Genomic DNA, 54,925 nt, shown 5'->3' on the forward strand with positions numbered 1-54,925 from the left:
AAAAAGATTGAATTATGACCTTGCAAACATGGAGGAATATATAGATGACATTTATTTAAGGCCTGAAATTAACTAAAACACACTTTTTAAAAACAAACAAACAAATGTGCTAAGAGCCGCCCTGAGTCTTCGGAGAAGGGCGGGATATAAATGGGATTAAAAAAAACAACAACTCCAAGGCGCATTATGCTTGTGGGTTAAACATAATTATAATGTACATGCATACATATCCAGCATGATACTTTCTGTTAGGATAAGTGAAGTTATAAAGTGGCAAAAGAGTGACCTGTAATTAGCAAAAGTGATAAGATTTAGAGAGAAAAAAAAAATCTAAACCAGTGGTTAAGATGCTAGCCTCAGAATGAGATGATTTATTATCCCGCTTTAGGCATGAAAAACCAGCTGGGTGACTGAGTCAATCTCTCTCAGCCCTTTTCACGTTGAGGGGAAAATAGGAGAGAGGAGTATTAGGTACCTTTGCTCCCTTATTTATAAGCAATAATAAAGGCATGAAAAAATACATCTAGTTTAAACCAACACGGTGCCCTAGAGATCCCCTTTACTCTTCCATCCTTGCAAATTACCCTTCCTTCTCAACACAAAGATTTATACACAACAGGTGTAAGTTTATTCATATGTAAAGAATGCTTGGAGCTGTTGTACAATTTTTCCCTTGGCCCTGAGCTTCACTGGAATAAAGTGTGATTTGGCCACCATTTGGATGTACGTATGTATGTATGTAAAAGTTAAGTTGAAATCCTCCTGGAAACTATTTGGACAAACAGTCATCCTTTATCTGATCATAATAGTATATAATATGTTCTTTGATCCAGTTCATTCACGTTGTATCTTGATTAGTTTATCTTGTACAAGTAGTCCTTGACTTACAACCATTCATTTAGTGGCACTGAAAAAAAGTGACTTATGACTGTTTTTCTCACTTATGACCACTGGAGCATCCCAATGGTCACGTGATTAAAATTCAGACACTTGGCAAGTAGCATGCATTTATGATGGCTGCAGTGTCCCAGAGTCACGTGATTAGCTTTTGCAGACTTCTGACAAGCAAAGTCAATGGGGAAGCCAGATTCACTTAACCTTAACAGTTGTGGTCGTAAGTTGAGGACCACCTGTAGACCATGGTATTCAATAGAATACCTTTCTCTCAAATAAAAATGCAGAGGCATATAGCGTAATTTTCTTCAGAACACTGTTTGGATGGGAATATTGCTTACTTAACACAGTCCTTCCCAAGTCTTTAACAATCTAGTAAATGTTTTACTAGAAGTTTTGGAAAAGTGCACAGCACAGTTGGAAAAACTATTGATTTGAAATGGTTATGTCAGTTTTAAAGATGCAATTACAGAAACTACGTATCAATCAAGCTGTTCCAAAGGGGCAGAATCTATAATCCATGAGGAAAAAATCAGTGAGAAAAACAGAATAAGCTTTTCCTACAGATCTTAACCATTGGGTAGGTTTATAGGAGAAGGGCAATTATTACCTCAGGTAGCTAGATTCTAAATTTTAAACTTTCTGAATTGGGTCTAAAAATTAATTGACCACCTGTGAAGACTTTTCAGTATGGGAGAGGCCTTGTTGACTCTTTAACAGGATTTCTTCAATAACAAACATTAGTTTCATTCCAGTAGATATGCCAATCAACATTGCAACATTTTGCTCAGACAAACTCTCTTCAAGGGCAGCTTGTCTCAGGACCCAATGGCTAATTCCAATATAGTTGCTAGTAAGGAATGACTCAGCAGCAATTACAACTCATGCACTGAATGTAAATATATAAAAACACTTCTTGTTACCAATAATCTGTGAAAATCCAGGAACAAAGCTATGGAACTGATCTTTCAGGGTGAATTGTCCAAAACAAATTCCTAGAGGAGTTGGGAGCATATTAGTGAACTAGAAATATAGAAGGAATGTTTACAAATTGGCATTTAAAAAGGCAACCTTGAAGTGCCTGGATTCTCAGAAAAACTTATCAAATTTCTGTAGCAATGTAACTTTTATGTTTCCTTCTCATTTAGACAGTTCCTTCTTGAACCGTAATAATAGTAAAAATAGTAGTAATAGTAATAATAATAACAACAGCAACAACGTTGGAAGGGACCTTGGAGGTCTTCTAGTCCAATGCCTTGCTCAGGCAGGAAACCCTATACCATTTCAGACAAATGGTTGTCCAGTCTCTTCTTAAAAACTTCCAGTGTTGGAGCATTCACAACTTCTGTGGGCAGGTTGTTCCACTTATTAATTGTTGTGTCAGGAAATTTCTCCTTAATTCTAGGTTGGTTCTCTTTGTGATTAGTTTCCATCCATTGCTTCTTGTCCTGCCTTCAGGTGCTTTTGAAAATAGGTTGGCCCCACTCTTCTTTGTGGCAGCCTGTTAAACATTGGAACTCTGTTATCATGTCACCCTTAGTCCTTCTTTTCACTGAACTAGACATACCCAATTCCAGCAACTGTTTTTTATGTTTTAGCCTCCAGTCTCCTGATCATCTTTGTTGCTCTTCTGTACACTCTACACTAGACATGTCAAACACAAGGCCCGGGGGCTGGATCCGGCCCGCGAAGTGGTTTCATGTGGCCCACAAAGCCATCCAGGAAACAGTGAGGGAACGGCCCCCACTGCCTTGGCCCTGGCCCAGAGACCCTCCTTCTGCCAGAGACCCTCAGTTCTGCCCCACTCCTGCCCAGGCCCCCATAGGCACCCTTGATGCGAACGATGTAGAGCTGGCCATGCCCACCCAGTAGGCCATACGCACTCTAGCCATGCCCACCCAGTAGGCCACGCCCACCCAGCACTCTAGCCATGCCCACCCTGGCCACACCCACCCATCCTCCTGAGGGCAACCGCAATGCTGATGCGGCCCTCAATGAAATTGAGTTTGACACCCCTGCTCTACACTCTTTCTAGACCAGGGGTGTCAAACTGCCGGCCTATGGGCCGGATGCATCATAGCGAAACTGTGCCCACCGCATTGCTGGCAATTGAAAAAAGTTGTGATACGTCGCAATACATCACGTGACATTGCAGGTTTGACATCTCAACATCTTTTTTACATCACGGTGACCAAAACTGGATGCAGTATTCCAAGTGTGGCCAGTAGGAAGGTGGAGAAGTAAATGCTGTCATCATCGTATGACTATCATTTTCTGCTCCTTTCTGAAATGTATAAATATGAGTGCATCCTTTTGTCTGCAAGACTTTCTCCCACTATTCTCTGGAGGGAATTCCTCCAATGTGCACCGTTAATAAATATTGCAGTGAACTTTATTTGCTTTGGATCCTGTATTTTGAATCTGAAGAAAATAACCCTTCTAAAACAGACTGAACTAGGAGTAAACCTTTTTATTCAGTAATAGCATCCCTGCCTAGACTGGATTTAATCTCGATTTGCTGATTGTCAGCCAACCTATTATAGATCACCTCCTATGAATCACTTCTACGGAACAACAAAACTGAAGCTCCGATCTAGAAGCCCTATTCAAAGGTTCTCATCTCGCACTTCGAGTATTTAAAAAGAAGAAAGAGCAACTTCATATTCTGATCCGTAATGACCCCCTTGAGAATTTTAATTTCATCTTCTAGATTCTAGACGGAAAGGGATTAGTTTTTAACACTTTCAACAGGCTTTCGACCCGGACTGCAGGTTCAATACATAATGAAAAAAATCCACACCAAATCCAGCCTCGTTATGGCGCAGAGGGACGAACAGAAAAAGTTAACGCTGCCTATTTAATCCTAGAGTTTCATCGTTTCAAACTTTGTTTTTTGGCGAGAAGCACTTTGGTGGAGCAGTGGGCTAATGCCTCCTTAAGTAACACCAGCTGCCTGCAATTAGTCCAGGTTCGCATCCCACCAGGCTCAAGGTTGACTCAGCCTTCCATCCTTCCGAGGTAGGTAAAATGAGGACCCAGATTGTTGGGGGCAATAAGCCGACTTTGTAATAATGCCGCTTGGGGGGGGAAAGCCCTAATAAGCAGGCATATACATAGAATGAAGGCTATTGCTAAGTTTGTAAAGCCGCCCTGAGTCTTCGGAGAAGGGCGGGATATAAATGGAATTAAAATAAAAATAAATAAATAAATTATTCCATCCCCGGTGGTTTTGTTGCAGCATTAGGTCATTTTTCTGGAGTCCCCATGGATATTATGGCTGCCTTTCCCAGAGACATCCCCTAGGTAGCGCTCTACCGGCGCCCTGCATTGGTATCTCGTCCCTTTGGGAACTTTTAACACTAAAACCAGGGGTCTTCAAACTTGGCCCTTTTATGACTTGTGGACTTCAACTCCCAGAATTCCTCAGCCAGCATTGCTGGCTGAGGAATTCTGGGAGTTGAAGTCCACAAGTCATAAAAGGGCCATGTTTGAAGACCTCTGACTAAAACGATTGTGATTCCGGTTTTTAAGAGACCAATTCAACACGTCCGGCTCCGATTTGCAAGCGAGAAGCACCCAGTCTTGATTGCAGGGAAAGCTAGCATTTCTTGACATATACATTCTTTGATACACATTCCCAAGCCCCTCAGCACAGCACAATTTTATGTCATTGTTTGCTTTGCGAGACCCGCACCTTGGCAACCAGCGATGGGCTGCCGTAACCTTTTAACGTCTCCTCGGAGACCAGCAACAACAACACTACCAACAACAAGCTCTCGCTCAGAGCCGGCAAAACAGAACTCTATGGCTTCAGCACGTGGCCGGCAAGAAACTTCCTGTCGTGGTGCATTGTGGGAAGAGAGAGAGAGAGATCGAGAGGGAGAGGGGGGAAAAAAGAAGGGGGAAAAAAAAAAGAAGGGGCTATGGCGGATGGTGAGGAGCCGTAAGTACCACCGCGCCTGCCCGTTTCCCTTCCTTAATCCCTCCCCGCCGTCGCTGCCTGGAACAGGCTCCGGGATGGTGGCGGGGAGGAGCCCCCCCCCTTTCGCCTCTGTCCCCACCCACCGCCTTCGTGGTCGTGGCGGTGGAGCGAGGCTTGAGCCTGACCCGGTCGGCGACTGACCCTTCTTTTATTCTCTCTCGTTATAGGGAGAAGAAAAGAAGGAGGCTAGAGGAGCGGCGGCGGCTAGCGGGAGAGAGGCAGAGAGAGATGGGGTCAGTGCGGGCTAGGGCGGGGGGGGGGCGCCCAGGAGGAAGGGAGTCGGGGACGCGGGGCGGAGGTTGTTCGGAAGGGAGGCAGGAGCCCGGGTTGCCTTCACCACCACCGCCGCCGCCCTGGCTGTTTCGCAGAGCCCTTGGGACAAGCGTCTACTGCCCTGGAAAGGCCGGGGCGGCGGCAGCAGCAGTAATGCTGTTTATGGCATTCATGGACAGTCACTTGTCTGAAATGGTGGCTCAGGAATTCTGGGAGTTGAAGTCCACGAGTCATAAAAGAGCCAAGGTTGCCTATAGCAAGGGTAGGCAATCTCGGCTCTTTTATGACTCGTGGACTTCAACTCCCAGAATTCCTCAGTAGCTATGCTGACTGAGGAATTCTGGGAGTTGAAGTCCACGAGTCATAAAAGAGCCAGGTTGCCTATAGCAAGGGTAGGCAATCTCGGCTCTTTTATGACTCGTGGACTTCAACTCCCAGAATTCCTCAGTAGCTATGCTGACGGAGGAATTCTGGGAGTTGAAGTCCACGAGTCATAAAAGAGCCGAGGTTGCCTACCCTTGGTATATAGGGTCTCCTGCTTGAGCTAGGGGGTTGGACTACAATACCTCCGAGGTCTCTTCCAGCTCTATTCTGATTGATTGGTTGTAGGTGGAGACCCTAAACCTGTAGCGGTAATTTTATTTTATTTTTTTAAAGGCAACTTCAATTCCTGCAAAGTAGCTTCTAACTTTTTGTGTTTCAAGGCAAGCCGAGTAGAAAGGGAGGGAAAGAGAATTTGGGTGATTTTAAAAACATATTTATACTCACTGATATAATTAGCTAAAAGCTTGTTGTTTTTAAATGAAACTTAAATGTATTATCCAATTGGGGCAAGTTACGCAGACGCAAAATAGAGTATTGTAAAATTAGCAAATGAATCTAATGAATGTTCGTGAAGAAGGGTCTTTTTGAATCCCTTCCGACTTAATTTCAGCAGCAGCTTGTTCCGTTAGTACAGGCCACTTCATAGAATACAATTATGGTCAAATATTTCTGCAGAAAAACTTGGAAAGGACGCTTTGTGTACCTTTGCCTGTTCTCATAAGGAGTGGGAAATTTGAGTCATTGCTGCATTAGGCTTTGTATAAGTATACTGTGCAACTGGCAACAAGTGGAGTTGTTTCAATGCAGGACTAATATGTCATGTCCAAGAGAGAATACTATCAGATTGAAGAGATTAAAAATTGTAATGATTGTGGTAAGGAATGTGCCAAAACTTGTTGGGAAGAATTAAGCTATATGTAACATGAAAAAACTGATCACAAGAATCTGTTAATCAAAGATGTGAATTCCCTTGGTTTCTCCTCAGGAGATTACAGTTCTGTGAGAAAGTATTTATCCCCTTTTGGATTTTCTAAAATGTTTTATTTCTTAGTGACAGCTCCCAAATTGTCATCTACGAATAGACCTTGGACAGCGACAATTACCTTGGCAGTTACAACAGTAATGAAAGAGTAACTTTGCTGTCAATGCCTGTATTGATAACCTCTTTGGTGACTGTTCACCATTAGGCATTTAATATATGTTGTCCAGTGCCTGTCCTATTTTTTGCTGTCCCGTATTGGGGTTGTCTAAACAAGCAATCTGCCTGATCTGCTTTTTTTGCAGCACTTCCCTAAAAAGTGCTAACTGCAAATTAACAAGCTCAGCTGTGTGATCTTAACTGATTAGAACCCTCCTCTCTGCTGATTGACACTGACAAGATCCTAATCAATTTCATACTAAAGGCCTTTATTTGCTTCTCAGGTGGCTGGGAACTGGCAGCTGCACTTGTATTAGGCAAACAGCTGGAGCTAGCACATTCCTTTTGAAGTGCGTTCCCCATTGTGTGCCTTCTTATTGTGTTGTAGTCTCCCCCTCCCCTCATATAAACACTAATGTTAATTCCCTTTTTACTGATTATCACTGCACTGGGGTGATTATTCCAAAGGGTGAGGAAATGAGTAAAAGAAAACCACAGTCATGATCAGGTGGTTTTCCATTTAGTGACCACTTTGCTTAATGATAAAACTGCCTATCCCAATTGTGATTGCTAAATGAGGGCTATTTGTAGCTTTGTTATAGCAAGACCTGAAATGACAATCCTCATAAAAATCCTAATTTGACAATGTAAGACCCTGGTAATTATAGGAACCATTTGGTTTCCATTCTTAGATTGTACTGCTGATTATTGCATCTGAGGGGTTATTACTTTTTCACATCGGCACATATCTATATTAGATAACATTAAGAAATAAATGAATCAAGTACCTAACTTTGGTTTGATTTGTTTATTAAAACTCCCCATACACATCAGTAGGATCGACATGAAACATTGTTGACATTAAATGCCAAAAATGTGGAAAATCCAAAAATAGGAAAAAAATAGTTTTTCACAGAACTGTATCTCTAGATTATGCAACTTCAGATTGGGAAGAAGCCAATTAGGATGGAACCATTTCTCTTCTAATGGATTTCTATATGCAGGGAAGATTCAGAAGTATGGAATTATGTGAATTCAACACCACTCTAAACTGGATGTTGTCCTTCCTACTTCATTAAAAACTATGATTGAGAATTTCATTCACACACTTCAACCACATTTTTAATAAAGGGTACTTGTGCATCAACATTTTACAAACATTAAAAAAATTCAAAGTAAGGCTCTTAAACTTTGTCAAAAAAAAGTTATTTGCTAATAAATTAACTGCTAAAATATTAAGTGATACTCCTACAGAGATTAAAAGGGGATGGATGTCTCTTCATGATATTTTACATTGCCAGCACATAATGTAGAAAGAAAAGAATGATTAGCATTATTAGCAGTTAACTAATTTTATATTGAAGATAAACTGAACAAAGATAACTCTGGGTATGGTTACTCCCTAAATTTGTGAAGTGATTTTTAATTAGCATAATTTCCATCCCAATTTTATAGCTTTTGGCAGTATAAAGGGACCATAATAGCAGTCTTGAAATGAAATCTATCACATATCACCTATCACATAAAAAATAGACATACTATTTTGGCTTTTAAAATTAAAGGATACAAGTATTGTGGGAAAGGTTTAATACTTGGGTTACATGTCTTGGGAATGAAAGTTTTCCCAAACACAAAATCGTAAAAGTAATTTATTTAAAATAAAATAATGTAAAATATTTATTGGCTGCAAAATATAGTATTTCCCAATTTTATAAAATGTGTCCAGTGTTTCACATTTCAAACATTTTGAGCTTAATGCAGATTGTTCTGACCAGGTATGCAAGTATTTTTTGTATAGAGATGAGGACATTCCAGAAAATATTTTTTGTGCAAATAACACAGCATTTTTTAATATCCATAGCCTGCACAAGTCTTTTGACTGTATTAGATGTGAAAAAACTGTATATTTAGAGGAAATTAAAAGCTTCCATATGCAGGAGAAAATTATTTTCAATGGAATATTGGAAACAATATTGGACAATTTGCTATGTAACAGCAACAAAATCATGATTTCAAACTACACGAAGGGGAAAAATTTCCAATCCATATCTCTGATTCCAGACTTAAAGCAGCTTAGTTTTGTAAGGCTCAGATGGAACCATTTTGAGCTTGGAATGCTTCCAGAATAATCAGAACAACTCATATAAAGCTCTGATTCTATGATGGATAGTAAGTTGGAAATTGATTTTTATGAGCCTAAAACATTTCATATTTGGAATGTTTCCATATCTACATTAAGAACATCAGTTCCCAGGAATTGCCAGTTTCATGTTAATTTTTAACATTATGAAAGACTACCATTCTTATCTCTCCTTTCGGGAGATCCATATGAAAACTTTTACACCCCCCCAAGTGAAGCATAATTAAAAACTAATCACAGGATAGCAATACAATTGAAAAAAATATACTAGAGTACATGTCTAAATTTTAAATTATTTAAATTAGGTCTTTCAAAAGTATTTGGATTATTTATCAGATTTGAAAATGAATTATTCAAACAATTGATCATCAGATTGGATGGCCTGTATGCACCTATGTCAAATGCCCCAAGCTTAATTGAATTTTTTGTAAACAGGACCTGAGTAAGTAGATTTTTGCTTTTTTTCTTTTTAAATTCAAATATTTTCATATTTATCCTGAAAAGTTAAACTTGAACATTCAGTTTTTATGACTACATAACTTAATACTTAATTTAATTTTAACAGGATTTTTTTTAGTAAATCTACAATAAACAGGTATATGTTAATTGACCACAGTCATCATAGTCAATTTTTTTATAGCAGTGTACTTTATTTGCTTAATATTATCCAATGAAACTGATAATACCTAGTTCATTATGACTTGTATAGTACTAAACATATTTCAGCAGGTCAAAGGGAAAAGCTAAGCTTGGAGGGATCCTGTTTTTTTGTCTATTTGTGTGTGTTTTCATACGTTTTTTGCAGCTGAGTTTCTATGTTCTGTGCAGAATGGCTGTTGATGGTGGGTGTGGGGACAATGGAGACTGGGAAGGTCGCTGGAACCATGTCAAGAAGTTCCTCGAGCGATCTGGACCATTCACACACCCTGATTTCGAGCCAGGCACTCAAGTGAGAAATGGTTCTTTTAAATACAAGTATTGTGATGCAAACTATTGTGAATGCTTTTGTTTGTCACTCAGTAATGAAAGATGAGCAAGTCTGCAAACTTCTAAAAAATAACCAACTAATGTTCTATATGGTAAATTGTTTTGCAAAATGTGAAAAAAGATCATATCAGTACCAAAAATCTTTAAGAATAAAATCTTGGGACATTTGGCAGAGAAGAAGAAACTATGAAATTACAGAAGCTATATTGAAAAGAGTAAATATAATTTTAAATTGTTTATTTCAGTTTTGTCATATATATTACCAGTTTATAAATGCAGTTCTTAAAAATCTTGAATTATACACTCGAGATATTTAAACACACATTTAACTATAGGAAGATGGATAAAATGAATGGTTTTAACACTGAACCTTTAGCCTTCTGATTTAAGAAAAAATAGATTACTATGGAATTGTGTATTTCGTTTTTCCAACCACCTCATGGTATGTGTGCACACTTGCTGAATGTTTCTGGTCATCAAGATTTTTCTCTGCATCTGATCATTTTGATATTGATTAAAATAAATCTGAGAGTACTCATTAATTCTATTCCAAACCCTGATTAGTAAATGCACATATAATTTAAAGAATATAGTCTGAGAAAAATTAATCCTTACGTCAGTGGAATTCACTACTGAATATATAAGCATGTGTGTTCCTGTGTATTTTGTACGTGCACATAAATTAGAAAACATTGCTTTGCACACAGAGGGCAGCATTTAAAGACTATAATAAAAGTGTCATGATATACACCAATTAATTCAGAAATATGCAGTGTGATGTTAAATCCATTGATGTTACTTGTATTGCCATTAGATTCTTTGCATTATGTTTAAATATTTATTGCATGTAGAAGCATCAATGCAGGATTTTCTGTAGTAATTCTATACTGCCAGAAGGCAAATTATGATTTTCAGTGTATTGTGCAAGTTTTGGCTTTTTTAGGTATTTGTTTAATGCAATCATTTTTGTGAAAGTATTATGTTTTACTTTCAATAAATTGCTTGTTTTGGTTTTTTTACAGCCTCTTGATTTTCTCCTAAATACATGTAAAGTTCTAGTAATTGGAGCTGGAGGATTGGGATGTGAACTCCTGAAAAATCTGGTAATTTTTAAAATCTTTTTACATTTTACCCTATTCACTTATTTACTATGATTTTGCTTGGTCTTCTCTTGATTTATGCTGAGTGGATCGTGCCATATGGTTTGATGTGCATATACATAAAATACAAGAGTTTTCAGGCAAAAAGGTTTAAATAGCAGGCAGAAATTTTAAAAAATAAATTGGCAGGAATAGCCAACACTCCAGAAGATAGGCTTAAGATAAAGGAGGATCTTGACAGACTTGAACATTGGGCACTATGTAACAAAATGAAATTCAATGGTGAAAAAAGTAAGGTTCTACATTTAGGCAAGAAAAACCAAATGAACAGATATAGTACAGGTGGTACCTTGCTCAATAGTAGCAACTGTGAGAGGGATCTTGGGACTCCTAGTGGACAGTCACTTAAATATGAGCCAGCAGTGTGCTGCAGCTGCCAAAAAAGCCAACACAGTGCTAGGCTGCATTAACAGAGGGATACAATCAAGATCATGTGAAGTATTAATACCACTTTACAATGCCTTGGTAAGGCCACACTTGGAATACTGCATCCAGTTTTGGTCACCATGAGGTAAAAAAGATGTTGAGACTCTAGAAAGAGTACAGAGAAGAGCAACAAAGATGATCAGGAGACTTGAGGCTAAAACATATAAGGAACAGTTGCTGGGATTGGGTTTGTGTAGTTTAATGAAGAGAAGGGCGAGGGGTGACATGATAGCAGTGTTCCAATATCTCAGGGGCTGCTACAAAGAAGAGGGAGTCAAGCTATTCTCCAAAGCACCCGAAGGCAGGACAAGAAGCAATGGATGGAAACTAGTCAAGGAGGGAAGCAACCTAGAACTAAGGAGAAACTTCCTGACAGTTAGAACAATTAATCAGTGGAACAATCTGCCTCCAGAAGCTGTGAATGCTCCAACACTGGAAGTTTTTAAGAAGAGACTAGACAGCCATTTGTCTGAAATGGTATAGGGCCGTGGTGGTGAACCTATAACACGCGTGCCACAGGTGGCACGCAGAGCCCTCTATGTGGGCACATGCACTGTTACCCCAGTCCTAGGCCTTCAGCTGGGTTTTATAAAACCTTTTCACTTTAGGCCTCCACCACCGTGTGCAAAAAAAAAGATTCAATCAATCAATTTCAACTTCTCGCAGAAAAAAAAGATCTTGCAAAGTTGGAATTGATTGATTGAACTTTTTTAGTCCCACCCAGTCTGCCATGACCACCATAGCCATGCCCACCCAACACCTCACCCACCTAATGGGCCATGCCCACTCGGCACCCAATGATACATAAGTGGGTTTTGGGTTGCAGTCTGAGCACTCGGTCTCTAAAAGGTTTGCCATCACTGCTATAGGGTTTCCTGCCTGAGCAGAGGGTTGGACTAGATGACCTCCAAGGTGCCTTCCAACTTTTGGTTGTTGTTATTGTTGTTATTATTAAATTACAGAAAGAATAAATAAAACACATCCATCAGATTGTTCATATCTATGTAACCTTATAAAACAAAAATATGAGCATTTTTTTCAGAGGTCCACCCAGTTTATTTAAAATATTGGCAACTTTTGCAAAATAGTAACAAACGTTAATTTGTAAGGAAGAACTTAAAAGGATGAACTAGGTTGCCTTAGTTGCAATGAAGGCGAAATGAAAATTTTAAAATCTACCTGCAGACTTATAGGTCAAGTTGGTCATACTGGTTGGAATGAAATGAACTGCAGTTTTGCATGGACAAAAGAAAGGTATTTGGTTGTGTCATTAACTGACACAACTTTCATTTTAGTTAATTCATGCAAGAGGACACAACTGAAAAATAAGTTCTCATGAAAGTTACCCAGTTATACATCTCCATCCTGGCTGGATAGGTTATGCTGTGGTAGTGCTGACCAAGTGTTGGAAGCTGTGAATGTCTGAATGGGAATAAACTTAGTTGATTCAACCCTGGCAAGGTGGATTGGCTTTGAGTCTTCGCTGCCCCCCCTGCCCCCAAAAAACACCAAGGTCTGGTGATATGTCATTTTTGAGTTTGAATGGGATGGCACCCCCTTCTAGACTCAACAGCTTCTGCTCGATGACCAAGTGACAAGAATGGTTAGGGGGCTTTTGCATAGATCCATCTTCTCTGCTAATTGCTCCCTTTCCTTGTTGGGGAGTCCTTGCTCATGTCTTGGTTACTTCCTGTTTGGATTACTGCCATGCACTCTATGTGGGGCAGTCCTTGAAAACCACCCAGAGGCTACTACAGGTAATCTCACTTTAATTTAATTAATAATAATTTAATAATTTGATTTCTATACCGCCCTTCTCCCGAAGGACTCAGGGCGGTGAACAGGGCAATACACAATAAAAATCAAATACAAAAATTAAAAAACCATTAAAAACCAATTAAACATCATGCCCATAAAATCAATACATATTAAGTTAAAAACTAATTTTAAAAAACCCAACCCCACCCCGTCAGACCAGGCCAGCTTGTTCGAAAAAGAATGTTTTAAGATCGCGCCGGAAGGAGCGAAGGTCGGGGGCCATCCGGAGCTCAACCGGTAAGCTGTTCCAAAGGTCTGGCGCGCCCACAGAGAACGCTCTCCCCCTGGGGGTCGCCAATCGGCATTCTTTGATCGGCGGCACCCTGAGGAGGCCCTCTCTGTGGGAGCGCACTGGACGGAGGGACGTTGACGCCGGTCGCAGGTGTTGCCGTAGGTAATCCGGACCCATGCCATGAAGGGCTTTGTACGTCATAACTAACACCTTGAACCTCACCCGGAGAGCAACCGGTAGCCAATGCAGCTCGTGGAGCAGAGGTGTAACATGGGAGTATCGGGAAACTCCCAAGACAACTCGCGCGGCTGCATTCTGCACCAGCTGGAGTCTCCGGGTGGACCTCAAGGGCAGCCCCATGTAGAGAGCATTACAGTAGTCTAGACGAGAGGTCACGAGCGCATGAGTGACTGTGCGCAAGGCATCCCGGTCTAGATAGGGCCGCAACTGGCGCACCAGGCGAACCTGGGCAAAGGCCCCCCTAGTCACAGCTCCAATATGCTCTTCCAAAGAGAGCTGTGAATCTAGAAGGACCCCCAAGTTGCGAGCCCTATCTACGGGGGGTAATAGCTCACCCCCCATGGCCAATGATGGGATAATCGGAATTTCCCGGGATGCCGGCACGAACAGCCACTCAGTCTTGTCAGGGTTGAGTCGAAGCCTGTTCCTCCCCATCCAGACCCGGACCGCCTCCAGGCAACGGGACATCACGTCGAGGGCATCGCTGGGGTGGTTTGGGGTGGAAATAAAAAGTTGGGTATCATCAGCATATTGGTGATACCCAACTCAAAAACCACGAATGATCTCACCCAGCGGCTTCATATAGATGTTGAACAGGAGAGGCGAGAGAACCGATCCCTGAGGAACTCCACAAATGAGAGGTCTCAGGGTCGATCTCTGCCCCCCTGCCAACACCGACTGCGAACGTCCCAGGAGGTAAGAGGAGAACCACTGGAAAACCGTGCCTCCCACTCCTAACCCCCTGAGACGTCGCAGCAGGATACCATGGTCGATGGTATCAAAAGCCGCTGAGAGGTCTAAAAGGACTAGGACAGAGGAACAACCCCTGTCCCGAGCCCGCCAGAGATCATTCACCAGCGCGACCAATGCTGTCTCCGTGCTGTACCCGGGCCTGAAACCCAATTGGTACGGGTCTAGGTAGTCAGCTTCCTCCAAGAACAAAGGGAGCTGATGCGCCACCACGCTCTCAACAACCTTCACCAAAAACCGAAGGTTGGAGACCGGACGATAGTTGTTTAAAATTGCTGGGTCCAAGGCCGGCTTCTTGAGGAGGGGTCTCACCACCGCCTCCTTCAAGGCGGCGGGAAAACTACCCTGACTCAAAGAAGCAGTAATCACTGCCTGGAGCCAGCCTCGTGTCCCATCCCGGGCTGCATAAGTCAGCCAGGAGGGGCACGGGTCCAACAAACACGTGGTGGAGCTCAGCTTCCCCATGATCTTGTCCACTTCTTCAGGGGTCACAGGATCGAACTCTTCCCAGATTAAATCGACAAGACCGCCCGTATCCTCTTCGACAGACTCTGCCCAGTCGGAGTCCAAACCGGTCCGGATCCGAGCGATTTTGTCCGACAGAAATCGACTAAACTCCTCGGCTCGACCCTGCAAGGGTTCCTCCCTCACCTCCTGATTAAGGAGAGAGCGAGTCACCCTAAACAGGGCAGCCGGGCGATTCTCTGCGGACGCAATGAGGGTGGCAAAGTGGTTAGACCTAGCCACCCTCAATGCTGCGAGATAAGTTCTCGTAAACGACCTTAGTCGTAACCGGTCGGATTCGGATCGGCTGGACCTCCAACAGCTCTCTAGGCCCCGTCTCCGACGCTTCATCTCGCGGAGCTCCATGGAGAACCATGGGGCCCGTTGGGATCTGCGTCGGGTCAAGGGCCGCATGGGTACAACTTGGTCGAGTGCCTCTGTGGCTGCCCTTTCCCAGGCTTCCACCAGGGCATTGACCGAGCTGTGAGCAAAGGAGGCAGGTGGGGGCCCAAGCGCCGTTTGGAACCGCTCAGGGTCCATAAGGCGCCTAGGGCGGAACCATCTTGTTGGCTCAGCAACCCCACGACAGGGAGTGGCAAAACGGAAGACCATCCGCAGGAGATGATGATCGGTCCATGACAGGGGTAAATTAATTGGGGAACCCCCCCCCCAAGATCATCTAACCACCGTCCAGATAGAAAAACCAGATCGAGCGTGTGACCCCCTCCGTGAGTTGGGCCCAGAATAACCTGCTTCAGGTCCATGGCCGTCATGGAAGCCATGAACTCCCGAGCTAACTCAGATGATCCCCCCAGGGATGGTAGGTTGAAGTCACCCAAAACTATAAGTTTGGGGAACTCAACCACCAACCCTGAGAGGATATCGAGAAGCTCAGGCAGGGCTGCTGCCACGTGTCTAGGTGAAATATACACCAACAGCAAGCCCAACTGAGCTCTGGGACCACATCTCAGGAGGAGGGACTCACACCCGGCTATCTGGACTATGGTGGCCTCCCGCGGACATAAGGTCTCCCTCACAACAACTGCCACTCCACCGCCCCTACCTTGAGCCCTAGGCTGGTGCAGCACCCGGAAACCTGATGGGCTAAGATCAACCAGGGGGACCCCGCCCTCTGGGCCCAACCAGGTCTCCGTAATGCAAGCCAGGTCCGCATGCTCCTCCTCAATCAGATCGTGAATGAGAGGTGCTTTATTCATTACAGACCTGGCATTAAAATACACGAGCCTGAGCTCAGGTGGCTGCTCATCCTCGCTCCCGGTACCACGTGCTGAAATCAGAAATTCTGATACCAATTACCATAATGATGGTAATTGGTATCAGAATTTCCATCCCCAAGTGACGCAGCCATAATGGGCAACATCACATGACCTTCTTGCTCTAGCAATGGCAATCCCAGCAATTCCCATTACCATCACAAGCAGGATCGATGGGGAAAGCCAGCATGAAGTTGCAAGTCCCGGGTGTCTCACAAGCAGGTTAATAAGCTAATAGGCTGCTGTGGTGCAAACATGGCTGAGCAGGCATGGGGTGACTTCTCTCAGGTGTGGGAGGGAGAGCTGGAGGCAGCTATGGTGCTGTGTGAGTGGCATGCACTACGGAGTGCAGGCAGAGGCGTGTGAGCAGGTTGCCAAGCATCCAAATTGCTATTACCTGTCTGCAGGGTTGCTGAGATGGCTGGAATGTTGAGGGTTCCTCGCAAGTTGTAACTTCAAATTGTTACTGAATGAGTGGTCATTAACCAAGGACTACCTGTGCAGGTCCAGAACATAGCAGCGTATAACCTTGAGTGCACTAAATTCACCCATATTACGCTGCTGTAGCGTGAGCTGCTGTATCTCCCTGTTTCATTCCAGGTGCAATTCCAGGTGCTGGTTATCACCTTTGAAGCCTACATGACATGGGACCGGGTTTTTTTTTTTTTTTGGCAGCACCGTCTCTCCTTGAGGTTGTGTTCCCATCCCATAAAGCAGAAATACGTTCCATAGATTTTTTTTTATCAAATTTTAGCTGGGCAGACTTCGTAGGATGTGTGGCTTCAAATAAGAGCTGCCGAGTATGACATGTCCAGGTCCTTTATTATAAAGTGCAATACTGCCAAATATTGATATTTTTCAAAAGCAGCAAGTTCACAACAAAGAAAATAATATATATTTTTATAACCTTTTCTCTGCCTTTGCAGGCACTATCCGGTTTTAGACAGATTCATGTAATCGATATGGACACTATTGATGTATCTAATTTAAACAGGCAATTCTTGTTTCGGTAAGTTTTAAACGTAACCCTTCTCTTTGTGCATGAACTATATACTCAGACAATCCGTTAATTTCTGTATGACTTCTGATAGCAGAATTCAGTGAATCTGAATTCTTTTGCGCAAAGATCCATACCATTCCAACCTGATCTGTTGGACTTTTTAGATCATCTAGGGAAAAATTATGTCTCGTGCCCCACCATTAGCAAATAAATGGTGCCAAAGGAAGATTCCCCTGATTTTCAGGGGCAGCATCAATCCTCTGGAGAGTTTCCTTCTAGAGATCAGATTGACAGCAACCCTGAGGACACTTAGACAGATGTTTAAGGTGGAATTAACCTATTTGAAGCCATCTTTAATTGTATTGTTTGTGTTGGTCTTAGTTCACAGTTAGAAGTTTTATTTTACCCCTGTACTCTTACCATGAATGTTTTAAATTTCTATTGAGAATTGAACTGAAATTGAGTGCAAATTTAATAATAGCAATAATAAATTTAATTCTCTCTCTCCTAAAGTACATCATCACTATCTTTATCATTTTTTATCTGCCTTTTTCACAGTTTATTGTCTTATTAATTTGGGGGATATAAGAAGCATTTCAGTCAGGATAATTCTGTGAAGCTTTGCCTATCAGATATCAAAATAGCACTTTTGAGGAAATCTTGCTGTTTGTTATGTGAAGTTCCAATTCAATAAAACCTGTTCTGCTGGCAAGAAAAATATTTAGTGTATGCACCAGGCATCTAACAAAGCTTGCTTCTAACAACAGTTGTCTGTTTTGTTATCAAGCCATATCTGATCAATCCAGGTCAATTAATAGAGATGTATTTGGAAGCAAGAAACACTTTAATATGTAGTGAACTATATGGTTCTTCAGGTTTAGGAGGTTTAAAAAAAACACAGTGATATATATGTATATGCAGAACCTTCCAGTCTGCTTTGAACCATACTGATGTAAGGTTTGAAGGTTTGTTTCGGGAAAAGTAGAAGACCACCTTTGCAATAGGAAGATGAATATGATTTGCTGGAAGGTTTAAATGTACGAATTTCACCAGATGCTCTGTTCTCAGAACAATAAGTATTGTGAAGCACCTAATCACATTTTTCTGAGGTTAATCAGAAAAGATATAGAACTCTGTTTATACAACTCTATATCTTCTTAAAGTACTTGCAACTCCCTCACTTGTCTAAATCTCAGGAGATTTGGGAGACATCTCCTTCCCCAGGCAATTGGGAAAGTGTGGCATTTGCCTCTCCATTATCAGAGATCAGATTGGTTACCCTGTGGGAAGTAGGTGTTTGAAGAGATTTCATGTAATTGGGTCTCAGGATTTGGGTCAAAAGCCTGGGATAATGGGAGCAAGTAAAGTTACATTGATAGGAAATGCTTATTTAAATATATGATAATATTTAAGCCTTATTAAATTAGGTATATAATTAGTAGTTTATTGTTTAACCATATGGCCCAGACCAATTCTTGTTTATTTGGGGGAAATTTTGTCCCTCGCTTCTTGTTTTTTTTTGCTTACACATTTCAGATTCCTGACTAATGGTTTTGGAAAAACAAATGTCAGTCCCATGTAGTTTGTTGCAATTAAACTATTCTCAATTCCAGTGGTCTTCAAACTTGGCACTTTTAAAACTTGTGGACTTCAACTCCCAGAATTCCTCAGCCAGCGTGCTTGGTTGAGGAATTCTGGGAGTTGAAGTCCACAAGTCATAAAAGGGCCAAGTTTGAAGACCCCTGCTCATTTCCCTACTTTGTTGGTTTTATTCAAATCATAAACCTTTTCTTGATTGCACCAGTATTATTGATTACAGTATTATTATTGTAACAGAGGAATATTATAATGTTGCAATACCTCTGTTGACTATACCAGTATTATAAAGGTGTAAAATAAATAGGGTTTGTAAACTAGCACAATATTCTCCAAAACTGATTTGGCCTAATAACTGTATTTCAAAGGGGAAACTGAAATAATTCATTTAAAAATTGATTGCTGGGAAAGTGTGAATTTTCTGCCTTATCTTTGATTTTGCTTACTTTGAAGAGCTGACATCATTGTTGATACAGAATGCATTTTATTAGTGTGAGAAATTTAAATTTAATTCCCTAACGTGTGCTTTACTTTGCAGACCTAAAGATGTTGGACGTCCTAAGGCAGAAGTCGCTGCTGAGTTTCTCAATAGCCGCATTCCCAATTGTGCAGTTGTACCGTATCCTTCCATGAAGAAATACTGTATGTTGCTTGGGTTCTCTAAAAAAATTTTTTTTTTTTAAAAAAACCCACAGAATACTTTTAGAAGTGGATAGCTTCAGTCCTGTCTTTTCTTTATTGTTAGAGTCGTTCTGTGGCATTAAAAGGCAATGGTTGCTTTTAAAAGCTGCAAGGAATATTCATTCTACATACTGTATTTGTAGTGCTATAACAGGTAATTGCACCTTGGAATCTTCTTAACTAAACATTTACTCTGATATTATATGTACTTTACCTGTGAACATTACCTTTATTAGGATAGATTTTGTTTTGTAAAGCAACATACATTAATATTGCTGATGAAATATACAACAGCTAATGTTAATTTTTACCTGTCCACACTTATGTATTCTCATTAACATTTTTTAAGTAGTTCAGAGCCTTTCAGGAGTAGAAAACTATAAGAAAAACCACACTGAATAAACCCAAAGGCATATCTGTTCAAATCATTCTCCTAGAAAACGACAGATAGTCCTTGACTTATAACCACAACTAAGCCCAGAACTTGGTTTTAAGTTGTTGCAATCATTAAGCAGATCGTATGACCTGACTCAATTTTACAACTGTTTTTATTATGGTTGTTGAGTCACCACAGTCATTCAGCAAATCTAGACTATCCAATGGGCATTTTTGCCAATTTTTGTTGGAAAATGGTAAAAATGCTGCAAATTGTGGTCATTACAACAGATCATAAATGCAAAGTGGTTGCCAAGCACCTGAAATGCAATTATGTCATTGTGAGGGTGGCAGGCATAACTTTGATGGCAGGCTATGAGTAATTTATTAAAAGTCCATCATAAATTCAAACAGTCAGTAAGCAAGGACTATCTTTATGATAACCAGAATTCCTCAGAAGTGACCAAATTGATGCAATCTTGAAGAAAAATAGAACACTACAATGTTCTCCAAAACAGTAGTGTTTGCACATTCCTATATGTGTGTGTAAAGGGACGCGGTGGCTCAGTGGATTAGGACGCTGAGCTTGTCGATCAGGTCGGCAGTTTGGCGGGTCGAATCCCGAGTGCCGTGTAACAGAGTGAGCGCCTGCTACTCGTCCCAGCTTCTGCCAACCTAGCATTTCGAAAGCACGTAAAAATGCAAGTAGAAAAATAGAGACCACTCTGGTGGGAAGGTAACAGCGTTCCATGCGCCTTTGGCGTCTAGTCATGCCGGCCACATGACCACGGAGACGTCCTCTCACAAGCGCTGGCTCTTCGGCTTTGAAACAGAGATGAGCACCGGCCCCTAGAGTCGGAAACGACTAGCACGCATGTGCGGGGGAACCTTTACCTATATGTGTGTGTATATGAGAATGAGAGTTGATTTAGTCTATTGAACAAGGCACTGGAGTAGGACTGGATAAATTCTAATCCTCCGTTAGGTATAGAAGCCAATTGGATTTCATTGGAACAGAGACTATTTCTCAATCATAAGAAGGCAATGGCAAAACCCTTCCAAAAATGTTGCCCTCAAACCTGCATGGACTTGTCCATGATAGTTGCCAGGAATCAGTTCTGACTTAAATGCAAAACAGAGAGAATATTCCAGCAACTATTTGCCACAATATTGGCTTATATACTTTTAGAAACCCATTGATGAAACATGCACTGCCATCTGTTTTTGGCCAATTGTTGAAAATGGTTAGTTTATTCCATAAAAGCTTCTGCACTTCTTCAATTTAATTTTACATAATGTTTCAAATGCTTCAAATAAAAAACAGTTAATCAATTGGGGAGCTGTTTAAATCATTTAGTGTTAGTGTTAACTACTTGTTCTCTTTGTAAACTGTGACATTATTAATAGCCATTCTACAGTGACCAGATAATTGTTTAATTCCTTTACTGTGTGTTTTCAGACATTATAAAAAGATTCAGGATCTGGATGACAGTTTCTATAGACGTAAGTTGTTGTGCTGCAAAAATAGCAATTCCTGTTTTTTCAAGTAAGATGATAATCTTTTCCTTAAGAAAGAAGAGAATTCTCAACTCATACACTGTAATTATAGCTAATTGTGTTGGAATAAAGGAATGATTATATTTGATTTCTTTTAGAGTTTCATATAATTGTATGTGGTTTGGATTCAATAATTGCAAGAAGATGGATAAATGGCATGTTGGTAAGTATTTTTATTAAAATTTGTTTTGTTTTTTTACAAAATATGGATACTAGAATTCTGTAATACGAGAATAAATGTTTCATTTTTAGTTCTGATATAAAATATATGATGACAACATTCTTTTTAGGTATATGATCATGCACATTCTTTTCATAAATTTCTGTGCTTTTAGTCTTGGGTTAATATTCAAAATCCACATAAGTGATTCACAAGATTATGGCTTAGATGTACTACAATGAGTTTCACATTGATTTTGATAGAACTTCAATAAAACTTTGTTTTCCCTTCTTCTGAATATAAGAATATTTTTTTCTAATTAAGAAAACAGATATATGAAATTAGAATTTGAAAAATTGGTTTAACATATAATTGACTCAGTTGTATTTTCCACCAACACCAATTTATTATTATAGTTGATAGGTTCTAATGCAGAGGTCCCCAACCTTTTGGGCACCAGGGACCAGTTCCATGGAGAGAGGTTTTTCCACAGACCTGAGGGTGCGTGGTTTTGTATGCTGCTTGAACCTTGCAGATGGGGCTTTCTTTGTTTGTGCAGCCCAGTTGCTGGCATGCTGCAGCCTGGTACTAGTCCACAGACCTGGGGTTGGGGACCCTTGTTCTAATGAGCTGGTTCTTTACTGCAGCTATTGATAACACATGCTTTTCATTTGCAATACAGAAATTAGACTAGCATTCCCTTGCAGCCAAGGATTATATTGCATATATAAACTATATCAATACATGCTTAATTTGCACCAATAATTTGAGGACCCAGATTGTTGGGGACAATATGCTGACTCTGTAAACTGCTTAGAGAGCGCTATAAAACACTATGAAGTGGTATATAAGTCTAAGTGCTATTGCTATACAGTACACACAGACTCAAGGTACTTAACTGAAATGAGACATAATAATTTCCTCTTAAGTTTGAAAGTTGGATTGTTATAATTCTGTTACACTCTGTGGACCAGAAATGGCCACTGCTGTTAATCCTATAGTTTATCTTGCTGAATTATACATTTTGTTGCTGAGAGAAAGAAGGAAGGAACCTAATACAATACATTCTATTTTGTTCCCTAGATTTCCCTTTTAAACTATGAAGATGGGGTGATAGATCCAACTTCTATTATACCTTTGATTGATGGAGGAACAGAAGGTTTTAAAGGAAATGCACGTGTGATTATTCCAGGCATGACAGCTTGTATTGAATGTACACTTGAACTTTACCCACCACAGGTAACTGAAAAACAGTCATCTTTTTTAAAAACAGTCATTCTTTTAAACCTCTTGCAAAATCCAGCTTGATTCCTCTGTTTATTTTTTCCAGGTAAATTTTCCCATGTGTACAATTGCTTCAATGCCTCGTCTACCAGAACATTGTATCGAGTATGTTAGAATATTGCAGTGGCCCAGGGAACAACCTTTTGGCGGTAAATGAATAAACTCTTTAAAAATGAAATAGTAATTTACAGAATATCTCTTGCCTTGTCTGATACAGTTAAGATCATGGTAAACCTGCTTCATTCTATTGTAATTTTTCTGATTTGGAAAAAAATAAATCCTTTAAAATTTATTCAAATTACTGGTACACTGTAATGGTGTCTGCCCATTATGGTTGTTAAGTCTTGATATTTGTAAAATGGGTCACGCACATGACTGATCTGATTTTATGACCTTTTTTGAGATGGTTGTTACGTGAATGCCAATATCATTGAGCAAAACCTATTTTTCACTATAGTTGTTTTTTTTGCTGAAAACCAGAAGTAAATGATGAGGGAAGGGGTTGGCAGAAATGTAAATATCATGGTTATATGAATACATGACACTATAAAGAGCGCCTGAAATGTCACATCAATTCAGGGAGGGCATTGGGGTGGGGTCTGTCATAACTTTGAATGGTTGCACATTGTTCAAAGGATATAGTTTTAATGTAAGATAAATTACAGATAATGAAAATAGTATAAACAAAATGCTTTATCTATTCCATTGCAGAAGGTGTTTTCGTAGATGGAGATGACCCAGAACATATACAATGGATTTTTGAAAAATCTATAGAGAGGGCATCACAGTTTAATATTAAAGGTCTAACATATAGGCTTACACAAGGTAAGACTCAGCAAGAGCTCTTTGGTCAACTTTGTATTTTTATTCTGATGATTAACTTTTTATACTCAGTTGTGGCTCGGGATGGGCTGGCTGTGTTTATTCGCAAGCTGTGCAAATACTCTGTTGTGACCCACAGAATGGACAAGGCTGACATTATAGAACCCATGTTTTCACAGTAAAATATGCCCTTCTCCAAAGTTCAAAAAAGTCTGAAAGTGTTAACTCTGGTCAGTTATTTTTATTTTCTATTTATTTATTAAATTTGTTTGCTGCCCTTCCCGTTACGAACAGCACCACCCATGCTCTTGTGATCCCAGGTAGGGCAGAGTCAGAAAGTCTCTTACCAAGGCAGAATAGTTTCCCATTCCTTAATCTGAGGACCCAGATTGTTGGGGGCAATAAGCTGACTTTGTAATAATGCCGCTTGGCGGGGGCTGAAAGCCCTAATAAGCAGGCATATACATAGAATGAAGGCTACTGCTAAGCTTGTAAGCCTCCCTGAGTCTTCGGAGAAGGGCGGGATATAAATGGAATTAAAATAAATAAAATAAAATAAAACTGCAGCTGTTAATTCTAAAGATACTCTGCTTGGAGTTATTGTTAGTCGCTAAATTAGTCCACAGGTGGACAATGCGTTTTATTTCTGTTTTCTGTAAAAAAAGAAAATAACATGGTGTATTCCCCAAATGCAGGAGTTGTAAAGCGGATCATTCCAGCAGTAGCATCTACAAATGCTGTAATTGCAGGTATAGTACTATCAGAAATCAACTTCTTCTTTGTGTTTAACAATAATGCTATGGATTCCAGATGAAAACAGGGTCAGTTTCTGATGATTTTTCTCTCTATACAAGACCAGCCTAAACAGATCAGAAAATGAATTTTATGGCACACACTTAACAGAATAACAGAACAACCTATATGTATCCTGAAAAGGAAGTTCATGCCAAGGTGAAAGGGGCTTACTGCCAGTAAACTGCAGTGAAATGAATTGGGTTTATCTCTCAATAAATAAATTTAGAGTTGAGCTGAGAACAGTTGGGTAGAAATGTAGTCTTTAGAATGTTATATTTCAGCAATTATATATACAAACTAGATTTAGGGAACATAGGGTTAAAAATCCTGGCTGTGTTTAGTTTAATATATAACTTGGTACTAAAATTCCCTTTTCAATTAGAATCATGAAATGTATGGGGGGAAATGCTGATAATCCATCACTACAAAAAATGGGGGAAGGGGAAGCTAGGAGGGGTTGCTTTGGGGGGGGTGGGCTTGTTTTATGGAAAAACTTTACAAAGTAGGTCTGGCTTTCCCTGATTTTGCTAGCTTTCTAGAAGATGTTTGTGAAAACGAAGCTCTTCTTGAAGTCTTTTAAGTAGTTAAAATTGACCCATTGAAAGTTATGTATTACTGGGATATAGTTTAGTAACTGCCTTGAACAGCGATGATGCAGTCATCACAATGATCAAAAAGTAATTTTGTGACCTTTGCAGCATTTTTCTCTGTTTCACATGTTCACCATTGCAGTCATTATGTGTTGTCCTATGCCTGGTCCTTTCTCCCCTCACCCCGTTTGCAGGATGAGGAGCTTGCTTAAACATCTCTTCATGAGCTGTTTTCTCTGCAGTACAATTCTTCCCTCCAAAGTGCTAAATGCAAATTAACAGCTCTGTGACTTTAATTAGAACCCTCCCACTTGCTCCTTCTGCTGCCTGATACTGACAAGATTCTATAATTAGTTTTATTGTTTGCCTCCTTAAGTAGCTATGGGCTTACTGCAAGTGCACTAGGCAAACAGTGGCATTAGCAGATTGCTTTTGTTCTATATTCCCCATTGTGTAATTGCTTACTCTAGTAATCCTTTACTCACCAAAGGGTGTAAATAGAAGCATTAGTTTCCTTTTTGCCATTGTTGGGTGAACATTCCAAAGCGGGGGGGGGGGGGGGGGGGAGGAAGGAAAGCTATAAGATTTGCCCATTAAATGGCTTCCTTGTGAGTCAAGTTCCAGAAACTTTCCCTGCCCATGCTTAGTACGTAACTTTATTTAAATAAAATCTAACTTTCTTAAATATAAACATATCAAACTTTCAGGATTATTTAAGCACAACTAAAATTCTTATGTTTCTAGGTTGTTATAAACAGTATGCTTTACCTGTAATTTTCCCTTTTAAATATTTAATTTTTTTTATTTCTAGCTATATGCGCCACTGAAGTATTTAAAATAGCCACAAGGTAACTTAATATTTTTGTGAGCTAGCTGCTTATAAACCCTGAGCAAGCTTCCTGCTTATATACTAATAGATGTTTTCTTGCAGTGCATACATGCCTCTGAACAACTATTTGGTGTTCAATGATGTTGATGGTCTTTATACATACACGTTTGAAGCTGAAAAGAAGGTTAGTATTGCTACATACAATTTTCTTACCTTTGTTTGATTTTGATCTTCAGTTACTTTATTCTCAAGTACTGTACCCAGAAACTCAAATTTTTTTAACTATCCTAATTCAAATTTTGTATTAATCTGTCTTGTTGGCTGTTTTTTTATTGGAAAGGGCATGTTAGATGATGATAAGAACTCATCTGTTAAGGTTACTAAAGAGAATATGATGTGTGTCCTGACCTAGAGTTGCCATTGGTATGGTAATGCTTATATCGTACTTATTCCAATGCTGGAGAAAATTAGCATATTTTAATAGATGCTTCAATTGAATTTTGTTCAAAAGCTGCAAGTACTCTTAAGTCATTGAAATCGCAGAATCAGCATACTTTGTCATTTGACATATATACAAGAAGCTGGTTATGCTTTTATGCTCCCCCCCATTATTAAATAAAGCAATTAGATTGGAATAATAAAAGGCTATAAATAGTATCCTCTGATGAGCTTCAATGAGTAGAAGTGGTTTCCATTAGTAGAAGGAAAGAGCATAATTTCCTTCTTGCAGCCACCTACATGTCCTTTTCTGATTGATATGCTTGTAATTTTTTGGACTCTTGACCAAAGATTCTAGTTCTTCATTGTCTGTTGCTTAGCCACAGGTGGAGCACATGACCAGGCATTCACAGATTTCTTTTAGAACAGGTTTATCCTCTTTAGCAGTGCTTTTTTTGTAAAAGAAAAAGGTGCCGGAACTCAAACATGTCATACAACCCACCTTGGCTACCCTACAAGGTTTCATCCAAAAAAGGTGCCGGAACTCCGTTCTGAGTGTTCTATGAGAAAAAAAGCCCTGCTCTTTAGGTTTGAATGCCTGTTCTGCGTACATGTATTTAGAATAAAAAAGAAAAAAAGCTCGGCTGATATTCCTTTTTCACTCACATTGATGCTAAAGTTCACATACATCTGTTCAATAGCAATATTTCATTTGTAGGCTACGCAGCAATAACAACCTTTATAAGGAGCAAAAATACTCAGTAATACCTGTTACGGAAATTAGCAGTTCTTGTGTACTCTTATATGTTGAAGCAAATAGCATTGCTTTTGATTCCCCGTTAGAAAAGCTTGATCCAGCTGTATGCAAGCATAATTACAATAGTACAGGAGGAGGCTAAGCTATGACTAAAAATAGTTTTGCAAGTACAGGTAATCCCTGAGTTGTGAGCGTTCTCTTAGTGAACATTCGAAGTTATGCGATAAGCACCTCCTAGGGTGCTTATTGCACCGCGGCAGTCGTTCACTCTTACAAATGACTGCAGTGGGCACTGCAACATTTATCCTGGCTATTCCCTCCCTCCCACCCCCCTTGGGTCTCCCTAGACCTGGGGTAGGCAACCTTGGCTCTTTTATGACTCGACTTCAACTCCCAGAATTCCTGAGTCAGCATGGCTGGCTCAGGAATTCTGGGAGTTGAAGTCCACGAGTCATAAAAAAGCCAAGGTTGCCTACCCCTGCCGTAGACACTAGGCCTGAGGATACTCATCTTGTGAAGATCGAGAGATCCTTTGCTTTCTTGGTTGCTCCAGGCCTTTGGTGCGTTCACAGAGAATGGAGGCCTAAAGATCATGCGAGATCAGTGGCGTGAGATGTCATGTGACTGATCTCGTGTGATCTCATGGTAGTTTAGGCCCATTCTCTGCAACAGAGAATGGAACGGAAGCGGGGGAGTTCTGACAGATATAAGGCTTGGCTTCAGTAGAAGGGACTAATTGATTAGAGCCGTAGCGGCGAACCTATGGCATGCGTGCCACAGGTGGCACACAGAGCCCTCTTTGTAGGCACGCGTGTTGTTGCCCCAGTCCTAGGCCTTCAGCTGGTTTTTATAAAACCTTTTCACTTTAGGCTTCCACCGCCGTGTGCAAAAAAACCAACAACGTTCAATCAATCAATCAATTTCAATTTCTCGTGGGGAAAAAAAAGATCTCGTAAAGTTGGAATTGATTGATTGAACTTTTTAGTCCCACCCAGTCTGCCATTACCACCGAAGCCATGCCCCCTAATAGGCCACGCCCACCCAGCACCCGAGGATACATAAGTGGGTTTTGGGTTGCAGTTTGGGCACTCGGGGTCTAAAAGGTTTGCCATCACTGAATTAGAGTTTTATTGTTTGGGGAAGGTAGTTAGTGCTGGATCGTTCAGATTTAAAAGTGCTCCTCATCTATTCCTTTCTTTTGGAAACATTATTGCCCTCACCATAGAATTCTAGCCTTTTTTATTTTATTACTACTTTTTTAAAAAATGATATCAGATGTTTCATTTGTTGCTTTCCAGGAGAATTGTCTGGCTTGTAGTCAACTTCCTCAAAATATAGAATTTTCTCCATCAGCTAAACTACAGGAAGTCTTGGATTATTTAACTAATAGTGCTTCATTGTAAGTATTGGATACTTATTTATAAATTTGTAAATAATATTAGAGTCTAAAAATGTAGGTTCAGTAAATCATGGAGATACCTGTTTTAAAATTTTGATTAGTTGTCTTGATTTTTTTTCCTGTACAGACAAATGAAATCTCCTGCAATAACTGCTACAGTATATGGAAAAAATAAAACACTTTATTTACAGGTAAATAATATATATTTGTGATTCATTTTAGCACTCACATTTGTGCAGATTTAAGTAAAAATCAGTATGCGTGTTTGTGGACCTAGGTAAAATAATAAAATGCATGTTGTATATTTTTTCTCCTTCTGCAGTCAGTAGCTTCAATTGAAGAACGAACAAGGCCAAACCTTTCAAAGACTTTAAAAGGTAATCTTTAATAGTTAACAATTAAATCATGTTGGGACATGCCGCTAAATTTTGAAAAAGTATGTGCACTGCTTGATGCCTATTCATCTGGTATGCAATAGGTGTCAGAAAATGTTTCTAAAAATTGCTTTAGGCAAATATGGCATACGGTATTGGCATCTAATAAAGCACAGTGGCATCCACTTCCACATTAAAATAATTTTCTTCAAAGCTTACAGGTGTTGAAACAGCAATATAAGCCAGGTATATAACACTATTAGAATGTATACACACACAAAGTGATAAAAAATGACAGGTAGGAGTTCTGTGGGCCATCATTCATCTTAGTGGGATTCCTATTATATAACTGCATAGTGGAAAGAAAAGTGAAGTGATGGAGTAAAGAAATGAACATTGTCAGCTCAGCATCATTTTTGCTGTGTCATTGCAGCAATGAACAGATTGAAAGAACTATTGACAATATTTGAGTAAATCATATATTTTAATTTAATTTAATTTAATTTATTAATATTTCTATACCGCCCTTCTCCCGGAGGACTCAGGGCGGTGTACAGGGCAAGAATAAAACACAGAAATTTACAAAAACTAAAAGATAATTAAATGCATGCCCGATTAAAATACAATTGATACATAGTAAAAACCCCAATAAAAATGATAAAAACCCCACCAATCCCCCCTCAGGCCAGGCCGGCTTGCTCGAACAAGTATGTTTTCAGATCGCGGCGAAAGGAGCGCAGATCGGGCGCCGTCCGGAGCTCAACCGGTAACTGGTTCCATAGCTCCGGGGCGCCCACAGAGAAGGATCTCCCCCTGGGGGCCACCAGTCGGCATTCTCTGACCGGTGGCACCCTGAGGAGGCCCTCTCTGTGGGAACGCACAGGGCGCAGGGAGCTTGATGCCGGCAGCAGATGTTCCCTGAGGTACTCCGGCCCCATGCCATGGAGGGCTTTGAACACCATTACTAGCACCTTGAATTTTGCATAAAACCATCAATGACCAGCAGCTTTACAAATAATAGGTATGTCAAATTTCTATATAATCAATTGCTTTTGAGTTGCTTATGCAGCACTTAAGTTTTTCTTATTTTCAGTGACAAGAATTTACCTACCACTTTTGTTAAAAAGGCAAAAACAAGAGTTGGTCCATTTAGAGTCAATAGCTTGTGCCAACTGTAACAAAAAATCAAAAGAATTTTAAAATAAAACTGATAATTTTATAATGATGTTTTGGTATATGTTACACAGGTAGTCCTTGATTTACCATCATTCATTTAGTGACCTTTCAGAAAGTACTACGGCACTGAAAAAAAGTGACATGACCAGTTTTCACACTTGAGATGGTTGCACCATCCACATGGCCATGTGATAAAAACTGAGTGCTTGGGAAATGTCGTTATTTATGACAGTTGCACTCTCCCAGGGTCACGTGATCACCGTTTGTAATCTTCCCAGCTGGCTTCCGACAAGTAAAGACAGTGGGGGAAGCCAATTTGCCAAATGACTGCGTGATTCAACAACTGCAGTGATTCACTTAACAACTGTGGCAAAAATCTCGTAAAATGGGGCAAAACTCCTTTACCTTACTTGACAACAGAAATTATGAGCTCAGTTGTGGCTGTAATTCGAGGGTTACCAGTACACAAATAATTCTGAACGAACCTAATTATACATATTTTATAGAGTAACAGAAGCTTTATATCTGCTCTATTTCAGATTTCTCCAAATGTGTTTTTGTTCCATCAAAAATTCAGATTTATTTGCTTTGTTTCAATTTTGGAAATATATCTCTATATAGAAATGACTTTTAAATATTATGCTTTTAACATTGCAGAACTGGGCCTCGTTGATGGTCAAGAGCTTGCAGTTGCGGATGTCACCACACCGCAAACTGTACTTTTCAGACTTCAATTTACTACTTGATACGAATACAGGTGATATAAAGAGGCACTGGAAAACATCTCGACTACTTACGTACAGGGGGAAGAAAGCTGAGTTATCCTGACATAATCTCTATTTATATAAGTATTGTTGGAAGTTTAAATAAATTGCTCTTATTTTAGAACTACTCTTGCAAACCAATATTTGGTTGATGTTACTTGTGTAAAAAGCTCATAATGAACAGAAAGCTGTTGTATAGTAATTTTATTCAATTTGTAATCTCATAATGCCAACATTCTTCTCTACATGAATCTGAAGGCCAGTGGATTCATTCTTAAAGCACCCATGAATTCTGGATGCACACAAGAGTACAGTGGACAGAGATTCAAACTACATTGTAATATAATTTAGTTCAGACATCGTTTCATAAAGCAGCCTATTTCTCACTTTAGTTAATGCCTTGATTGAATTGTCAGTTATACATACTGCCAAATTTAGATTCCCCCCCCCCCCCGCAAACTGAGTGAAAGATTGTACACAGGTACCGCACCATCTATGGATGAAAATTAAATTTGTATATTGGCAAATATTAGTACTATGCATGGTGTTGCCCACTGATATCCAGTATTGGTGTTTCACTATTAGACTTAATAAATATTAATAAATATTATCTAAAATTAACCTATTTTGTTAATTTATGCGGGTACTACGAGGTTGAGAATTGCAGAATGAATGTAAATTTTAATGATTGTTTTAAAACAAAAGCCATCACTAAACATAAGATACCAGTCAAGAAGGAACTACCGGTAGTAGTGGAATAATTACACTGAGCTAGATCTAATACTCTCACTAAATCCCGCTGTCAATGTGTGACATTGTAATTGGCTTTTCTTCCTGTCCTCTAAAACAGGGGTCTTCAAACTTGGCCCTTTTATGACTTGTGGACTTCAACTCCCAGAATTCCTCAGCCACCATGCCTGGCTGAGGAATTCTGGGAGTTGAAGTCCACAAGTCATAAAAGGGCCAAGTTTGAAGACCCCTGCGACTAAAACAAGAGCTCAATGTTCGCTACAAAAGTGCTCCAAACGGGGCTCCTCTGAACTTTCCTTGGCTGTTAACAGGCAGTTAAGAAAATGAAAATGGGGTGTGCGATATCGCTTTTTCAAAAATTTAAATGATATCGATTTAAATCGAGAGAGGAGAAATGGGATGTGCGATAGCGCTTTTTCAAAAATTAAATCATTTCGATTCAAATCGAGACAGGACCGCGAAAAGTCGAAAGCTACCCTGGGCGGGATGAAAATTCTCCCGAATGGCGTCAGGAAAGCGGGGCGAAAACTTCTTTTTCCCCCCTCGGTGGCTACTACGGGGCGACCGGCGCTTCGCGTGACTATGGCAACGGGAGTTGGCGTCACCTGAGCGGTATCCACAAGCGAGGGCGCGCCGGCTTGTTTTGCTGACGTGGAACCCGCGAGGCCGCGCCTGCGCGTTAATGCGACTCTCCGCCTGGCGCGTGCCATATCCGGGTCGGTCGTTCCGTCATGGCCGACGGCGGACGGCGGGGCGAGGAATGCAGATCTGGATACCGCTGAGAGAAGCGAGGAAGGGCGGAGGGGTGGGGGCCGGTCGGGCTTGAGCAGAGGAAAATGAGTTGGTTCAACGCTTCGCAGCTCTCGACCTTCGCCAAGCAGGCCCTGTCGCAGGCGCAGAAGTCCATCGACCGAGTGCTGGATATCCAAGGCGAGGAGGAGGAGGAGAGCGAAGGGGGCCCTGCTAGAGCTGCCCTGTCCCGTGTAGGAGAGGCAGGTAGGTGACCTCGGGGGAGGAGGAGGAGGAGGAGCGGCCCCTCGCCTCAAGGGTCAAGCTGGGCCGGCGCTGAGGGGAGGTTACCCCTTCCCGTCTCTACCTTGAGGCAGCGCACACCACATAAACATCGGTGCCCTTCGCTTAACGGTGCCCTTCTTCCTGCACGCCTCCTTAGGGGGAAATCCTGTATTTTGTTTGTTTCTTCGGTGGTGTCAACTTGATGAGGTCTGCCCTCTTGCCCAGGCTTGCTTGTTTGAAAAGCTCTTTGAGTAATAATAATAAAGCTCTGGACTAAACGTAAAGAAGATTGTGCAGAAAGTAACCGGTTATAATAACATCAGTTCTGTAATGGGATTCTGCACGTTGAACATACATCTGCACATTTCTGTATATGTTCTTGGAACAGGACAGATGTTAAATGGAGATTGGAGGGAAAATATATATGTATAGGCAACCCTGCCTTTGTCCTCATTGATGCTGTAATTCTGTAAATATGTACCAAAGTGTACCCATTAAGATAAATGGTTTTCATTTCCAGGAAGTTGGGAATAAAGTTACATTTCAAATTTTCGTTAGATATGTCCTGGTATTTCTAAGTGACTCACTTCTGTTCTTTTTACCCACTTCATCTTTATTTCCGAGAAATCCTGTCATGCTGGAATTAGATAACAGTTCTGATACTTAAAAAATATTACATTTTGTGTTTGTTAACTGATGATATACTGCAGTTGTGTGTTTCATATTTCCTGCTCTCATTTTTTTTGGTGATTCCATACTTTATTTCCTTTAGTTACATACTATGACCATTGTTATATGGTTTTATTTACAGCTTTCTTGGCTTACAGAAGATCATGGTGATGTACTGAATAACTTAAGTATAAAGATTACACTGTGGCTTTGTAACTACACTATCTGTAATAATGTAATTACTCAATACTCCCAGTGGAGCATTGAACTTGTTTTTCTCAACTGTAGTTTGCCATGGCAAAGTTAATAGGTTATGGAATATTGTCATATTGAAATGCTAAGAGGAGGAAAAACCAAACCAATTTAGCAACTATTCTAACTGTATTTGTAGCACAATAAACTAAAAATGAAATAGTTTGTTATATCCATTTCTCTCTCTTTTATTCATTCAGTTACACTGCAATTGACTATATGAGCAAATAGGTTAAAGAACTGTTTTTCACAAAAGAAAACAAAAACATGAATTATTTTTGATAACTTTTTTCAAAGGACATTAGTTTATTTGAATTATGCTCTAAGTAGTTTTGCATATAAATACTTAATGTCTCCTAAATTGTTATAATCTACTTGACTAAATTGCATAAGATATATAGGCTTATGATATTGCTATTCCCATTCCAAGGCTATGTAAGGAATATAATATAACATCCTCCTGAGGAAAAGCCTTTCAGCTAGGACATAATGATTTTTGAGGCTTTGAATGTCCAGATATATATTCTGCCTTAAACTTCATTTAAAATATGTAATATATTTAGAAAGAAGGTAAACAATCTATAATGTAGTTACCCAAAGATCTTTTTAATAACACTCGAGTGTATTTGTGAAGAAGAATTTGAAAAGTGTTAAAAATGCGAAGTATATAAATACAACTTATAAAAATTAGTGTAATTCACTGCAAGAATTTATTAAATCATATCCTGAATAACGTATTTCTTCAACTGATACATCATTAATTCCTTATTCAACATAGATATTGTTTCTTGCATACATACAGTCATGCTCGAAATTGTTGGCACCCCAGAAATTTTTCCAGAAAATCAAGTATTTCTCACAGAAAAGTATTGCAGGAACACATGTTTTGCTATACACAGGTTTATTCCCTTTGTTTGTATTGGAACACAACAAAAAAAGGGAGGAAAAAAAGCAAATTGCACATAATGTCAAACAAAACTCCAAAAATGGGCCGGACAAAATTATTGGCACCCTTAACTTAATATTTGGTTGCACACCCTTTGGAAAAAATAACTGAAATCAGTCGCTTCCTATATCCATCAATAAGCTTCTTACACCTCTCACCCGGAATTTTGGACCACTCTTCCTTTGCAAACTGCTCCAGGTCTCTCTTATTGGAAGGGCGCCTTTTCCCAACAGCAATTTTAAGATCTCTCCACAGGTGTTCAATGGGATTCAGATCTGGACTCATTGCTGGCCACTTCAGAACTCTCCAGCGCTTTCTTGCCATCCATTTCTGGGTGCTTTTTGACGTATGTTTGGGGTCATTGTCCTGCTGGAAGACCCAAGATCTCAGACGCAAACCCAGCTTTCTGACACTGGGCTCTACAGTGCGACCCAAAATCCTTTGGTAATCCTCAGATTTCATGATGCCTTGCACACATTCAAGGCACCCAGTGCCAGAGGCAGCAAAACAACCCCAAAACATCATTGAACCTCCACCACATCTCACTGTAGGTACTGTGTTCTTTTCTCTGTAGGCCTCAGTTCATTTTCGGTAAACAGTAGAATGATGTGCTTTACCAAAAAGCTCTATCTTGGTCTCATCTGTCCACAAGACGTTTTCCCAGAAGGATTTTGGCTTACTCAAGTACATTTTAGCAAACTGTAATCTTGCTTTTTTATGTCTCTGTGTCAGCAGTGGGGTCCTCCTGGGTCTCCTGCCATAGCATTTCATTTCATTGAAATGTCGATGGATAGTTTGCGCCGACACTGATGCTCCCTGAGCCTGCAGGACAGCTTGCATTCCTTTGGAACTTGTTTGGGGCTGCTTATTCACCATCTGGACTATCCTGCATTGCAACCTTTCATCAATTTTTCTCTTCTGTCCACGACCAGGGAGATTCGCTACAGTGCCATGGGTTGCAAACTTCTTGATAATGTTGCGCACTGTGGACAAAGGGAAATCTAGATCTCTGGAGATGGACTTGTAACCTTGAGATTGTTGATATTTGTCCACAATTTTGGTTCTCAAGTCCTCAGACAGTTCTCTTCTCCTCTTTCTGTTGTCCATGCTTAGTGTGGCACACACAGACACACAATGCAAAGACTAAGTGAACTTCTCTCCTTTTTATCTGCTTTCAGGTGTGATTTTTATATTGCCCACACCTGTTACTTGCCCAAGGTGAGTTTAAAGGAGCATCACATGCTTGAAACAATTTTGTTTACCCACAATTTTGAAAGGGTGCCAATAATTTTGTCCGGCCCATTTTTGGAGTTTTGTTTGACATTATGTCCAATTTGCTTTTTTTCCTCCCTTTTTTTTGTTGTGTTCCAATACACACAAAGGGAATAAACCTGTGTATAGCAAAACATGTGTTCCTGCAATACTTTTCTGTGAGAAATACTTGATTTTCTGGAAAAATTTCTGGGGTGCCAACAATTTCGAGCATGACTGTATGCCGCATCTGATTCTGTTGGTTAAATGATCATTTTGAACCTCTCAAAATATAACTTTGTCCAATGTAAATTTTCTGCAATTTTCCTTATAAATAGACTGTGTCAGTCTTTTAGACACATTGTTCTTGTAATTCTAAAAATTACCAATACAGTAAGTGCTGAATATATGTGTGAGACTGTTCTGTGGCTATGCTTCCTGAGATAGTTTCTTTTTGAAGTCCTTATATGATCAATGCAAAACTTCCTAAGCACTGACAGAATTGCATTATGATAGAGAGAACAGCTGTTTCTGTAGCAATGGTTTAGTAGACAGTAGATTTATTGAAATAACTTTGTACTGCATTTATATTACAACATTCCAAGAAAGAATAATATTCAAAGTCAATTAATTTGTTTTTATGTTTATTAAAGTTATAAATAAATATTAAAAACACTAAAAATGCAGAATCATATTGGAGCAATATAAATATATAAAATATAAATAGCATTATAACTCTCAGTACTGAAAACTTGTACACTAAAGCGATACTTATATAAACGATTAAACAGAAATATGAGAAAGAGCATGAGCATGTCTGATTTGTTAGGGAGCTCAAAGGTTTGAGAGTAGCAGTGAATATATATTAAGTACATTTTAAATTATATGGACTAAAAATTAGGGTTTACTATTAAGAAAACAAACGTTGGATCCCTTTCTACTATGGTTAAGAGAAGGAGGTTACTATTTTTCACTTCAGTTTTTATTTGATCACGTTTACTACTATGTGTAAGATACAAACTTTGGCTGATATTAATTTGTTTTGATTTAAAAAGCTATTTGTCATCTAGAGATTTAATTTCAGTGAACTACAGACACGTCAAACGTGCGACATCACGTAACGTCGCGCACCGTATCGGGACAGTTTTGCCATTGCTGGCAATAGGGTGGGCGTGGCTTCCACGTGATGCATCCGGCCCACGGGCCAGCAGTTTGAGACTCCTGATTTAGATTCTAACATAATCTTTGAAATGCAGTCAGTTAAAAATGGAAGCAGGAGGTTGTAATTTTTAATTGAAGAGAACTTCAGGGAAGAAAATTTATTGTTATGCTTGGACCTGCTGTAGCTAATACCTGTAACTTTTCTCCCACCTTTGTATTGGTCTATGCATAAATAAAGGTATTTTTGAGGAATCATGGCTAGTGCCCTAGAGGTACAGAAAGCTAGAAATCTTACGGGCGTATGATCATTGCTCTAGTTAGTATATGCTATATATTAAATATAACTGATATATAACTGATCTGGATTGTTACGTAATTCTTAATATATTTATTTTATTTTATTAAATTTATTTATTTTATTAAATTTATATACCGCCCTTTCCCGAAGGACTCATATATTAAACATATATTACATATATTAAACATATATTACATATATGTTTAATCGTTCACCTTTGATTTCTCTTTTTTTCTCATTTGTAATAGGAAAAAGTTCTCTAACAAGTGGAGGATGGGATACTTCTACTTGGGGGACCAATACAAATGTAGAAACCCAAAGTCAGCCAATGTCATCTGCAGCCATTACCAAACCAGTTCAGAGAACTGTGGTAGATGAATCAGAAACTTTTTTTAGTGCCTTTCTCCCACCAACCGGTGTCCAGAGCATACAGCAAAGCCCAGTGGTATCTAAGCCACCTGCCAAATCGCAGCATCCCAAAGAAGAAATAAAAAGCACACTGCAGGATCCCCGGCATGTTGACCTGCCAGAAACGGAAACAAAAGACTTTTCTGTGGAATTGAAGAGCTTTAAGGATGATCAGGAAAACCTAGGGGAAAACAATTCAGTACTTAATCTCACCATCAGCTGTGATGGAAACAATAGTACAAGCACTGGTGAAGAAGCATCTTCTGAGAACGTCACAGTAGCAGAATCCACTTCTGTTGTGAAGTCAGATTCAAGGATTGATAGATCTGGGCATGAGAATGATATCTCTACACAAGTCCTGCCAGCAGACGCAAAAAATTCAAGTTTGGACACTAAAGAGCGAAAAAGCGAAGACAGGCAAAGCAATACCCCTTCACCTCCAATTAGCACTTTCTCCTCAGGGACATCTACAACTAGTGATATTGAGGTTTTGGACCACGAAAGCGTTATAAGTGAGAGCTCAGTTAGTTCAAGGCAAGAAGGAGCTGATTCAAAAGCCAGTCTCCATCTGATGCAAACCTCCTTTCAGCTTCTGACAGCATCTGCTTGTACAGAATACAATCAACTAGAAGACTTCAATAAGCTGACAGAGAGTTGCTGTTCCTCTGATGCTTTTGAAAGAATAGACTCCTTTAGTGTACAGTCTTTAGACAGTCGTAGCATAAGTGAAATAAACTCAGATGATGAATTATCAGGTAGGGGGGTTGTCTCAACTTCCATCGCTGTCAACTCTCCATCTCCAAAAAGTGAGGAGACTGAACCTGTAAAAAGTATGCCTGATGAAGTCCTAACTGAAAATCTTGTAGTTCCCACGGAAGAAATGGAAATGGAAGAGAGTGGGCGAAGCGCAACCCCTGTTAATGCTGAACAGCCCGATGTCTTGGCTATTTCAGTGCAGACTGATGAAGAACAAAGTCAGAAGGATGGGAAAGTGGTACTTCAGCTCTCAAATGAAAAATTGTCTACTGTACAATGTGAAAAACAAGAGCTTTGCAAGGTAATACTTACTTTTATTTTTGTTCTCTTAAGATGGGTTTTGTCATGTCTCTCCAATAGAAAGCGGTGTGGCATTCTTTTGCCCAGACCTGTTTTGATTTGGTTTCTATTTTACCTGCTTTTTATTTTTTTATTTTTTTGCAAACCTCTCCTCTTTTTGCCCTCGCTTAATGATGGCAATTGGGATCAGAATTTGGATCACATCTGGTTGCCATTGTTAATCGGATCCTCTACCCTTATTAAATGATGTCACGTGGTGACCAGTTGCAATTTCCTGCTAGCTTCCCCATTGATTTTGCTTGTTGGAAGCCAGCGGTGAAGGGTGTATCATCCTTAAGCGTGATGACATGTGATCACCATTTGTGATGTCCTGTCACTTTTTCCATTAACTTTGCTTGTTAGAAGCTGGCAGTGTAGGTTGCAAATGGTGATCACGTAACCCCAGAACTCTGCAACCATTTATTTGGAAGTCTATCACCAAGTGCCCTGATTGTAATCCCATGACTCTGTAATTGTTGTAAGTAGGAGGCTGGGTCCTAAGTACCACTTGTTCAGCACCATTGTAAGTACAAATGGTTGCTGAGTGAACGGTTGTTAAAGATCATCTGCAGAATGAATACGTGCATTCAATTCTGTGAATGAAATAGGTGTAAAATGTATATTTGCTTTGGATTTGCTGAGGTATATTTGTTAAAATCCAAGCCAAATTTTATATCCTAGAAAATTGTTCCATTAAAATAGTTATAATTTTCCAATGGAGACAATTACTTCTTCAATAAATTATTCTATGCCACGCATTTTATTCAAGAACCTCAATTTTATAGGATAAGTTATTGTGTCAAAAAAGTGATAGGTTTCGAGTTTCCGGTGGGGTTTAGAGCTGAGTGAGGCTTGAGTCTCTGGACTTTAGCAAAACTAGGATCGCTGCATAGTTCTATGTATACTGGTCAGTTGTTTGTTCTGAATAAAAAATTAATATCCTTTGGAAAGTTCCCACATAGTTATAACTTTTAAATTCCTTTGTGGCATTAAGGAAATTTTTGAGAAGACTTCTAAGTTTTACCTCTACGTTAAAGCCACAGAAGACTTTATTTTTAACAGTTATATCACTTTTGTCTATAACCTACAGATTATTGATTCACTGACGGAAAAACTAGAGATGAGGGAAGCACGTCTACTAAGTGTTAGTAAAGAAAAAGCACACTTAGAAGAAACCTGTGATAACCTTAAAGAGTAAGTTTCCCATTCAGAGCATGTTGAAATACTGTGATCCCTTTGTTTGGTGAAGGGATTTTGATGCACTTTGCATAAATGACGTTGTCATTGAAATTTAATTTGTAATAACTGCTCATTTAAAATCTTGAACACAGTTTAAATGAATTAACATAAATCAGGGGATGATACTCGATTGACTTTACTTGTTTTAGTACCTTCAACTAGAGAACTAAAAAGAACACATTTTGTGAGCTATTGTTTTATATATGTGTTACCACAAAGATTTCAAATGTATGCCAATCAAATTATTTCATTATTTTATGTTTAGTGAAATCTTCAAAATGAAAGAAGAGAATAGTTGTATTTCATCTCTTAAGGAAGAATTTGCTCAACGAATAGCAGATGCAGAAAAAAAAGTTCAGTTAGCATGCAAAGAAAGAGATACAGCTAAAAAGGTAAGTGCTCTTTGTTTATGAGTGAGATGTGTTAATAATCTCTGATCCATATCGTAAAGGTTACTTCACCATAAATGTGGTGAAATAACTATAAGGCTGGAGACATGTGATGTTTGGTGGAAAAAAGATGTGTGCAGTGTTGGTTGATCAGACCTCCCTGGAAGTATTCTGACATGATTACGGAAATATTTCAAGTTTCAGTAGAATTTAAAATAGTTCATACATCTCAAGGGGAAAAACCATGGACCTAGAAGAAATAATTTAAGTCATCAAATCTAACAATTTGCTAAGTTCAGAAATAGAGATGAACATGTTACTAGTTGGCCTCATTGCTGAACTGTGTTCTTTATTTGGAATATTTTCCTAAAGTTAGCCAGAATTTCTTCCTATAATTACTTCATGTCCTGCCTTCTGTGGTGATGCAGAATAGGGCTTAAATTTGTTTATTCTTTCAGGTACTTAAAGAGTGGTATCATATCTGTTCTCCTTTCTTCTCGAGGCTCAGTGTACTTTGTTCCTTCAGTCTCTCTTCCTAGGATTTCATTTCTAGTCCTCTTCTATGAATTTGTTGTAGTTTGTCTGAATTTTTATTTTTTACTCATTTTATATTTTTTACTTGATTTAAATGGTTCCATAGGTCAGGCGCGCCCACAGAGAACGCTCTCCCCCTGGGAGCCACCAAGCGGCATTCTCCGAACGGTGGCACCCTTAGGAGGCCCTCTCTGTGGGAGCGTACCGGGCGGAGGGAAGTTGATGCCGGCAGCAGGTGATTCCCAAGGTACTCCGGACCCATGAATATACGTGTCCCAGGATAACGTTATCCCTGTAATCCCTTAATTCAGGGCACAGTCAGGGCGACTGTATGGATCTGAGTGTTAACTGTCCGGATGTCCATCCTGACACCTCTGCAGAGTTCACAGTAGGTATTTTCTCCTTGTGCCCTAGGAGAGAGACCTCTGCCGCTACCTAGGATCGAACTCTCAACCTTCCGAATGGGAGGCGAGCGTCTTCACCACTAGGTTACCAAGCCACTCAGCACAATACAATAAAATGGATAGAAAACTATACAATTGTATTATAAACAATATAAGAAATATGCCATATACTGCTAACAACCTATGTAACAATCCCCCTCCCCACAGATGGGATCGAAGACAACGTCTGGGACTCCAAAGGCATGCCAGAAAAGCCAGCTCTTAGTAGCTTTTTGAAAACTGAGGAATGACTGTTCCAGTAAGGGAGAACATCAACTGGGGAGGCCCTACTTCATGGGCCCTGTAGATGACACTTTCTTTTTTCAGGTCATGCTTAGTATGTACAAATAATGTGAATGAATTGTATTTATTTTAGGAAATAAAGATTCTCAAAGAAGATCTAGCAACTAGGTTGAACAGCAATGAAACGGTAGAAATACTAAAGGAGAAAGATGAACAAATTAAAGGATTACTGGAAGAAGGTGAGTATGAAGTAATATTTTAAAATAAAACTTAGTTAAAGCAAATTGTAATATTATTACTTGTAATAAATGTGTTCAACTGCTTGGATAATTTGAGTGGTGCACTAGAATGTAAAAAGTTATACTCCTTTATTAGATATGCATAGCATTAACTCATTAGATCCATATTTCTTTCCAGGAGAAAAGCTTTCAAAACAGCAGTTACAAAATTCTAACATTATTAAGAAATTAAGAGCCAAGGAGAAAGAAAGAGAAAATACCAATACAAAGCAGAGTAAGAAAATTAAGGAATTAGAAGAAGAGTTGCAGCATCTGAAACAGGTTGGATTGATTTTTAGATTTTTAGACTCATTCTTCCTGGGCTGATTATTTTATTTTTGTAATCGTATCTCATAAGGCTGAAATCAGCTTCCAAAAGGAAATGTACTGAAATGCAATGTTGTTAATTTCAGAACTATTATGGTATAGCTCCAGCTTTCTTGTATAGACTTTTATGTTTCAAGCAGTGTGGGCAAGCAAATCAGGGATTTACTACAGAACATAATAGTTTTAATACAGAAGTTTCCAAACTTCCTTATACTGTGATTCTGTAAAATGATAAATTTGTGCAACTCTCCTCTTTAATAATACTAGTGGTTTTAGTCAGGTTAAGTTTGGCCAGAAAATTAAACAGGCAAAATTAATAAAAGACTAGCTTTTATCTTACTTGACATAAATCCAGCTAACATTGTTTGCTTCTTATTGGGTTTGCTGTGACAGTTGCCCAGCAAAAAGTAATTTTCTCAAGCTTCCACATTTTTTTTACCTTTTCAATGTTTTATTTTAAATAATTTTGAAGGCAATATTTTTATAGGTTGGGTGTAGACACATTCAACATAAGCTATCATATTTCTTATTGTTATGGGTTACTCTAGAGCAGAGGTAGGCAACCTTGGCTCTTTTATGACTTGTGGACTTCAACTCCCAGAATTCCTGAGCCAGCATGGCTCAGCTTGGAAACCTCTCCCTTTCCCCTCAGCATGGCTGGCTCAGGAATTCTGGGAGTTGAAGTCCAGGAGTCATAAAAGAGCCAAGGTTGCCTACCCCTGCTCTAAAGCAAAAGATGCCAATAGTGATTTATTTCAGGCTCCCATTATTCTCTTTTGCAGAACATTTGAAATAATTTGGGTGCTTTTGTTCTATCTAAATTCAAAACAAAAGATTTTTCTTTTTTGTGAAAATGTCTAAATTTGAATGGGTTAAATAAATTGATAAATCAGTACATGCTTAACTGACTAGAAATAGTCTGAGTTGTTTTTACTTTTTACTGACATATAAAATAAATCTTTGGAAATACTTGCACTTTTTTAATGTGTCCTTTTAAAAAAAAAGCTAAACATAGCGGCATGGAAGCACCACTGCAGCAAAGCTATCTTCTGCTTTTGTCATAAGCACAAAATTTTATACAATAATTAAATACCTGACTGTTTTTGTTTTCACTGCTTATTTTTTAAAGTATGTTTTTGAATTCTGATAAAAATAAAAAGTGTTCTTGAAGGTCATTTCCCCTTTCGTGCATAAAGTAATTTGCTTTATAAATTAAAAACTATAAATTAGATGGTTATAGCTTTTCTATATTGCAGGTATTGGATGGTAAAGAAGAAATTGAAAAACAACATAGAGAGAACATAAAGCAGCTAAATAGTGTTGTTGAATGCCAGGTGAAGGATCTTACAAGACTTCAAGTAGATCTTGAAGATCTTGAAGAAAAAAACAGAAGTGCACAAGCAGCTCTTGATAATGCATACAAGTAAGTCTATTATTAGAATAATGAATCAGGGCCAGGAATGCTTTCCCTTTATAGCACTTAAGTATTGCATTGTGCAGTATGTGTGCTATTTTGTTTTAAAATATCAAACAATATATTAAGAGTCAGAAAAGATTGCTCTGAGAAGCTATACCCAGCATGTTGTATTGATTCTGATCTGCCAGCCTTCAAAAAGGACCTTGAAAAGCTGTCTCCTCACCCCCACCCCTCCCCTGTCCATTGGCCAGGATGATCCCTCTGCCCATTTTAAGCTGTAGTTTTATTTTATTTATTACATTTTATTTTATTACATTTATATACCGCCCTTTCCCTGAGGACTTTTAACTGTCTGCAGTCAGTATGCTCTATATTTAAGGAACTTTGGGGTACTTCCATGTTTTACTCCTCTGTTAACTATAATGGCATCAGGATGGTCGTATAAATTGAAACAATAAATAATACATTAATAAAATATAGGATAATTGTTAAGTTATGAGCTTCTACACACTTGGCATGCTTTTCCTCATTTCTTCCTATATCCCCCAAGCCATTTTGATTGTTTTATTATTGCTCTTGGATGCTGTTTTGTCTTTTGTCTTTATATAATTTGTTTTATGTTATTTCAGATTTATTTTCCCGGTTTATTGTTTTCTTTTTGTATTGTATGGCATCCAAAGCCACGAAGTTTGAATTGGGTTATATTATAAAACTATCTGTCTAAACCAAAATGAACCTGTCTCAGATATTACTTCTAATCCTAGACCATATTTGGAAGGTACCAAGATACAAATATTTAGATACAAATCATGGGAACATTTTTTTTCCCAGAGAACTTTCAGATCTTCATAAAGCTAATGCTGCAAAAGACTGTGAAGTGCAAGAAGCAGCATTAAGTCACGAAATGAAAGTTAAGGAGGAACTGGGTTTAATTCTGGAAAAGGCCCATGAGGAGGCTCATCAACAACAAGAAGCTTTAGCAATTCAGGTGAGTGGTCAGTTAAACGTTGAATAAGTCTTGCAGGTGGAATTATAATAACTGTATTTTGCAATGTATTATGCAGCGCTTAGATTTAACATCAAAGAATGCATCTTGAAATATTTTGTGTTAGATAGTTAGTTGTTTAAGTCTTGGATATACACATACAAATGCTCACCATCAGTAACCTGTGTTTCTTCCCAAAACAGTATTGAATTTAATACATTTCTTTATCCATTGTTTTCTCTTCTTAGCATTACTTCTCTCAACTTTGCCAGACAAACTATTGTTTCCACTCCATTGACTGTTCCCATTGTATGTCCAAAGTTTGTACATTTCTGCTTTCTGATTATTTCCTCAAGGAAACAATGATCTTTGTTTTCTTCCAAAAGTGATTGGTATTTTGGTTGCTATTTCCAAATTAATACTTTGAAGATTTTTACTTTCTCTTTCCTTGGATCTAGCTTTTCCAATCATACGACAGTATCATTGCTTTTATTATTCTGATACTTGTTATTGAAATGGCCTTATCCTTAATGGTCTTGTTTTAAGTTTTTCTAAACATGTTTGTAATTATGAATAGACAAATTATTAAGACTGTTATGTCAGAAACCACTAAGCTTATGAAACATTTTGAGTAAAATATAGGGAATTTATATATTTCTAATGGATTATGAGCTTTGAATATTGAATGATATTAAATTCTTATGCTACCCATCTCACTGTTGCAGCACTTCTGCAGCAGCCTTTGTTGTGGCATTCCATTAAAGCATTGTTCCATACTATGGCTAAAAAAATTATTAATTTGTTAAGCAGAATAATTGTTCCAAATTTGATTTTCCTAAATCTAGCCACCTAAATATATTGTGTGATACTAATAATCTGCTAGATTTGCAGCTTTTGTGTATGGGCCATTGTATCTTTATTTCTGTTGTATAGGTAGCAGACTTAAGAATTGCATTGCAACGTGCAGAACAACAAGCAGCTAGAAAGGAGGATTATTTACGCCAGGAAATTAGTGATCTTCAGCAGGTATCGTAGTAGTTTCTTTTGAATTGACATAGTGTCTTTACCTCTTCCATAATGTTATAAAGCTACATTGACAGTTCTGATTTTCTTTCAATGAGCAGAAGTAGAAATATAAGACAGGGAGAAAATAATGGATTCTTTGGTAGTACTAGAAGGATATACTTATTTCATTCTACATACATACATACAATGTGTATTCCAAATATTTTAAAACTTTTTTTTAAAAAAATTTCAAACATGAAATAACTCTTCTAACCTTATTGGAAGTGTTCTTAGCCCAGAGTGCCCTTATTTGGCATTCAAACCACTATTAATAAGATCAGAACAACCCAGACAAGATCAGCATGACCAGTTTCCCAGTTAAAACAGTTACTTCAAGCTCAGAGCAGGCAGTTCCAGTTCAAAATGCTATGCACACTTCTGTTAGGTACTTGAATTCAGGTTAGCATTCATGTATGAAATAATTTATCCTCTTAAGCAATGTTAATTGTGTTAGAACAGCGCACTGCATGTAAACACTAATTAACATTCTTTGAGTTGTGTTTCCTGTAAGGAATTTGACCATATATAACGGCTCTGGCAAAATTTCACGTTACTCATAATTTTGAGGGGTCCTTGGTGCAGTCTGAGCTTGCTTGTTTTCTTGCTGACGTTTCATTACCCTAACTAGGTTACATAATCAGTACTTGTACTGATGATGTTATCTAGTTAGAGTAATGAAACGTCTGCAAAAAAAAAAAAAGCTCAGAGAGCACCAAGGACCCCTCATTTCAACCCTGAGCTATAAATATTCTCCTTCATTGGTACTCATGATTTTCTTGAACACAAGTGATACTTATCCCACATAAAATTTCAGAGACTTCAAGAAGCTGAGACTCGCAACCAAGAACTCAGTCAAAGTGTTACATCTGCAACTAGGCCTTTGCTCCGGCAGATAGAAAATTTGCAGGCTACTCTGGGAGCACAGACCTTATCATGGGAAAAACTGGAGAAAAATCTTTCTGAGAGACTTGGTAAGACAAAAAAAATGTCAGTCTCTTAGACTGAATGTGTCAGAAAACTTTATGCAAAGCACTTTGGTTGATTGTGGATGTGCACATATTCCTGGAAGATATATATATAGATATATATATATATGAATCTGGAATTTCTCTAAGAAGCATTAGACTGGCTGTGACATCATGAACTAATTCATGTCCAGAAAACGAATTGTGTAGAGCTACATAAAATTGGCTCTTTGGCTGCAGTCATGTTAGTAGAATTAATGAAGTTACATTTCATTTTGGCCTTAAATCTCAGTTGGCCATATCAATCTGTTTTTCCAACATTAAAAAATAGCTTGGGTTTGTTTGCAAGCTAGTGCTGAATTTGTATCTCTTGTCAGTCTAGTGTGGAAACATTTCTCCCATCCCCCATCCAACCTGGTTTATTTATTTTATTGCATTTGCTATCCTCCAGGCAGATACAGTCTTTTATTCCATTTTTCATCTCCATCGGAGAACGTTTTCTTTACTCCTTTTAATCCCCAATAGTTCTTAGCAGCAGAAAGGCTTTTATTTTATTTGCTTTTATTTAAAAACAAATCGGTAAAATTAGGAAACAGTTGTTCAGTGAGAGATAAGGGAGATGGGGTGGGGAGTTATGGCAGGTAATCTTTCTTACCTTTTGTTCACTAAGTTGTTTCATTTCCCTTTCCCACTCTTACAATGGGAAAGCAGCCTATGCAAATACGGAGACAGCACCGTACAAATGTCATTTCCATTTTCTTGTCTGCGTAGCACATACCAAGGCCGAACTAGATGAGCGTAGAAATTTAATGTATCTTGTTTTTCCTCTAAAAAATAATGTATGGTGGGGTAGCTATACAGTATAGAAGGCAAATGGAGGAAAAGGTGAAGGAAAAGTTCATCTTTATCATCTTATGCTAACATCCTACAGAAATTTCTCTGTATACCTGCTATTGTCTTAGTGGCAGATTTTCTCCCACAAAAGTAGAGCTTTAAGGGTTGGGGAGACAGGGTCATTGGAACTGACACAAAAACAGAAGAATTAAGCTCTCCTCACGATGCACGATAATCCATGCCTGACAGTGATTTTCAAAGTAACTATATCAGATTTAATGTATCGGAGTGACTAGTTTGATGATGACTTGACAACATTTTCCATCAAAAGTTGTGCTTTTTAAAATACCTCATTGTAAATTCATAAAAATTCATAGTGCACCATATTTTTATTCTTTTCATTAGGTGAATCTCAAGCTGCTTTAGCATCACAGACTGAGCGAGAACGTGCTGCTACAGAAGAACTCCTTTCCAACAAAATCCAACTTTCTTCCACTGAATCACAAAATAGTCTCCTGAGGCAAGAAAATAGTCGCCTTCACGCTCAACTTGAAGGAGAAAAATCCAGGCTTAAGAAACTGGAAAATGAAAACAATCGGTAAATAATAGTAATAGTAATAATATGATGACGATGATGATGATGGAAGGACCTTGGAGGTCATCTAGTCCATCCCCCTATTCAGGCTGGAAACCCTATACAGTTTAAATGGTTGTCCAGTCTCGTTAAAAAACTTCCAGTGTTGGAGCATTCACAACTTCTGGAGGCAGGTTATAATCTCTCAGTTTCTGTAAAGAAAAATGCATGCACATGGTTCAATGAATGAAATTGGGATGTGATAGAGTATCTTACTTTAAAAGGTATAATTTTAAAAAATTATTTGAAAGCAACTGCCATAATACTAATTCATATGATAAATTAGGATGTTAACCGCTGATGTCATTTTATATTCGTGTAAATTATAAGTGTGATAATTTGATAAACAGTTGAACACTGATGCCAGTTCAGGATATGTGTAATACCTTTTTTCTGTCATTTCCTTTTCACAAAGGTATGAAGTTGAGCTAGAAAATCTTAAAGAAGAATATGTAAAAGTTGTTGAAGGGGCAAAGAAAGAAAAGGTTTGTTTAACTAACAGTTCTTTGTATAATGCTGCTTCACCAGGCAAAAGAATCAATCTATAAATATGATTTTGCTTTCTTCAGATGTTGTTATCTACTCAGTTAGAAATGGAAAAAATGAAAGTTGAACAAGAAAAAAAGAAAACAATATTTGTCCAAGAATCTGCAAGAGAAAAGGTACTTGATCTTGCCTGTCCAATAATTCTGGATGTGAAAATCATAAACAAATGTTGGGAGATGGGAGTTATCTTGAATGTTAGTACTTTAGTTTTGATGTATGTCTTGAAAGTATCATCTTTTTCAGTCAACAACAGAACGGGTTCTGCGTTATCTATGAGTTATGTGCTTTCTAATGCATGGCCTGCCCTACTCTTTCCTGTTTTATTGGGTTTCCCCTACTGATTTTGTTTTTTTTATTGGTTGTATTAAGAAATCCCCTTTTATTCTGTTGGAATATTAACTCGCCCATAATTTGATGTTTATTTCATTCTATAAAATACATTATGGCCACAGACAGAAAACAGTAATGATTTCAGTGAAGCATCAGGTGCTAATAGAAAATTGAATACTCATTCTGCTGCCTGAGCATTTTCCAGTGAATAGCAGGTTCTACCTATCACTTAAAATGAAAGGGACAAATCTAGAGCTCTGCTTGCAAAGTGGTTAGAATGCACTCTTGCAGGCTAAATTCTGTGCATAGCCTGGAGTTCGATCCTAATGGGGCTCAAGGTTGACTCAGCTTTCCATCCTTCCAAAGTCGGTAAAATGAGGACCCAGATTGTTGTGGGCAATATGCTGCCACTGCAAAACACCCAGAGAGTGCTGTAAAGCATTATGAAGCTTTATATAAGTCTTAAGTGCTGTTGCTATTAAACTGTTTGAAAAATAAGACAATTCTATTTCTAAGAGAACAAATTGCATTTTCTGTGTCTTTGCACTATTGCAGTTTATTATCTGTCCAAAATGCTATTTTGCATGGGGTTTTTTTCTTTTTTTTCCAGGAGCGTAAATTATATATTTCATCAGCAATGGAAACTGTGTCAAGCACCCCAACTCTCTCACGCTCAAGCTCCATAAGTGGAGTTGATATGGCAGGACTCCAAACATCCTTCATATGTCAGGTATTGTTATTTATACATTTCAACCTTTTTTTGGTTGTTTGTATGTGTTTCTGGAACGTTATGTTTAAAGCATCTTATTAGCGTTTTTGTTGAAGCCAACTAAAGCTTCTTTTCTCAGATGAAAGCATATTTTCCAATAGTTTTATCACTAAATATGAAATAGGAATGATAAAGGCTGCAGAGCAAAACATGGGGCACAAATAAAATTAGATTTTATCTTATTCCACTTTTGGTGAACTCGGATTAAAGTTTATATATCCTGTGTAAGATCAGATAACTTTCTAGAGAATTAATTTAGAAAACCACAATAATCATTTTGCTACTGATATTTCCAAGGCAGCTTTTAATTTCTTAAAAGTTACATTCATCTTTCATATGTAATCTCTTTCCAAACAATTAAATCTTTAAAAGAAATGAAAAGTACTGTCAAATAGTGACTAACTAGAGGTCATTTAATGCCTGCCATGGCTATGCAAGAATTTCTATCTGCTTGTTCTGTCCAAATTGTTATTCTGTGACATTTTATTAGCTGCTTTTTCAGAGTTAAAAAAAATTAACATGATTATGGCACAAAATCATAAATAAATTTGGTTCCAATCTAACTTGTATTGGCTCAGTATTCAATTTCATGGTTATATTGCATTGCAGGATGACCAGTATGACCATTCCTTCGGTTCATTGTCTGCAAGTGGGACCAACCTGTATGACGTAATGAGAATGGGAGCAGGTTCAAGTATTATAGAAAATCTTCAGTCACAATTAAAATTACGGGATGGAGAGATTTCTCATCTCCAGGTAAACAGAGAATCATGTATCAGTTCTTTAGACAGTGTGTAATCAAGTCTAATATGCCAGTCGGAGTAATTAACTAATGCCGGTTCAACTGTAGTAGGATTAATATAATAGGACAATCATATGTTTCTAATAAATATTTTGTGAAGTAACATAGCTGAGAGAGAGCTTTAGGGAGGAAGAATGATTGCATAGAAGACTTTTCTAAATGTTGATTTCATGAGCTGCATCGCCTTAAGTCAAAACGTGAGTTTTTTTGCATGCTAGTAAAGTATGGCTTTATTTTCATTTAGTTAATTAACTTTATCCTGTGTGTGTCAAGTTAGAAAATATGGAACTCTGCAATCTTTCCCAAGGTCACAATGACTATTTAGACTTACATTATAAATGTTCATTGAATTGGTTTTGAGATGTGTTCTTTATTTGTATTAGACTCTTATTTTGCATACAGTACTATTAATATAAAACTTAGGTTTGCACTAGAAACACTTAACTAAATGAAAAGTAAATTAATAACTTAGTAAATGGGTTTTTGAAATCTTATTGTTAAATATTATTTTAGTTGGAAATTGGAAACCTTGAAAGAACTCGATCAGTAATGGCTGAAGAACTGGTGAAATTAACAAATCAAAATGATGACTTAGAAGAAAAAATTAAGGAGATCCCCAAGTTACGTGTGCAATTAAGGGTAGGTTTTTGTCAATTTATTTCAGAATAAACTTAAAGGAGACTATTACTAATGTAAAACCATGCAGTGAACAAGAGCAACAGACTTTTGAGCAACTAGTATTTTTACCATAAAATAATAAGTGGATAGTAACAAGTGTTGGGTTTTTTTTGCTTCATAAGAACGTTTATATCTTACATTAAACAAAAAAATAATGACAGAAAAAAGTAAAAATCTTTGTGGGGAACAACTTTATAATTACTGGGCAATATTGTTCCAGGATTTGGATCAGAGATACAATACCATTCTGCAGATGTATGGAGAGAAAGCAGAAGAAGCAGAAGAACTGAGATTGGATCTTGAAGATGTAAAAAATATGTACAAGACTCAGATTGATGAACTTCTGAAGCAAAGGCATAGCTAATTATTGTTCAGGTTTTGGTCTGAAAACAAAGTTGCATTACACTCTAGAACTGTTTCTGTAAATGTAGTTAATTTGTAAAAAAAATGTACTATAAAGTGATTATAATGTTGAGTTGATCTGATGGCAGGAATCATTGTGCTTTTATGTTGACCGGCTGTCAGCAATTAAATTATTTGTTAATATTTAAAATCTTTTATCTCCAGCTTATTCTCTTGTCTCTCATAGTATACATATTTACTTGTACAGTAATAACTTTAATTGTGAAAACATATGATTGAAGCTCTCACATTGATGGTGTTGTACTGTGTCCTTATGTCAGTAAGAGGAAGATTGCTGGCAGTTGGGATTCTCTTACCTCTGCAATCTTTGTATTGATTCTAGATCTGCCCCTGAGAGGTTGGGGGAAAAATACAAAAATTGCGAAAGAAAATAGCAAGGAAAAGTTCTGTTGTGCAAAATATGTTAATATGACATTGATTTTAAAAAAAATGTATCTGAAAATTTGCACTGATATGAATTTATTTCCTCATACTTATCTATTCCTATCTAAATGGATATTTAAAGGAAAATATTGTGGGTACTTTAACTATATTAATAGCAATGACTTGGTTTGCTACAGGCAATAAAAGAGGTGAGATGTCTTTATACCCTTGGTATCCTGCTCATGTGATTTACTATTCTGCCTCTTTAAAGCAAGCAACACAGAACAACTTAAATTTTAAAAGCAATCAGACACCCTCTCCTTGATATAATTTGGTATATTTTAAAATGTTTCACTGTGTTACAGCATAATATAGAGAAACAGATAACCTAACATTTATTAGTTTAAAGAATTGTGAAAGGCAGTGCAGGGATATGTTTGTAAGAAAGTTCACACTCAAATAGTTGTTTTTGCGTCATGGTCTAATTCAGTGCGTGTCAATTCACTAATATTTCAAAAGTGAATAAACCTGTTTCAAATGACATGCAGTAGTTAGAAAACTACTATTTACGAGTATAAATGAATAATAGTATTGTACCTGAAATTGTCTTTCTAGCTCAAGTGAAGCAGAAGAATCACCAATATCAGTCTCTAATATTCATATGGTTTTCAGAATATTACTGTTGTCATCTTATTGTGCTTTCTTGTTTTTACATGGTTATAAGGAACTTTTTTAGAAAATTAATTTTATCCTATTGAGATATTTGACTTGATAAATCTTTTAAGGTTTTTAAAATATATTCCTAAAAAAGTGAAAAATTATTTGATAGGTTTAACAAAATTTTACTTGCTGGCAAACCGATAAAGAACACTCTCTGAAAATATGGAGAGGTAACTTACTTCTTAGCTGGTTAACAGAGAATTATCTTATGTTAGTAAGATTTGCATTCCCTGGGCTAACTCTCCATAAAACTTTCACTTAGCTTAAAATAGAAACTTACATGAATCATACTCAGAAGAAACATATAATAACCTCCTGCAACTGAATTGTTTCTGAATAGTTGAAGAAAGTGTTGTATTATGGAATCTTGCTGCACTGAGGAAAATCAGTATGATACTACCGTATATGCAAAAAGCTGTAGCGCAGACATTGAGGATTCTCCATCTGTTAGTTACTATGTTTAGGGTTTTTAAATTTAGGAATCATTTAGTTAAGAAATCCCCCATCTATATTTTGAAGTGTTTCACTTTTAGGAAGTAAATTAAATTACTCAAGAAAATGTGAAATGTTTATATTTTATAGTATGCATACATTTTTCTGACCATATTAAACTGCAGTACACTAATGAGAAAATCTATTGACTCAAAAATAACTTGTTTTAGCAATTCAGTAATTCTGAAATAAAAATGGGCAATGGTTGCTGACAATGTAATTTTCTTTTATAATATGTGACTAATCACCAAAATACATTAATAAATACAAAATAATATGAATATTGGATCTAAAACTCAATCTATGACTTTTTATAAAAAGATAGGCATATTATTTAATTTTAAATTACTTCTATATTTTATTTGAATTACATTAATTTAGAGTAAATATTCTTCACTTTTGAGAAGAGGATACAATCTGTTATTTGGATATCTCTGTTTGCCTTAAGAATAAAATCCTTAAAAGGTTTTTAACCCAGGGGTGTCAAACTCACAACATCACATGACGTGTCGCGACGTATCACAACTTTTTTGCCATTGCCGTCAATGGGGTAGGTTTGGTTTCGCTATGATGCATCCGGCCCACAGGCTGGCAGAACACCCCTGTTTTTAAAACAATCTTTGAATAATTTGTCTTTTTAGATAATTATTATCACGTGGCCTATTCATAACCATTGGTTTAAACTTAGACTTAAAATGCAGGCAATCTGCAATGTAATTTTGGCAGCTTGACATCCTATTTCCTTTACTAATTTCAGACAAGACATGCCATTCCTATGAAATTTAACTTACTTTTACATTTTAAAATAATTAAAATTAAAAAAAATATGTTTCAGACTGTTTATTCTAAAAATAGTTTGATCACTTTCAATGCATTCTTCCCTTATAAGACTGTTCCACAGTTTCTGCATGTCTGCAGACACGATTGTTTTGATATGTACAAGGGAATGAATATATTCGTTTTATATTCTGAAAAATGGTTATTTTCATAATGGTAACATAAAAAGTATTGCAAGAAGCAAATACTGTTACTCTTTTTTTCTGACGTAGAAATAAAATTACACATTTGATTGAGAGAGACAGAATATGATTTGGGAAGCAAATTGCTAAGAAATATGTAGCTTAGAATATGTAATAAAACGTTTCTGCCAATAGGCACTTTGAACATCTCAGTATATTTGAGTGGGACAAATAATCAGACCAGGCCCTTCTTAATATCCAATGGGAATATTATTTGGCTTTTAATGAAAAATGTAATGAATTACAGCAGTATATTTTAATTATTTAAATCTTCATTGTGTCTGAATATGATTTATCTTTTTAGCTGTCTAAGAAAATCTAACAAAATGAGTTTTAAATAAGGTGTTTACATTAATATGGTACAGTACTATAAAATACTGTTAACATTGTGAAAATAGTATGTTTAAATTTTGGTTGGTCTAAGTAAAATATTTGAAATAATGTTTTATATTTTCTTAAATTGAAAAATATATTCTGGTGGCTGTTAATAACAGCTTGCAAACAAATAATCAGTGATAAAATAGGTTCTTATTACATGGGTTGAGTTTTTATTGGTACATACGGTGATACAAAATTATCACACATTTTAAGATAAGCAAAAAGTATTAATACTTTAAAGACAGATCATAACGAAATGAAATATAGTTAAATCTAGTTTATAACACTTCATTTTACCTCCCCACTGTTCATGCACTGCTTTCTATATTGCCTTTTGTTCTTTAAACTTCTCATCCTTTATCTTGAAGAACTCTTCAACTCCATCCAACCACAAAATTCTTGGTCTTCTTTCTGTTGACTCATTCATTCCTCCTCCATACATTTATTTTGCAATACTTCCTATATGGTC

The 54,925-nt window shown here is 38.1% G+C and overlaps 2 protein-coding genes across 5 annotated transcripts; both read left to right on the top strand.

Moving 5' to 3' along the window:
• Positions 1 to 4,762: 4,762 nt before the first annotated feature.
• UBA3 (ubiquitin like modifier activating enzyme 3) lies at positions 4,763 to 30,866 on the top strand. Of its 4 annotated transcripts, none has more exons than XM_081320748.1 (18): positions 4,763 to 4,837; positions 5,044 to 5,109; positions 9,580 to 9,700; positions 10,761 to 10,841; positions 17,069 to 17,151; positions 19,277 to 19,357; positions 21,254 to 21,297; positions 21,450 to 21,514; positions 22,595 to 22,750; positions 22,842 to 22,944; positions 23,507 to 23,620; positions 24,313 to 24,366; positions 25,814 to 25,850; positions 25,934 to 26,015; positions 28,325 to 28,425; positions 28,553 to 28,616; positions 28,748 to 28,802; positions 30,633 to 30,866. In XM_081320748.1, the coding sequence occupies exons 1-18, from the start codon at positions 4,818 to 4,820 to the stop codon at positions 30,719 to 30,721; spliced, it is 1,416 nt and encodes a 471-aa protein (XP_081176874.1). In that variant the 5' UTR covers positions 4,763 to 4,817; the 3' UTR covers positions 30,722 to 30,866. The 4 variants fall into 4 exon arrangements, with proteins under 4 accessions (XP_081176874.1, XP_081176875.1, XP_081176876.1 ...); XM_081320751.1 differs by having other exon boundaries at positions 4,809 to 4,837; positions 9,557 to 9,700; XM_081320749.1 differs by lacking the exon at positions 21,450 to 21,514 and having other exon boundaries at positions 19,277 to 19,380.
• Positions 30,867 to 32,234: 1,368 nt separating this feature from the next.
• On the top strand, positions 32,235 to 53,340 carry TMF1 (TATA element modulatory factor 1). The gene is made up of 17 exons (XM_081321973.1): positions 32,235 to 32,485; positions 37,329 to 38,545; positions 39,674 to 39,777; positions 40,088 to 40,214; positions 41,565 to 41,670; positions 41,849 to 41,991; positions 43,293 to 43,459; positions 44,285 to 44,441; positions 45,372 to 45,464; positions 46,318 to 46,474; positions 47,708 to 47,900; positions 48,352 to 48,421; positions 48,506 to 48,598; positions 49,423 to 49,542; positions 50,191 to 50,337; positions 50,897 to 51,022; positions 51,282 to 53,340. The coding sequence occupies exons 1-17, from the start codon at positions 32,326 to 32,328 to the stop codon at positions 51,423 to 51,425; spliced, it is 3,324 nt and encodes a 1,107-aa protein (XP_081178099.1). The 5' UTR covers positions 32,235 to 32,325; the 3' UTR covers positions 51,426 to 53,340.
• Positions 53,341 to 54,925: the final 1,585 nt, after the last annotated feature.

This window comes from Vipera berus (genome assembly GCF_964194415.1).
Source record: "Vipera berus genome assembly, chromosome: 2".
Classification (NCBI taxonomy): domain Eukaryota; kingdom Metazoa; phylum Chordata; class Lepidosauria; order Squamata; family Viperidae; genus Vipera; species Vipera berus.

Bases quoted from the DNA above. Each gene is read 5' to 3' on its own strand.
- UBA3 (XM_081320748.1), top strand. From the start codon at position 4,818: ATGGCGGATGGTGAGGAGCC. The intron at 17,152-19,276 runs GTAAGTTTTAAA...TTTACTTTGCAG, and splicing joins AACAGGCAATTCTTGTTTCG to ACCTAAAGATGTTGGACGTC. The intron at 25,851-25,933 runs GTAACTTAATAT...GTTTTCTTGCAG, and splicing joins GTATTTAAAATAGCCACAAG to TGCATACATGCCTCTGAACA.
- TMF1 (XM_081321973.1), top strand. From the start codon at position 32,326: ATGAGTTGGTTCAACGCTTCGCAGCTCTCGACCTTCGCCAAGCAGGCC. The intron at 40,215-41,564 runs GTAAGTGCTCTT...TATTTATTTTAG, and splicing joins AAAGAGATACAGCTAAAAAG to GAAATAAAGATTCTCAAAGA. The intron at 46,475-47,707 runs GTAAGACAAAAA...TCTTTTCATTAG, and splicing joins AAATCTTTCTGAGAGACTTG to GTGAATCTCAAGCTGCTTTA.